The 72,089-nt window shown below is 36.0% G+C and overlaps 2 protein-coding genes across 2 annotated transcripts in view; one reads left to right on the plus strand and one right to left on the minus strand.

Annotated features, from left to right (window-relative positions):
• The first annotated feature begins 36,973 nt into the window (after window positions 1–36,973).
• On the plus strand, window positions 36,974–38,374 carry LOC117339667 (otolin-1-like). The gene is made up of 2 exons (XM_033901381.1): window positions 36,974–37,531; window positions 37,904–38,374. The coding sequence occupies exons 1-2, from the start codon at window positions 36,988–36,990 to the stop codon at window positions 38,296–38,298; spliced, it is 939 nt and encodes a 312-aa protein (XP_033757272.1). The 5' UTR covers window positions 36,974–36,987; the 3' UTR covers window positions 38,299–38,374.
• Window positions 38,375–70,511: 32,137 nt separating this feature from the next.
• The window catches only part of LOC117340082 (homeobox protein vent1-like), a 3,689-nt gene continuing 2,111 nt past the window's right edge, over window positions 70,512–72,089 (minus strand). Inside the window, exon 3 of the mRNA XM_033901858.1 lies at window positions 70,512–70,998. Within this exon, the coding sequence (XP_033757749.1) occupies window positions 70,654–70,998 (345 nt within the window). The 3' untranslated portion in view covers window positions 70,512–70,653. The remainder of the gene's footprint in view (window positions 70,999–72,089) is intronic.

The following is a 72,089-nucleotide window of genomic DNA, read 5'->3' on the forward strand; positions in this document are numbered from 1 at the left end:
TTCACCGCCGAAAGCATTTACAATGGAAAAGATGCATAAAATCGCACCAACGGGATATAAATATATCCATATAAGACCAATAAAGATTAAGATAGAATGTTCCAAAATGAATCGTTCATAGACTGAAAGTTAGAGATGGAGCATATGACCGATTTTTGTCGGGATCCAATTTATGATTTTCTCCTTTTAAGATAAAATAGAAAATGAAAGATTCCTAAGGTGATATGTCGATAAGTATATAACTTTTGGTTTAGTAAATAAAATTCCAAAGCTGGAGCAATTTAAAAAAAAAAATCACATATAAAGACGTTTGTTTACAGCCGACCCTTGAGTGAGTATGTCGTCTGAAAATATTCAGGGAATTGTTACTACCAGCGCCAGTTTCATTTCTGAAATATTTCACCATAATCGTCCGAAACACGTGCTCACGTGTAGGCAAATTGTTTAATTTAAATACATGATAGCCATGGGCTAAACTTTATTGGTCTTATTATGATACGATACATGTTAGTGTTTAGACGGCGATACTCCAACATAAGTGTAGACAGTGAAGATAAGTAGATATATCAATAAACATGACCAGTGGTCAGTTCGAGAAAAGGTGGATGTCCTAGCGCTAAGTAGGTGTCTGGCCAAAAATACCTCTAGGGTGAAGACATTGGTGAAAAGTTCAAATCAGTGGTTCATGGTACATTCATGAAGAATGGTCTGTGTACTTATGGTGGCATGTACTCTCGAACAGTCTTCAGTTCTGATTTAAGAGAAATGCATATGTTGTCATAAGTAAAAATATAACAAGGAGTGTATCTGGCTATAGGGAGCCAGGGAAGCATGAAGTTGGTTCCGAGTTCCGAGTTCCGAGTTCCGTTTAACATAAACGGAACTACATGTACAAATGTAGGAACCAGTTCCGAGTTCCGTTTCTTTAGATCCTGAAGTGTCTTTCCTGATAATTATTCAATTATTGTTATTGCCTTTTCTTTTGCTGTTGTATCTGCTCAGTTCCTGGTGCTGTCTTCCCTTTTGTTTGTATCGTTTTACTTCAATTTCAATTTCTTTATTAACTGTGGGCCATATTGCCCATTAGCACATATTATAATATACAAAGTCGTGTCTCATTGTTCCTTAAGTCATCTTCACAGTGTCTGTAGGTGGCAGTTCATGATGCTTCTTTAAGTATCACTGATGTTATGTCAGGTGTGTTTGCAGTATTTGTTATCGGGACTCGCACACACAAATGACTGACAGAATCATAACACATCATATTGATAGAGACGGTTGTTTATCTTGTACCACTAATCACGGGTTACTTAAGAAACAAAGTATCGGCCTGATCGCGTTTGATAACGTTCAGTGCGATTTCGCTATTTGAAACATGTCGTGAATTGAATGAATGACAAAAACTATTTTCATATTTCTAGTTACTTAAGGTTCAAGACTATCAACACATTGATATATCTGAATAAGAAAAGCAATTGTTTGAAAACTATGATATAAGTTAAATAGCCATCTTTGTGCAATGTATCAATGACAATAATAAGATAATAGCTATTAGAAGTGGCACGCGTTGCGTCTTTTCTGGAATATTCGGTTGTTTATAATGGTCTTTATTGTAACTAATAAAACTACAAATTCATGGCCTAAATATTGATCACAGAGTCTCAATATGTCATGCCTCTCATTCTCTCGAGAAAACACTAAGTTTATTTATGATAATTTATTAATACATAATTTAAGTTTGAGATGCCTAACATTACATACCGCGGGTATTCTCAATTTTTTGATATTTACAATGAAATTCAAGGTTCTTGAGGAGTTCTATAATATTCAATTAACAAACTATTTTACTATTATGTGACTAAATAAAGAACATCCGAAATAATTTGATCATCTTTCTTAAATAGAATTTGAGTTTCTCTGAGTGTCTATCGCAGTTGTATTTCATTCTGTAATTGTTTCCCGTGGATTTATCAGATTCTTTTTTCAACAATTTCAAATTTCACCATAAACAGTTTTCATAAGGATTTAGAATTTAAGCTGCAGGTAAAACTTTTTCTTATAATCTAATTAGTCCACATATAATTATCTCATTTCCGTTTCAACACTTGTTAACTATGCCCTCGACAGTTTTCATAGGGATTTATGATACAGGCTTCAGATAATACATTTGTCTCTCTTCATAATTTGGTCGTTAATTAGCAAGTTCTCTTTGACGGTTTACGTAATGACACATGCGGTGTTACCATAAAAACAAAACATTATGGTGATTATAACGTTATCAGACCGGCTCATTCGTCTTTTGTACTCGACACACTACTAATGTTCCAAAACATTATCTAAGTAAGCCACGCTAGACGACCCTTATCTGTTGAGTTTTAGCCGTTCAAACCAGTGAGAACAAAGTATCCTGATATTGTCTCGGTGACATATAGGCATACGTTGCGTAGCATATTTGCTTCAGCGTTGGATTAGATAGACCGTCAGTCTTGACAAACTCTTCTGATTAAGTTGTAACGGGTTTTTTTCTTCTTACATTATAGAGGTATCAACCACTTAAACAAATGCGGAAGGCTTAATACTTAAAAACTTAATTGAAGCAATCATTTCGGTGTATTTATAATATGATAGATTAACTATCTCAATAAACACCCTTTTTCTTCCAGAATCTTAAGAAAATTCAACATGTATTTTTTACTTTCTTCACTAGTTGACCTAACTAGACGCATACACATTTTTTCTGGGCATTAGCTAACAATAATTTACATATGAACCAGTTAAATTATCTATTTCATAAAATCAGCGTGTCTGAGTCCAGACAAAACTTCATAAAGATATTTTAAACGGAAAATTGGAAAACAGATTTATATTCAGACCAGTAGCAAAGAACTAGCACAGGCTAGCTTTAATCGATGACGACGTTTGCCCTTGTCCTTTGGCAATTGCATTTTCTGATGGCGGGTGTATATGATTTTCAAATGCGACTTATATCATTATATTCTAGTATAAACTATTAGTGTTAATATATGTTATATGAAAATCAGTCTTGATGTTAACATTGTACTATACTATAACTGAATTTGTGTCAGAGCTAATAGGGTCTGTTTAATTACTTGTTAAATTCAAGAAAAAAAATGATGGTAATACTTAACTTGGTTGTGGATTAATAATTATGGGTCTGTTCCGTGGACAGGGATATCTCAACCCGAGTGTAAGATTTTGGCCAGTCAGCACGAGGCTAAATATATTTTGAGATATCCTTGTTCGCGGAACAGACCCATGAATGATTATTTTTCTCACATACTTGCAACCAAACGTAACTTTTTATGAAAGTTTTTCATCGCGCCTTCTTCGATACTCCCTGGAATATGCGTCAAACTTTATGACGTCATCATTTACGACTTGGTTACTCAACGTAAAATGATGACGTTACGTTATTGTGAGCGGCGTCATATAGCGCGCGCCGGCTGTCTTTACCCACCCTGTGTAAGATCGATTTATCTTTTCCCTAGCAACCGCCGGATAGCCCTGTGAAGTATGGGAGAAACACATATGAAACCCCAGTTTATGGTAATTATCAGGATTTGTTTTTAATATAATTGGTTTATAACAATGGTATTGTTATCTCATGCTCTACAATAACTTTCTTAATTAAGTCATACCGTATCTTCTCATTCTCAGGTAAAGACAACCTACTTCGTCACGATGTCAAGTGATCAGGAATATATTTCTAGTGTTAATAACCGGATGATGTGTTATAGCCGTGAGTAGCTTAGATTGTAAGTAATTGTGTACTTAGTTTTATCATTGTCACTGTATACCATTAAAACACGAACCTTTGGCATTTACAGGACAAGACAGTTACTATAACATAACAATACAGGGTCAACTGAAATATGACGAGGTTCATTGTAAGTCAGTGGCCCAGGTTTTTTTTTCTCATTTGCTATTTTAGTCCTCAATATAGGATATGCTAGTTAATTAAGCTGCTGGGGCATAATGAAATAAGAACCCAAATCTGGTTATCGTTGATTTTGTCTTTTACTCTAGTTGCTAGTTGTTTGAGGTCGTTGTTGCCGAGTTTATAACAGTGATCTTTGACTTTAAACATATTTATTGTCCAAAATAGGCACAAAGGATTTGGCACAAGTTATGACACAGTGAACGTTATGTAGATAGTGTATGAAATTGCTTTACTCGTTATTTTTATGGAGGTATTTCTATATAAAAAGGAAACGAGGAAATAGTGTGGCGTTGTATATGTAGATTGCCGTACAAGATCTAAATTTTGATTTGAATCCTTATAACATTTATAGGGGTATTACCTACTTCTTTTCAAACATTACATGTACAAAATTATTTTCGCGGTGATTAAATTTTTTGTGATATTGCTTTTTGACTTCTTCGAGGAGACATATCTTCGTGATATTTAAAAAAAGTTTTAAATGCACTTTTGTAACATTATCACGTTCACGGCCAATGCTTTCGCGATTGCCAAGACAGGCGAACACAATTACAGTAATTTACTGTTGGTTTACGTTGTTCGATCATCAAAACGTACAATTACACATCTAAATCTGCGGCATTTAAGCGTTTTAGGGATAACAACCACATACGTACAACAATTACTACAGTATATTACTACATAACTCTCAAATAACGCGTTGATATATTGACAACATGTACTTTACTGGTTTCTGTCTCTGTTTTTCTGTTTCCTCCTAAGGGTGCCATATATGTACATGTATATGCGTCGAACTAAAGTAAAGGCACATGTCATTGTATCAGACCGTATTCGTTTCGTATTGTTTGTACTTTGTTTATACCTATTGTTTATCCTAGCCGATATATGCGATTGCAGTGGGGTCCCACAGCAATTTAAACCTGTCGGACACAACACATCTCAATGACACACAAAATATCGATATCATAGTATTTGCTGCCTCATTGTTATTTTAAACCGATTGTAAGATATCATAAATAAATAAACTGCTGGTACTCGAAAATATTTCACATCCAACAGTTTGATTAATCTAGTCTTCAAAAACGAAAACAACCTACTCATGTTCCAGCCTCGCTGTAAGCAATCATACATTGTACTTCAACAAAAAAGATATATCAAACAGTGATTGTCATTATTCTGTCAAGTTTATACATGTATTCAAACTGGAAAGGGTTTTTTGTTTCAATTACATCGGTTTTCGATCTCAGGTCCAGTTAACTGCTCAAGCTAGCCATAAGAGATCTGGTTAGGATACCGACACACTGATCCGCGTTATACCACGAGTAATTGACGCGTAGCTGGGGAGACTAATTCAATTTCAGTAAAACGCCAACTAGGGGAGATAGCGTAGAGAGAGGACTGATACAAGTCCCGTGTTCTAGGCGAGATAGCTGTCTTTATTCGTTTGTTTTGTGCTCGGAAACATTGGTCATTTGTTATTTGAAGTCCATCGATAATTAAAACACATTGTCAGGAAGGTGTAAATTCAGAGACTGGAATTCAAGAAAAACTAATCTACGTTATATATGAATCAGGATCGCGGTATTAAGACAAGTGATAAGGTTGGTTAAGTGTTGCATCAATCAATATATGAATAGCCAATAGTACAACGACCATACTTCCTAACCCAGTAGTTTTAGACAGGAAGAATGAGAGACTTCCAATGCCCGTATACCTTGTATAGAAATATTCTACTTCCTTTGGTTCCTTTCTGATGTGGAATCTGGTGTGTCCGGTGATTGTTGATATGTCTAGTGCATGGTTCTATTGTTACTAATTCAATTCGCATCTGGAGAAGACGCTTACCCTGCCTGGACACATGGTCTTATTCTCCTTGTACGTTTTCAAGGGTATGTTTGTTTTTTTCTTATTTTCCCTTTGTTTTATCGATTTTAAGTTGAAATTATATAATGCTTGTGGAGGGTATCTGACATATATCGTGAGAAATGGCTTGGTTGTTACATAATAAAAAAATAATCCCAATGCTGACAGAATTTAGGATAAGGATCTAATTCTTCATATTGCCACACATGGGGCACAGACAGCTTACCGAAAATTCATAAGAACGGAAATTAATATACGATAACCTGCTTGTTAAAACATCAATAAACAGAAATATTTACATAACGTGACCAAAATTAAGCACGTGAGCATGTGTCACGTGGAATATGATACTGTGTTGACAATGATCGCAAAGACTGCCCAACATTTCCGTTTGGATATTGACATTAAGATAATACTAATACTTCTTTCATACCCAGTAGTTGTGTTTGTAGTTCGTCATTTTCGGTAACATTTGATAACAGTGTGGAAAACGTCTGTTATCATTATGTATATTGAATCAACACTTACTTGTCTTAACAACATCATCAGAAGATTATTTCATCTAGCCAATATGTGTTGACTCTGCCCTTGTACGAAGGTAAATCCATCCTTAAAAGGTTTTTTTTATTCATTTCATATAGCAATAGGTCATCCTAAACATTCCTGTGGGAGACTTTGGGGAATATAAGCATTATTGCACTGAACAAGGTACACAAATCAATTGCAGAAATATGTCAATGTATTACGAAGTCAGAAGTGTTCGATGTTTCTTGAAATGTCTGGTGGTTTCGTTGTCATCACCGTAGTTGTCTTGCAGGTAGGGCGTAAGAATTGTATCTGCTGCCCCATTGCATGATCGTAGGAGGCGACTAAATTTAGGATATTATCTTTTCTCTTCTTTCTTAACGACTTTCTTCTTCCTGGTGTCTCCCTTGACAATGCCTTACTTTTGGCCTTTAGTTGAGCGTTCGCCCCTCTGAGGAAGGCTTTGGGTTCTGTCCCCTAGCCGAGACATACCAGAGTCTTTAAAAATGATAGTTGCTACTCCTGCTTACGCTCAGCATTTTGGTAGTGGGACGGCTGCCAGTAGAGTGTGACCTGGTGGGGGTCCTGCTGTATGTCTTCCGCATAATGCTTCAATGAGGTAACACTATAAATCGGCAATAGTTCCGGCCTATCACAAGGAGACTTAACACGAACATACCGCAGCCTCCCAAAACACACATACGCACTCACCACACCCATGCATATCGCACGCACGGGAGGCCGTCCTTAAGTGACCTTAGCTGTTGATAGGACGTTAAACAAATCAAACAAAAGCCAAGCAACCGCCGTCGTCATCTTTTTACGAATTTGACTTGACCCTGATTTGACCTAGATTTGTGTGGCGGGTGTCGTTAAAGAAGCAGAAGACGCTTAGTATTTCGGAGCTCCTGGCGTAATTCTCCTTATTAAAGTTAATAAAGTTATTTTGATCATATTTTGCCCTCGTTGTATCGAGTTTGAGTTGGAATTGTGGTTTCTTTATCGTTTGTATTCTTTGTTGCTTTAAATCAGTAAATGTTCAAGTAAATAACAAAAACAACGACTCCAGCAAGAGAGTAATGACTTGTTCAAAACCGCTGTTGTTCCCACAGGTTAAGCGTCTTAAGTTTCATCGACGACTCCCGCCACATAAACGTAAGATATGTCTCGTTCTCCAAATGAGAGCCGGAGGGTTGGGGGGTTTTTTTTGGGGGGGGGGGGGCAACGGAACTACCAGGGATATTAATTTTCTTTCGCACCACGGCATAGAGCTCTTCCCAATGCTATCAAGCTTTCTCCCATCACTCACAGATTTTTCTCACGTTTTACCTGCTCAAGATTTCTCTGTTATCCCCTAGGGTGTTTTATTACATTTTTACCAGTGAAATATCAAAAATTATTCATTCTATAAAAGTTATATTTTTCACTAGTGAAAAATATCACTTTTGCTGATTTGACCAATCAAATTAATGATTAGAAAATACCAAAATAATTGACCAATCAGAAAGCCTTATGTCTTATGCCTTATGTTGCATTTCAATATATTTTTTTTCAAATATTTAAACAACTAGATTCTGCGTAAATAAAACAGTATGATGGAAGACAAATAATCAACCCCTATCTAGGGGGCGTAACAGAGAAATGTCCAACGATTCTATAACCCCGGAAACTGCTATTTTGTCCGAGTTGATACTTTTGTAAATAGCTTGTTTCCGATGCCAAGTGATATCCGAGAAATCCTGTCTAGTAGCATTGTATAATTAGTTTGTCAGTGTTTATTTGACAGATAATATCGTCCAATCCACAGGAAATACTCCGTTTGAAGTACAATGCACTTTCATTATACACAAACCATGAAAACAACAGTCCGATCCATCACTTGCCACGTCACTATATGTCATTATAAAATAATTCATATTGTTTTAGCCGAGATGGAAGCGAATACATTTATCACTTCTGAGCTCAATTATAGAGTACAGTTGTTTTAAAATTTCTCGGACGATATTTTGGTAATTCCAGTCGAACATTATTCGCCGGTATTAGATATCGAGCAGTCATGCCTTGCAAACATCATTTCAGTGGATATATAAATATGGGGTATTTCGACAAAAAATATGGTGATAATTTTGTGGCGTTTTATATTTAATATTCCCAAACTTCTTTGTCTTAATTTCTATTTAATATTCCCCGTATTTTTTGTCTTAATTTCTATTTAATTAAATAAATGCTCTTTTTTTGACAATGTATGCTTTGTGTTGTTGCTTGGCAAAATTATATTATCGTATTACCAGTGTTTGTTATAAGTCGCACAAATATATTAAAAAAATATATATCAACAGGTTGTTTTACTGTATATTCAATAATCGCGAATAAAGCGAAATTAATTACCCTCGAATATTACTAACTATACAGTATACCGACGGAAGATGACGTGACCTTTATATAACGATCAACACATTTACGTCATCGGCAACAATAACGATAAGTAAAAAAAAACCACTCGTGATGTCAGAACACCGACACTGTATATGGGATATTTGTGTACATGTAACAGAAGAGAAGTGGCAGAGCGGTGCTGACACATCATTACACAAGTACCTATAGACACGACGGTCCTGGTGACATTTGAACGCTTGTAATGACATTTCGGGACAATGTGTTATTTAAACAACAGACTGAATAAATAGGGGTTAGATGACTATAATCAGTCAACCTTCAAGGCTAAAAGAGGGAACTCGTTACATCATCAATCGTGTCACTGTCTCTGAGGATGGTCGGCCATTGCTGCTGCTCGGCGTGATTGTGGCCGCTGTGAGAAGACAAGGGTGTGATTTCTGCAATGGATTCCTAGAGTTTGTCAAGATTACATTGAATATTTTCTTTGGTAAATATGTTGAGTTTAAATTAAATTGTCCATATATGGACCATGACGTGTTAAATAATCACCTGCAGTGAAAAATATGCTTACATGTACATTGACTCCTTATCTTTGATCTACATAGATTGCCCTAGATTTCGTCAGCGAACAAGGATTTCATTTTGGCGCGGTCAAAGTTGCCATTTTTGCCAATTATTTTTTCTTAAATGCTTCATAAAAAAATGTCATCAAATGAAAGCAAATCATTTACAAGGTAGTTACACAAGACAGACTGACACTCACATTTTTATTTTTATTTTTTTTTTGTAAATGAGAGTACACTCTGCTTTGTGTGTGTTTTATAGCTCCATAACATAAATCAAAGTATATTCAAAATCTCCTTTTATGGAAGAACTATTTTCTCTTAGAAATTATTACTCCGCTGTATCAGCCAATCAAAAGCGACGTTAAAAACGGAGACATCTTTTTTTGTAGATTATAAACAAACAACATAATATTTTAGCCCATGAAAACATGTGTTACGTGCTAGGTTAATTGTTTCAATTCAGTATAAGACATTGAATTTGTTTCTTTCCTAAAGAAAAAAAATGTGGATATTAATTTTCTGGAACAATGTAGAATGAATGTCATTTTTGAAAGAAATGAACATGAGAAATACATGTTACGGTTTAAACGAGACGGAGGTTTAATTTAAAGTCAGAACCTTGATATGAGGAATCATTTTATTACAATGTACAATTATTTCTTCGAATATATTAACTAGCTGCATCCTGTCTGTGCCTTTGAAATATAGGATAACAAAAACATGGTCGTAAATAACGACTTTATTGGTTTCCGACATAAAAGATTCACAGAGCAGGCTGTAACATGTTCTTAGCAGATAAATGGAGACGCACAACAAAATCAAAGAAAGTTAATTTCACCGCTGTGACACCGCGCGATTCCTTCAGCTTGTATCAGAGTAATCATGTATCCCGTTTCCCGAAACAATTTCAAAACTAATGAATTCCTATCATTTTCAGCAAGAAGGGGAGTACAAAGTCCTAGATCATGGTATAGTCATTGGGTAAAAGGGTATATTAGAGATAGGAACTCTAGAAAAGCACTACAAACTCGACACTGATTATAGCAATTACTCTTTAAGCAATTATACTTTAAAATTAAATAAATCCGTATATAAAAGACATATATGAGAAATTTTGAGGAAAGCTTATCATAAAACAGTCATAACTATTGGTGTCCAATTTCATACCTTATTTTTTAAAATTCCCTGCCAAGCCATTTTCTGGACAGACAACATAAGTTCGGATAGTAATCAATATGTTTCTGCCACGTGTACTTTGTATAAACTATTTAAAAGATAACTACAACAAACAACGAGTTGGAAATTGGTCTCTTTCATCTTCCGTTTTTTGTTGTTGTTTTTTTTTTTTTTTTTTTCCGGGTTCTAGTTCCACGAGTATCCTGATAGTCATTTCTAAAACAAATGATTGAAAGATAAAAAAAAGAAAACGTACATTTTGTCAGTATATATGCACGACTTAAGCAGAACAGGTTTCTTAGATTTTTTTAATACCTTTGCACTCTATTTATTATGATTTATGTGCAACTGTTTGTACACTAAATGCTTGTTTAAATTGCGACGTCGATCGCCGAAGGAGGATTCAAAGCGTCAGCATGTAAAAATGTTTAATGCTTAAGGACAATTCTTGCAACACTATAGACATTAAGTTTGTCGTTACATCAGCTTTACCGAGATAAACGAGGGGTTCCGAAGGGGTAAATCTACCAAAGGTTATTTAGTACCTCTCCGAAGATCTCGCGAGATCGAAAGGACGACCGCGATGGAGTCTCGATACGATGGCCATTTTAAGGTCAATGTTCAACATAAATATATTTTGATGGATTTAGAAATAGAAAATGAGCTCATAATTATGATTGCGGTACATTTTGTAGCACAATTAGCGTTATACAAGATATTAATATTAAAAAGCTTTTGTTTTACAATACAGATTTATTTATGACAACTAAACAATACGTTTCTATCCAGTGATTAAGCTATTCATCACAAGATACATTACATACATTAATTTGGAATGGCAACAAAACTTCAATTTAACTTATCATTTGATTTAATGATCATTTAAAATTCCTGATAAAGCAGTTTTAATAAGAATATTTCGATTGTCTGATATCGAAAGTTACAGTTCAGCCATACGACTTTATGAAATGTTATTAATTTCATTGTTATAAGCAAATGAAACGTCACTTCATACTCAGTAATGAATTTTCTAGGCAAACGTTCACAATTCCAGTGATCATGTTATTCATAATTTGATTGATCTGGCATTAAGGTCCGACTCTGTGACCTTGTAGCCTCGTCCTATCGGTGAAAGTGTCTACGTATCATAGAGATCGGAATGTCTTTATCTAGTTTACTCAGCCATTTTACTCCAGACGTTCAGTGCATAATGTAATGGTTGCTAGCTATTCGTCCTATGTATATCATTCAGTCACTAGACAAATGATTTTATGCCAGGAAAACTGTATATCATTGTTATCATGGAAAGGGGTATAAACTATGTTGTCCTCGAGGTACATGTAAAAGGAATTTAATTTCCTTGCACCTTCTGCATTCGGAAGAGTTTTGCATCCCCCGTTCTAAATATCATTAAGCATTGTTACCCATTATGCATACGTGATGTATAACGTTGCACGGCGGTCTAGTGGTGGGGCGACGAGCTACGTGACTAAAGGGTCAGTAGTTCGAGTCCAGGCACGGGCGCTGTGTTATATCATTGAACAAAGTACGTTCGACTCAGCTGTAATTGAGTACTTGGTGGGGCAACACAAGAAAAGTCGTTTGTAAGTTGTTACCGCCGAAATGGCAGCTCCGGCTGTGTGTTCCCCAGGGAGCTGAGAAAGTCATCGGCTAGTTCTAAAGGCCCTATAATCACGGATAATAATTTGTGAACCGCTTTGAGACGGTTATATGTATGTGCTGTGCTGTTATATAAACCGTCATTAAATTGTCATACTGCCATGTAATTGCAATGCTGTCTCCTGCATTTCCGAATCTCTATAATCGTAAAAATACCGACATACGTTAACAACACGCGATCTGTCAGTCTGTAAATCACTGGACTAATTCAACGGCTGATACTAAATATAAGGTAAAGTATATGTGGTTGGATCCCAACTCGGGCGATGTGCATTTCTCATTATTTCTGCAATCGAGCAAGAATCTTGACATCAATTACTATTGAGATTTTTCGTGAATTATCCACCAACTACTACATGTACAGCAGACCCCGTCCAAATATGATCCTGACTGCTAAGTGGCGATCAGCCCAGCAAACAAACACGTTTTGCGACATGTTCAGTTAAGACAATACTGAGATGTGACAGTATGTACAGTTAAGACAATACTGAGATGTGACGATATGTACAGTTAAGACAATACTGAGATGTGACGGTATGTACAGTTAAGACAATACTGAGATGTGACAGTATGTACAGTTAAGACAATACTGGGATGTCACGGTATGTACAGTTAAGACAATACTGAGATGTTACGTTATGTACAGTTAAGACGATACTGAGATGTGACGGTATGTACAGTTAAGACAATACTGAGATGTGACGGTATGTACAGTTAAGACAATACTGAGATGTGACGATATGTACAGTTAAGACAATACTGAGGACGGTATGTACAGTTAAGACAATACTGAGATGTGACGGTAAGTACAGTTAAGACAATACTGAGGACGGTATGTACAGTTAAGGCAATACTGAGATGTGACGGTATGTACAGTTAAGACAATACTGATATGTGACGGTAAGTACAGTTAAGACAATACTGGGATGTGTCGGTAGATACCGTTAAGACAATACTGAGATGTGACGGTATGTACAGTTGGACAATACTGGGATGTGACGGTATGTACAGTTAATACAATACTGAGATGTGGCGGTATGTACAGTTAAGACAAAACTGAGATGTGACGGTATGTACAGTTAAGACAATACTGAGATGTGACGGTATGTACAGTTAAGACAATACTGAGATGTGACGGTATGTACAGTTAAGACAATACTGAGATGTGACGGTATGTACAGTTAAGACAATACTGAGATGTGACGGTAAGTGCAGTTAAGACAATACTGAGATGTGACGGTATGTACAGTTAAGACAATACTGAGATGTGGCGGTATGTACAGTTAAGACAATACTGAGATGTGACGGTATGTACAGTTAAGACAATACTGAGATGTGACGGTATGTACAGTTAAGACAATACTGAGATGTGACGGTATGTACAGTTAAGACAATACTGAGATGTGACGACGGTATGTACAGTTAAGACAATACTGAGATGTGACGGTATGTACAGTTAAGACAATACTGAGATGTGACGCTATGTACAGTTAAGATAATATTAAGATATGAAGGTATGGCATTATCTTTCAATAAATTCATGCATACTTTCCTTTGTTCTTAAATAATTTTGAGCCCACTCTCATGGTCGGTATGACACTTCATGTTTTAGATTAACTTTCGTATTTAAGCCATTGTGATGGCGTCGAGAACAATATCGGATGTAAGATAATATCCCTTTGATATCAATCCTAAGAATGTGTCACGCTGTTGTCAGATGCCGAGGTAATGTATTAAAGTGTATAGGTCACCCTTATTCAACAACATTCAGCAGTGTTAATGTGTTTTTCTATACATTTCAAACTGATCCATATCTTAACATAGGTTTCAAGAACCATTCGCCTTTTTTTTATCGTTTTTGAAAGCCAGTGAAATGTGTAAATGATTGCAGATTTGACTTTAATACACAGAAAGGGAACGTGAACTTTGACCCCGAGGAAGCCACACAAGACGTAACAGAACCGCTCAGGTATTTTATCAACCATCTTTTACTGACTTTAATAGGTGATGATTTTGTCTACGCTACATGTACATCCATTTAAATGTACACGAATTTATCTCCAGACCGGGGGGGAAATAAAGATTGATGATGATAGATATTTCCAGAAATTGTACAGCTTACGCTATGCATCTCTTAGATATCACCTATTATCCAGTTTAATTTTTATCTAAAATATCCTCTCGGCGTGTTTCACGACAAGGGTTCGGACCCGAGTCCTCTGGTTAATTAGATTTGCTAAAAAAAATTGACTATATACAATGTAGTCGATAACTGGACAGACATTGCATTGTCTTTGAAAGGAGTCAAAGTCGAGACCTCTGCTTTACTTGACTAAAATTCTGCCGAATAAGTTAAAAAAAGAAGATATTTTTCTTCTTAGCCGATACGGTAGACAATGTCTGAGATTTTACTACGAAATTTAAGATTATATACAGGTAGTCTGTCTATAGTTGGTATCTTGAGGATACGTTTTAGTGAGATTGGCTTAACAGGATACAAATTATCACGGAGGTCTCAGGAATCACAATTTCGAAAATACATAAAAAAAAATATTCTAAACAATCATAAGGTTTTGACAATTTCAAAGAAGCTATTTTCATTTTATCCTTTTTTCTTCTTCTTTTTGTCATTTTCTTTTAAATTAAAAATTATTCTTGTTGTGCTCTTTCTTGTTGATTCATGTGCACACTTGCCTGCGATAACGAAATTTAATAATTAGTTGAACTGTTAAGATCCCGCAATAATTCGATTTAAATTAGAATAAACTGGTATCGGAAGAGTACATAGCATATCCTCGCGGTCATTTCTATTAAGTCTTTGGAGAAGAATGGAGATGATGTTTGGCGAATATATACAATTACATTCGTTTGCGGATAGTCTTCTAACTCGCTTTGTATCAATTTATTTAATTTTCAACTCACTAATATGCTTTCAAATTTCGTTAATTAACTTTATGAGGTAGAGTACATTAGGTTAGGTATGAATGAGTGATTAAATAACTGAAATTACTGTCCCCGAGGCTACGTTTTCTTCCTTAACATTCAATTGTGATTCTGAATGAACAATGCCACCATTCCATTTCATGCCTAAACTGTGTTATACCATTCTCGTCTGATTGTTGACATCCTTATATTTTGTAAATGTATCTATCGAATCAAATCAGCTTGAAACTTAAAAGAAAATATTTGGACTCAATAAAGTGATATTCAGAAATATAGTTTGCCTTTCTTACAGTTTCCCTGCCCGCTAAGTATACGCGTTTACGAATGTAAAACGCCCATATTGGTGCAGTATTATCTAAATTGTAATGTACTGTTATATTTTATATATATATTTGTCGCCTAATTGCTCAAAAGGTTAAATAAATTATCACTAACCAAATCTGATAGATTGCAACGTTTGGATTTTTCATCATTTTGTCCCATGCATCATCCCGACCCATGTAATTTAAGGCTTTTTTTCACAAAAGGACTTAAACATCTATTTTTGCCGTTTTCCTGTTTTAATTACAGGAATCTTTGCAGGGTTGAATATGATCAGTCAGTTTTGTGAATATGAACTACATGTAATTTTCAGAGAGTGAACTCTTGTCCATTACAATCAGAAAACTACTCGGGAGTTTCCGCCATTCGTCGAAAAAATATCAGAATGACGGAAATACCCGAGCGATTTTCCGATTGAACAGAACATTTACCGTAATTCATGTAAACAATAGACCCTTATACAATCAACTCACCGACTTATTTTAACAGTATTATCATTGTACGATATCTAACAATGGAAGATGTAAAATGTACATATCGAAGTAAAAATAGACGTACATGTATATTATCTTTTACACGAGTCACGAGAGACCATGCCTCTACTAATCAGGGGAATCTTTGTCCCGTAAATAGTTTTTAAAAACAAATCTGTTCCGTTGTGATCTTTCGATAGTGTTATTACTTTCATTTCTAATTGCCCTATAGCCATGTTTGCCTATGTTACAGTTATAGTGGCAATCGGCTAACCTCGGCTTATTCCGGTACCTTTCATTTATAGGTACGGAATTTGCCGAGATGTGACGAGTGCGATCTCGGATTATTGTTATGCCATTTCCACATAAGAGACATGTTAGCACTACGTACGAAAGATTCAATATAGAAATCAATTGAGATAGAGCATTCGATATAAATTCCACCGGGGTTTAAAACACACTAATTAAATTTGAGCCGTTATGACTAGAGGCTACACTTATATAAAGTGTGTTTTTTTTTAAATGAAATAAACAGCACACAATGAGGAGACAATTGTTTGTTTATTAGGTTACTTTCCTGGCCGGTTGTATGAATTCTAAAACTAATATTGAGGGATCGAAATTCGACATTTTGTTTGATATAATAGGTCTGATACGGCAGGTGTAAATCCAATTAGTAATTGGTGTGTGTACCGTAGGGCCGAATTGTCGCACGCAGTTAATGCTATATTAAGTTATAGAAATCAAAGTAATCATTTCCGTAACAAAATAATGTATGCGTGACTCTTTAATTGTTTACGTTTGTTTCTGAACATGTTGATTTAAACCCTGAGATTGACAAACAAATCAGATACCAAATCAAAATATCAGCACTTTAGGCGTAGCCGAGAATCCATACATTTATTTTTTACATCGGCGCTGAAGGTATTTCTGCACACAATTAATACAAATTGCACTAAAACAATATTTGTTTTCTTTGATTTTGATGCAATTATCACTAACATGTCATCACTGAAAAAAAATTGACGATTTTCGACCGGAAATGTTCCAGGGCTGTTGTTTTATACATACTGAAACTCATAAAACAGGAACAATTTCGTACATGTTGTCAATTGATTTAATTTGATTTAAACATATTTTATTGTATCTGATTATATACAAGGGAATTGTGCACAAGTTATCAAACGTTATCAAAAGAGAGAGGTTTTATTTAAATGAATATAAATAATGATATAAATAATAAATATTCATTAATGATTATAGATTATCAATTGGATAAACAATTCAAATCAACTATTCTGATGCCGATAGCAGAAGTTTACACTATTCGCTTTTCAAAACACTCTGCTATTTCTAAAGTTCGTCACATCCTGTGTCATGGTTTGCTTTCTCCGTTCGCTTCCTTGCCATCAGGAAATCCGTTTCTCTTTTGCCATCGGCATCGGAAAAGACTTGATAAACACACATGAATTTACACAAAAATATAAATGCATTGCAGATATTATAATTTACAGTATAAAGATCGTACTGATTTCGTTTATTGATAATATGCATAAATGATGAACAATGATGATTGGATTAATTAATGAGATGCCAATGAGCCATTTATACAAGAATATTTGTATGAGTTTGTGTCCTAACAAACTCGTTGAAACACCCTTCAATATCCACTCGGGAATTGTCGTATATCATTTGCAGTGGACTGTCTATATTATATCAACCAGAATGTCCATTAGTCACTTACACCAGAAAAGTTATATTTTGTAAAGTGATCGCCCATTAGTACGGTGTCAAGCTATATTATATCAACAAGATTGAAGATTCAAAACTTTAATGATCTACGTTACGTCAACGCTTTGCATGTCGCCTCAGATAACATGTATTATTGCTTTGCATCAATCGTTTAGATGATTAAGATCTTTGTAGGCCCATGCAGTACATTCAAGACAAAACCGCTATCTGATGGATAAAATAGACCGGAGAATATCTAAACGTTACGATTAAATGTAAATATAACAATTGACGGTTTTCAGATTATATTCATTGTCAATATAAACGTCGTTAATCAGTCGTCCGTCTTTCTATTTATCTACCAAACATATTGCATTCATAATTCATTATAACGACCGTTCATTGGGTAATAATACTTAAAATGTTCCTATTTTATCTCATTCTAATGAACACTATCCGTGATAAATGCACTTTCTCTTCTCTCTTCTCTTATCGTTTTGTGTTGTTTTGGAACTGTCTTTGACAATACTTTTATCATGAATACATCATTTGCTTTCAGCAATATAATGCAAGCCAGTAACCTTTTCATTAACGAGTAAGTTTAACTAGAGTTCATACCAATTTGAATACATGCTTCTGAACGTAAAAGCTACATTAAACACTTATTTTGATTCGAGTCTATGAATACTTCATCAACGTAATTGTATCGCTAGCCCATACTACTGACTCTGTTCCGATGCCGCAATTGCGTGCAACAGCGGATATTGCTATCCCAGAGGGCGCGTCGTACAGAGGTCGTATAAAGCAGACACACTGAACATTATCACGTACGATCTAAGCCGAGGTAAATCTCGTCACGGAGATATACATATGTATGTAAATATCACTGTGTTAGCTTTCGTCTATGTTGTCGTTGTTGCTTTATTGACAGTTAAAACAATGTTAACATGATACTTACATGTATAATTGTTGCTTGAATTCTTTCATTAAAACAATATAGACTAATAACAGGTTATTCAATTCAATAAATACATTTTATTTTGAAATTTTGAAATCTTCAGAATATCCACCAAGATAAAATATACTACAGGTGCTTCTGATCATATAGATCTTATCAACTGTAGATATATCTACAGTTTAAACATAGACTGTAGTTCACTTAAAGGTTTAGTTTAGTTTAGTTTATGTCCGAATGTAGCACAACATATAGAAATTACATAATACATAAACATACATTACAATTCATTTGAACAAGATGGCTGAGAACACAACCGATATAATTATAATTCATACCATTACACACATGTATATAACACACTCTCTAAAGCAAGCAAAATAACGAAACTTGACAAATACTATCTAACGCAATTCAGTTATTGAGTAGAGATATTCTTTTGGACGAAGCATGAACTAGGTATTTACTGAAATTTCTTAAAGTTTTAACATTTTTACTTGCATATGATTCAATTAACTTGAATACAGAAGGACGGCGATAAAAATACGGATTGATGTACAAACTTCTCAACTCTGAATAAACTGGACATAATAATAATGTGACCGGGTGGGGTGTGCTGCTGGGTGTCTTCGGCAGAATGCTTCAGTGAGGTAGCACTATAAATCGGCAAAAGTTCCGGCCTATCACAAGGAGACTTAACACGAACATACCGCAGCCTCCCAAAACACACATACGCACTGAACACACGCATGCATGTCGCACGCACGGGAGGCCGTCCTCAAATGACCTTAGCTGTTAATAGGACGTTAAACAAATTAAACCAAACCAAACCAAACATAATAATATAAAATGGGTTTCATCTTCAACTTCCCTTCTATTACATAATACACACAGTTTTTGGGCTCTAGGGATACCTTGGTATCTACCAGTTTCAACACTTAAATCGTGTGCTTGTATCCTAAACTTAGTAAGTACATTTCTAAATTTAAAAGACTTCGTGAGATACAACTGCAATTCAAATCGATCTACAATATGCTGATATATATGTAAAATACATTTAGAAGAATTTTCGAAATTGTTTCTCAACTCTTGGATAAAAATATCATGCACCCGTTGTGTGTATAACAGTAAAAAATGTTTTTCATTAGGAACACACTTGGTCAACCAGACGTCATAGAATCCGAAACTACTAAGCTCATGCTTTATATGATACATGAGACTCATTTTACATCTTGGCTTTGCTACCTTAAGCTCTACAAGTTCATTATAATATGATTTTAAAACACAATTATCCGTATTCAGAAATTTAATCCAATATGTCAAAGCAGAAATCTTGCGACTAATTTGTAAAGGGAAACGTCCAAGCTCAGAGTAGACCATGGAAGAATTGGCGGTCTTTTTTATACCAAGTACATTTTTTTAGAACAGTAAGTGTACTTTCTCTAACTGTGGTGCGGGACAAAATCACCAAACTTCACATCCATAGTTCAGTAAACATGAAATATATGTATCAAATAATGACAATTTAGTTTCACAATTAAAATGAATCTTTTCATTTTCCTGTTTAACAAGAAGCAAGTTTTTCTGCCTTGCATAGCAAAGTTATTCAAAGCAACAGTAAATTTACCATTATAATTAAAAATTAGACCAAGGTAACAAAATTGATCTACCAACTCAATTGGCATACCATTGTATGTCCAACGTTCAATAGGATAAATCCTTTTACGTTTCATGAACACATCAATATTAGTTTTTTTCCCGGTTTACCTCTTAATCCTATCGTGAAGAATACGAATGCAAAACGTCTAGCATGTTTTGAAAGTCGTGTACGTCTTCTGAAAACAGGACGGTATCGTCAGCGTACATTAGAATTAACAGGCTAATCAACTGAAACTGATAACTTTGACGATTAGAATTAATTAACTCTGATTCCATATCATTAATGAATAAAGAAAACCAAATCGAGGACAACGATTGCCCTTGTAATAATCCGACATGTAAGTCAAAAAATGCCGATAACTTACCATTTAGCTTAACACAAGACTAAACGTTATCGTATATCGATCTAATAATATCTAACAAACGACCTCTGACCCCTGCTTTCCATAATTTGAGCCTCAACATTTTATGAGATATACTATCAAATGCCTTCCTGTAATCAACAAACACGCAATACAGTCTTTTATTGTTTTGTAAAGTCTTGGTAATTAAGGTATTCAAAACAAAAATTGGGTCGTCTCTGATCCCACATTTAGGCCGAAACCCAAACTGTGCGTCAGAAATGACATTTTCACTTTCACTCCACACCAATAAACGCTTATTCAGAAGAGAAGTAAACAGCTTATCTAAATGAGTAATATGTGTGATACCTCTATAGTTATTGACATTATTTTTATCACCTTTTTATGTACAGGTACAATAATACCCTGCGTCCAAACTACATTAAGGATAGCATTAAAGAGTTTTAGTAAAACTGGTGCGAATAGATCGCTGTATTCGGTAAAATACTCGTTGAGCAACAAATCAATACCAGCAGCCTTACCTTTAGGGAGACTATTGATAACAGTTAATAATTCCTTGAGATTAAATACAACATCGAGCTCAGGATAGACACACTCATTGTTATCAATATGGACATCATCACTCTCTGACATAGACGGATTATCAGATAAATTCATGAAATGCTAAAAAAAAAATCGTCAAGTGACAGATCACCAGTACTACCAGACTTGCGTTTCGATAAATGTTGATAGAAAGGGTTAGGATGATTACGTTTTAATGCGACCATCCTGTCACCCTCCATTTGGAGGTACTATACTTATTAGGTACTTATACAATTCAGTCAGGTTCGCTTGGTGTTGATGCACCGACAGTCGCCATTAATAGATTGCTATCATTGTATAATTACTCACAAGACGTTTCATTAACCGGACAGGTAGTGAGAAGACTTACGATAACAATACTGGATTTTTACAGTGACAGCATTGTTAATATATATATATATAAATATATATATTGATTTTCTCTAAGGGTTCTATGATCATAGATTCTAAACTTATGTTTTCCAATCCAACAATACGCGTTGTTATGGTGTCATGGCAACAACGCCAGTTATCTTGAAATACAGACAAACCTTATGTGGCCCTGATAGCGATCCGCGATTTTGGTTTGTTTTTGTTTAACGTCCTATTAACAGCCAGGGTCATTTAAGGACGTGCCAGGTTTTGGAGGTGGAGGAAAGACGGAGTACCCGGAGAAAAACCACCGGCCTACAGTCAGTACCTGGCAACTGCCCCACGTAGGTTTCGAACTCGCAACCCAGAGGTGGAGGGCTAGTGATAAAGTGTCGGGACATCTTAACCACTCGGCCACCGCGAGGATACTCATCAAGATCCAAAATGAATCTTATGGAAAATTTGAATAATTACTGTCGTATTTTGTAGAATGATCTGGGAATTGCAAGATGGCCTCCCTGCCTCCACCTATTAATATATATTTTCAAAGAAGCCGAGCACTAATGACCCTCTATGTCTGTCAACATAGCTATTTTATGATTTATAATACAAACTATAATACAGGTATACGAGTTATCGCTCCTCGTGCTACACGATTCCTAAGTTGGCACTACATCATGTTTCCGTTGTCCAGGAAACTAACTTTTGTGTACTTTCAGTAATACCGACGTCAATTAAAGTTTAGCTTGTTCCACTTATTGCTGTAAGGTTGACCCTTCTATATTTCACAACTTCTTATAATGTTGTAGGGCGGAGTAACGAAAAAATACCTTGCCCGCGCTGGGGCTCCAACTAATTAACCAAGTTATAAAGCCATGTAATGCTCTACCTGAACATGTAGTTTCCGCTCCCCAGTGCCAATTGCTTCAAGGATAGATTGAACAAACATTGGAAGGACCATCCACGGAAGTTTATACCTTCATTCTTATGAAGTGATTGCAGTGCCGCTTTTGAAATTATTCTATCATTCAGTTTCATTTTTCTTACTGGAACAAATGTGTAAAAATGTGTTTTTATTTCAAAGAAAAGTTCTACACCACGAATTGTCAAGATACATATATCAAGTGTAAATAGTATGTGTAAATAAGTGCATATTATTTCAAGTGTACAAAATGTGCATTACCATATACATGTATATCTATTTAGTGACGAAACAACCAATCCGAAGTCGCTAACCTCCTATTTGACAAACCTCATTCTGTAATGACATGACGATAATACATCACACAAGCCTTTTAAGGCTTACATCGATGTCATGCTGTGATTACTGTGATAAAGACTTTTCGTTCTTAATTCAAATAGCCTACCACTAGGCTAAAGGGAAATTCCCGCTAGTCTGAGCTAGTAAGGTGACCTTGAGTTAGTAAGGTGACCTTTACTCTCTACTTTTACACTACTCCCTCCTTCACAAAGTCTTTACCCCCAAAGATAACCACAACCAAGGTTCTTTAGCTCCAAGGAGCCTCTCAATCTCATATAGCTTTCACTTGGAGTGTTCAACGGCACCAAATCTGTAATAGGAAGGAGTAATGAGTTACCTTGCCAACGCTGGGGCACGAGCTAGCGAACTCTCGGTCTTGGTGCCGAAGACATAATGGCAACTTTTAGATATAAATGTTGTTTAACAGATACAGTTTATACTGGACATCTATTTTAAAAAGTTGTTTCGTCCTTCTAGGGCTCGTCAGTGATGTTAGGTACATTATACAGCTGTTTTGTCCTTCTGGTACTTATCAGTGATGTTAGGGACATCATACTGCTGTTTGGCCTTCTAGGGCTCGTCGGTGATGTTGGGGACATCATACATCTGTTTTGTCCTTCTGGGACTCGTTAGTGATGTTGGGGACATCATACAGCTGTTTTGTCCTTCTGGGACTCGTTAGTGATGTTGGGGACATCATACAGCTGTTTTGTCCTTCTGGTACTCATCAGTGATGTTAGGGACATCATACAGCTGTTTGGCCTTCTAGGGCTCGTTAGTGATGTTGGGGTCATCATACAGCTGGTTTGTCCTTCTGGGACTCGTTAGTGATGTTAGGGACATCATACAGCTGGTTTGTCCTTCTAAAACTCGCCAGTGATGTTAGGGACATTATACAGCTGTTTTGTCCTTCTGGTACTCCTCAGTGATGTTAGGGACATCATACAGCTGTTTGGCCTTCTAGGGCTCGTTAGTGATGTTGGGGACACCATACAGCTGTTTTGTCCTTCTGGGACTCGTTAGTGATGTTGGGGACATCATACAGCTGTTTTGTCCTTCTGGGACTCGTTAGTGATGTTGGGGACATTATACAGCTGTTTTGTCCTTCTGGTACTCATCAGTGATGTTAGGGACATCATACAGCTGTTTGGCCTTCTAGGGCTCGTTAGTGATGTTGGGGACATTATACAGCTGTTTTGTCCTTCTGGTACTCCTCAGTGATGTTAGGGACATCATACAGCTGGTTTGTCCTTCTAAAACTCGCCAGTGATGTTAGGAACATTATACAGCTGTTTTGTCCTTCTGGTACTCCTCAGTGATGTTAGGGACATCATACAGCTGTTTGGCCTTCTAGGGCTCGTTAGTGATGTTGGGGACACCATACAGCTGTTTTGTCCTTCTGGGACTCGTTAGTGATGTTGGGGACATCATACAGCTGTTTTGTCCTTCTGGGACTCGTTAGTGATGTTGGGGACATTATACAGCTGTTTTGTCCTTCTGGTACTCATCAGTGATGTTAGGGACATCATACAGCTGTTGGCCTTCTAGGGCTCGTTAGTGATGTTGGGGACATTATACAGCTGTTTTGTCCTTCTGGTACTCCTCAGTGATGTTAGGGACATTATACAGCTGTTTTGTCCTTCTGGTACTCCTCAGTGATGTTAGGGACATCATACAGCTGTTTGGCCTTCTAGGGCTCGTTAGTGATGTTGGGGACACCATACAGCTGTTTTGTCCTTCTGGGACTCGTTAGTGATGTTGGGGACATCATACAGCTGTTTTGTCCTTCTGGGACTCGTTAGTGATGTTGGGGACATCATACAGCTGTTTTGTCCTTCTGGTACTCATCAGTGATGTTGGGGATATCATACAGCTGTTTTGTCCTTCTGGGACTCGTCAGTGATATTAGGGACATCATACAGCTGTTTTGTCCTTCTGGGACTCGCCAGTGATGTTAGGGACATTATACAGCTGTTTTGTCCTTCTGGTACTCCTCAGTGATGTTAGGGACATCATACAGCTGTTTGGCCTTCTAGGGCTCGTTAGTGATGTTGGGGACACCATACAGCTGTTTTGTCCTTCTGGGACTCGTTAGTGATGTTGGGGACATCATACAGCTGTTTTGTCCTTCTGGGACTCGTTAGTGATGTTGGGGACATCATACAGCTGTTTTGTCCTTCTGGTACTCATCAGTGATGTTGGGGATATCATACAGCTGTTTTGTCCTTCTGGGACTCGTCAGTGATATTAGGGACATCATACAGCTGTTTTGTCCTTCTGGGACTCGCCAGTGATATTAGGGACATCATACAGCTGTTGTGTCCTTCTAGGACTCGTCAGTGATATTAGGGACATCGTACAGCTGTTTTGTCTTTCTGGGACTCGTCAGTGATGTTAAGGGTCAAACGTGAAGAAACCCCGAAGGGTGAAGTAAGGGTGGTATAGTTGCCCCATTAATGTCATCAGCTTTTCTTTTCTTCTTTTTTTTTATCTCCATTTTTGGAAATGAACATAAAATATTTCTGTGTAAAATAGCTAGAAAATTCCATTATTTAGAAAGTTACATGTCCGGGACTGATATTGATTTCGGGATATTTTATTGATTTCGGGATATTTACGCACATTGTTCCGGATAATAATAGCCGTCACAGTCTAGTGATCACGGACGCTAATCGAAGCCACGGATATCGTCCGTAGTTCGTCTCCTGGTATCAGATTCCAATTCCACAACAAACAAACATTAATTAGACATTTTTTTCTATTTATAGAATTGATATTTCGCGATAAAAGTTATTGTATTGGTATTTTGAGCCAACTCAAACGTATTGGGGTTTGATGAAAAGTGAGATGTGACACAAAAAACCATAATCAATCAACAATGATCAAATATAATGGAAACATTAATATTGCTAAAGCACTCTAACAAATCCTAAGCGCTATGCATAAGGACACCTCTATGACTCTCTAAGTCGACAAAGTCGTCAAACACGAGATACGTGTCGAAACTATATAGGTCACGGTAACACGATAGGACATCTCCAAAAATTAAATTTAACCACATAACGCTTCAACATTTGAACACTTTTAGCAATATCCAGAACTTACAGTCATCGCCCTTGTGGTGATACCTGATTAATCCCAGAACTCAAATTCGACATCACAGTAATAAAAAGTAAAAGAGAATATCGACAAAAAACGTAATTCGACTAAAAAATCGACAGCGCTAGGGTAAAAGGCGAAATGACTATTAAATGGATACCGTTTATACAAGGAGAATGATACCAAGTGTTCCGTAAGCATAAGCGTCTTTTGCTTCATCGACGACATCTGTGGAAACTGACTGACGCTGATAAGACCTCCGGTGGTGAAATATTCAGCTGAATATTGAAATTAGCATGTAAGTGTGATGTTAATGAAATGTTATAACATTATTTTGAGGGCACAATAGTCTGATAGTGTTGTAAAAGCGGAGGCCTGAGTACTATGCCACCCCTCTACAACATTAACAGACCATAGTGTCCTCAAAACGAAGGCAATAACATGCCAATCTCACTTACACACTATGTTTGTTTTGTTGATATGCCTTGCGGTTCTGTTGTCACCACCATATTTCTCGTTTTGATATTGTAACTTAACCCTGATTTGACCTAGATTTGTATGCCGGGTGTCGTCGTGACCTAGATTTGTATGCCGGGTGTTGCCGTGACCTAGATTTGTATGCCGGGTGTTGTCGTGACCTAGATTTGTACGCCGGGTGTTGTCGTGACCTAGATTTGTACGCCGGGTGTTGTCGTGACCTAGATTTGTATGCTGGGTGTTGTCATGACCTAGATTTGAGTGACGGGTGTTGTCGTGACCTAGATTTGTATGCCGGGTGTTGTCTTGACCTAGATGTGTATGTCGGATGTTGTCGTGACCTAAATGTGTATGCCGGGTGTTGTCGTGACCTAGATTTGTATGCCAGGTGTTGTCTTGACCTATATTTGTATGCCAGGTGTTGTCGTGACCTAGATTTGTATGCCGGGTGTCGTCATGACCTATATTTTCATGCCAGGTGTCGTCATGACCAAGATTTGTATGCTGGGTGTCGTCGTGAGCTAGATTTGTATGACGGGTTTCGTCGTGACCTATATTTGTATGCCGGGTGTCGTCATGACCTTTATTTGTATGCCGGTAGTTGTCGTGACCTATATTTGTATGCCGGGTGTCGTCATGACCTATATTTGTATGCCGGTAGTTGTCGTGACCTATATTTGTATGCCGGGTGTCGTCATGACCTATATTTGTATGCCGGGTGTCGTCGTGACCTATATTTGTATGCCGGGTGTCGTCGTGACCTAGATTTGTATGCCAGGTGCCGTCATGACCTATATTTGTATGCCGGGTGTCGTCGTGACCTAGATTTGTATGCCGGGTGTCGTCATGACCTAGATTTGTATGCCGGGTGTTGTCGTGCCCTAGATTTGTATGCCGGGTGTTGTCGTGACCTAGATTTGTATGGAGGGTGTCGTCGTGACCTAGATTTGTTTGCCGGGTGTCGTCGATGAAGCAGAAGACGCTTACTCTCCCGTATCACATGGGTTTTTTTTATCATTGTTGAACTTTTAAGAGGTCTTCATGTATTTCGTTCATATTTTTGCCCTGGTTTTATCGAATGTGATTTAGAATTACGGTTTTGTTATTATGTCGGTATTTTCTGTTGCTTTAGATAACAACAACAAAAACTGAAACTATGCTATAGAGTTTTGTTTACATGTTGTCCTATATATGTTATATTAGACAGTAAATTTATCTACGGTTTGGATGTCTGCTCTCTCAAATAACAAATCCATGTTGATCCTCGTCAGAATAGACAAGCCTGTCTCGACGTTTCTTTGTTAATGTTTAATACTGAAAGAGCCGATAGGAAAAAGGCAATGAATTCTGTTTATTTTCTCATTCTTGCCGGGGAAAGAGTTTATGTTTTTAGTCAGCTGAGAACTTCAGCTCTACAGAGTGGCTTAATAACCCGAGGGATAGACGAGACAGTTCAGTAAGGCCAATGTTAGTGTTGGTCTCGGTGATACATACATCTTACAATGGTTTTGCATACATCAGCATGTAACTTTGAGAGAAAGATTCCTAGACTATATAATTGAAATCATCACGCATTAGTTTTGATCCCTGGAACTCTTGTGTCATCTAAGCTCTGGTAATGTTGTACGAAGGCGATAAGGCAGAAAAGAGCGAAATAGCTTTAGGCTGAAAAAAACCCACATATAACACAGAAATACCAATTACATGTATATAAAACATTCACATATTTGTAATATTTTTTCTGAAAGGTTACAGTTAAAAATTACATTGGTCGTCTTTTTCGAATATTTTTCACATTTATTCTCCATTAACTATTTTTTTTTTTTTCAAAAGGAAAAACATGAATACATTTATAAGAAACTCCGTATACTAATCTAAGCCTAGAATGACGTGATGTATGGTGCGGTATATATTTGCAAGTACAGTATTCTCAAAATGATACAGTAGATGATATATCTATGATATAATATCACATTTCAAATAGTATTTTATGATGGGAGCTTGATATTTCAGTATTTATCATCCGCCGGACAGTTATAGGAAGTGGACACTGTCGGGAAGTGAATCAAATGAAATGGGGGCACACCCACTCTAAAAGAACATTAATGATAGTCCGATACGAGTCGATAGTATTATTTTACTTACACTTTCGTATATCAGTTGTGATTTGATTGTAAACATAATGATACGACTGGCTTCTTACAGTCTGCGGGCATTCAGAAAAGAAAAAATATAATATAATGGGTGCTCGGGCTATGTCTGCAACACGTGTGGCAGAGACATAAGCAAAAATATCAGATTTCGAGATATAGAGGATATCTAACAGTGTCTTCAGTAATACCAAATATATTTCACGAGTGGGGCTAATATTTTGATATTTTTCAGGAGTGCGCAGCACGAGTGAAAAATATCAAAATATTAGCCGCACGAGTGAAATATATTTGGTTTTACTGAAGACACTGTTAGATATTCTGTTTATTACATTTTTTATCAACGAAAACCCTACCCCGTATGCTAACTAGGACTACAGCGATAATTTGTAAACAAAAAAAGTAGTTTCCCCTGTCCAGGTGCTGACATATATGTCGGGCTTTCTGATTGGTCAATTATTTTGGTATTTTCTAATCATTAATTTGATTGGTCAAATTAGCAAAAATTATATTTTACTAGTGAAAATATGATATTCTTCACTAGTGAAAAATATCACTTTTATAGAATGAAAATTTTTTGATATTTCACTGGTAAAAATGTAATAAATATACATATTAGTATATATGAACATCATGAAAAGCTAAAAGATTGGTTGAAAGATAATCATACACATTTATTTGACTGGTTTGGTTAAGTATTGTTTAAAATCCTAACAACAGCTTCAGTCATTTAAGGACGGTCTCTCATGTGTGTAAGGTGAGCTGCGGTATGATTTTGTTTGCCTTCTTGTGATAGCACGGAGCTGATGCCGACCTTATATAATTATAGTGCTACCTCACTGAAGTATACTGCCAAAAACCCTTCACTTGGTCACATTATACTGACAACGGGCGAACCAGTCGTCCTACTCCCAAAAATGCTGGGCGTTAAGCAGGAGTGCAACTACAATGTACCATTTGTATAGAATCTGGTGTGTCTCGGTCAGGGGACAAAATCAAAAGTCCTTCTCAGAGGGGAGAACGCTCAACTAAGGGTCAGAAGATGTTTTCTTTGGGTTTTTTTACCAATAAATAATTTTTCAACACGAAATAACCCGTGTAAGGGAAAAGAGCATATTTTCAAGCACGTTTTTATAACAATACAAGTACATTATATGTCAGAAAAGGGAAAGAAGTAAGTATCGAATAAATGAATGAATGAATGAATAAATGAATGAATGAATGAATGTTCGTTGAGTTGTTCTGAGATGATATTTCTTTAGAATTTTAGGGGAGGAGGGATTGACTTAGCCCAACAAACGATGTTAATGCTTAAATGTTCATACATTTTGCATGTACCTTCTTGTTTTTCTCACGACATCTCGGCTAATTTCGTCGTAAATGGGAATCAGACGTCTTGAAGGAAAAGGTCTAACTCTTTGGGAGAATACGAATCAAATGTCTAGTTTGTCAGTCGTGAGGCATATCCACAAAAACGTCAATAAATCACACTAACTCAAAAAATACTTCATTAGCGTTCCCCCAATCGTATCTACCGGAACATAATGTAGATATCAATATGTTTTAATGCTATCGGCTAATATTACAATGAAATATATATGTCTGGTGCACTAGGGATTCGATAGGATAATGATTTATTGGAACTTGACATAAGACATTACAGAAGTATAATGTTATAAAAGAAACGATAGAATTGTCTTACAAGCTGCCACGTCGCGTTCCGAAACCATGACGAATCGGAAATTGATATTGTAATCTTAATGTCTGATTTATGGAAAGACAAATTGCCTTCCAAAGTCTTAACAACCAAGACCTCTTCTGCCATCGAATAATTTGTCTATAAAACAGTAGAGAACTTTTTATATCCTTGCTCTTTATCGCTGTTTGCAAATAAGGAGAAGTTTCGATCATGTTACAAATTGAAGAAGAGGATCAAATAGTTAGAAATTATAGTTATTGCACTTTGAGAAAAACTACATTTTACAAATAGCATATTTTACAGTAAAGTTAAATTATTATGAGGTGATATTTATACTTCACGCTAGGAAATGCTGAGATATCCTAGTTTGAAATCAGGCCATGGCCATGACACAATTCACAACGTAGATAACAAAAGTTGCTTAAAAGCACATACTTAATATAGCCAAAACATCAACAACTATGGTTTTACGGAGAAACAATAAAATGTTTCACAAAGCAGTTAATTTGTAAACTTCTTTTTTCCTCTTTTCATTTGCCATTGCTTAAAATAAAACAACTCAAATCACAGATTCATTGCGCGTGTTTGACAATAATTTGCGCGTGTTCGACAATAATTTGCTGGTTCTGCTGAAGTTAGAGTCGTCCTCAGAGAGGCGACATATATAGATATTATTTTATAGAGTGTGAATCTAGTTACCGGCCCAGACTATTTACGAGTGACATTGTTATCTACAACGCTTATTTATACTGACGTATTTATTACTGATGTGAGTAGGGCACCATCCACAAGCTGCATACTCGGCATATCGATATAATTACCCCACTGTCCAGCATGTATCGCTAGCCGCTATACCGGTGTCATATTTGTAGCTTACGGGCACTGGCCAATACGATATTGTGACCTTTTCATGTCCGATCCGGGGATCGAACCCCGGCCGCCATGGTGGAAGGCCAGTGTATTACCACTATGCCACCCGATCACCAGCGTTGTTGTACGTGGTAGTGGTAGTGGTAGTGATCGTTGTTGTTGTTGTTGTTGTTGTTGTTGTTGTACGTGGTAGTGGTAGTGGTAGTGATTGTTGTTGTTGTTGTTGTTGTTGTTGTTGTTGTACGTGGTAGTGGTAGTGGTAGTGATTGTTGTTGTTGTTGTTGTTGTTGTTGTTGTTGTTGTTGTTGTTGTTGTTGTTGTTGTTGTTTGCTTCATTGCAGAACATATGTTCTTAAAAGTTCTTCTGTCATTTTCTCCAGGACGTAAATGGCGGAAGAAATTGATTTCGTGTGTATTGCTACATACGGCGAAATAAATCTATTTACAATTTCAATATGCACTTGCCGGCTATACGTCTAAAGCATTATCAAGATACAAGTCTAATGGAAGGTTGCCGTAGAAATCAATATAAGCATTACCTATGGTTATCAACCGTCATAAGGTAATTACAGGTGGAATATACAATTTCGAGACAAATTATACTCACAAAGGTGAAGTGTCCGTTTGATTTACAGGCCATTTTTAAAGATACAACTGAAGCGGCGTCGCGACTGCTGCAGCAGCCAAACCATTAATTTATAATGATTGTATGATGTCTACTTGCGTACATATCACACAGGGAAAATTATCCGATAAAAAGGTATAAGATCGTGTTCTTATCAAATGATATTAGCTTGTCTAATTGGCTCATTATATACCGAATATGGGAACCTATCCATACATATTGAGTGGATGTATTCATCAGGGTTTTTTTCATAAATATGATATTGATTAATCACTGCACTTTTTTTTCGAGCGTGGTGAGTGTTCGTCCTAACGTGAAGGCAAGACGAACATGTCCAGTTATATTTCCTCGCTGAAAAACAACTTTAGACATTTAATTATTTGTAAAATAATTCCATTTCGAATGTGATGAATATATGACATAAACTACAGCGAGTGATGATAGTAATAAGTGTCATACGTTTAACCGACCAAAAATTTAGGTCAAATGCAAGCAGTGCCACATAAATAAAATAAGAACCGAGGTAGTGATACAGAAACCACCAGGGCTCAGTTGTTCAGTAGATGATTAGTCTAATCACAGCTTTACAACAATTTAAAAATTCTTATTAAGTCATTTCTTGTTAAACTAATTTTACTAAATTTTCTGAAGCTATAACCCTCATCAGTATCTCTTCATATCTGACTATCTTAAAGAATATACACACCTAGGATTTGAAGTAAATGATAAATGATATTTTCACTAATCAAGTGATTAAGCTAATCACCTTGAACTACTTGGCACAGGAATAGCAGCATTGACCACAAAGAGTCATTTAAAAGAGTTTATACTTTTGTGGTAACTATTTTTATTTTTGACATATACAAGATCTTCATAACTGTTGGTTCAACCTTGAATTACGTTTAGAAACTATTGCATTATTTTCTTTCTTTTTTTTTTAAATTTAAAAATTTAATAAAGGGTTGTTGGATGGTGACCTCTCCAACCAGATTCGTGAAAGTTATTAATTAAGTAGAGGGGATGATATCGATTCAGTTTGGCGCAATGTCACCGTACATGTGACTTGATGTAATTTAATTGATGGAAGATTACAGACTGTACATGTCAATGAATATTAAAATTAAATGCGTCCATTTGATCAAATGCAACAAGAATGCTAAATAAAAACAGTAGTAAATCATATGTTAATGATTCCACAATATTCGTCTTTCTCATACTGACCTGGAAATATGTTCGTGTTTTGATTACGTAGCACATGTTCTAGTATCACAAATAAGCTATATACTATCCGTTTTTGTGAAGATTTTTTTTTTCAATTAAAATTTACAAAAAGATGCTTTGTGCCCATGCTTTGTTTAACAACGCGTACAGTCCATCTACCTTAAATCAGAAAGAAATGATAAGATCAAGACACATATAAAGTCGACAACAGTGACTGACGAAATGCCAAACCAAACATAAAGTCATAGTTAAAATGGAGGCAAAGGCGTGTGTTCCGGAAGTATAGACTTGAGTTCTGACGACTCTCTCGATTATGTCTGTTTGTCACTGGTGCTTAGTTTAAACATATTTTAGCTGTCGTAAACAAAAACAATTAGGATTGGGTTTAAGTTTTACCAATTTAGTAACGCCCTCTTTGTAAATGTAATGCTAGAAATCAAGTCACTCTATAAATCAAGTCACTGTAGAAATTAAGTCACTCTAGAAATCAAGTCACTCTAGAGATCAGGTCACTCAAGAAATCAAGTCACTCTAGAGATCAGATTACTCTATAAATCAAGTCACTCTATAAATCAAGTCACTCTAGAAATCAAGTCACTGTAGAAATCAAGTCACTCTAGAAATCAAGTCACTCTAGAAATCAAGTCACTCTATAAACCAAGTCACTCTATAAACCAAGTCACTCTAGAAACCAAGTCACTCTAGAAATCAAGTCACTCTAGAAATCAAGTCACTCTAGCATCCAAGATATCTCCCCGAATTAACACTATCAATTTAGTAAAGTATATTAACTTTCAGTACCTCACTCAATATTTAACATCATCATTTCAATGGGAGCCTAAAGTTAGTTCCGAGTTCCAATTAAGAAAAACGGAACTAGGAATTAGTTTCCAAATTCCTTTAAGAAAATATTCTACGTATTTTATCTCAATATGAGACCCGAATCTGAAGAAGAAAAACTATATGTGTGAATGGGTACAAAGTCAGTTATCAGTCACATATAAATTTTACGGGACTTTGTTCTAGTTTTCAGTTCCGTTTAAGAAAAACGAAACTAGGAACCAGTTCCGAGTTCCGTTTATCTTAAACGGACCTCGGAACTGGTTCCTAGTTCCGTTTATGTTAAACGGAACTCGGAACTCGGAACCAACTTCAGGCTCCCCATTTTTAATCACATTTTTACATGTTAATGTTATAATTAAAATAATAATTAAAAACTTATAAAAGCATAGGGTGTATTTGTGAGCCATTAAACTGTTGATATTAGTGTGAACTGTTAATCAGCATACGACGTTTGAATTAATATGGATGTGTTATAACCAGATTTTCTTTGTTCGGCATAGCCGTATAATTTTCTTTTTGCCCCGGATATGAGGCGACAGGTGGCGTTAGTGGTCAAGATGGAGTGTGTGATTGGTCAATGTAGCGGTAAATGCAAAATACAGATATGCAGTTAAAAACGAAACAAAGTTCAGCTTGAATGGAAGCTGAATAAGTGGATGTATGTTTTCAAATGACATATTAATAAAATTACATTCCTGATTCAAAAATGATTCAAAAATGATTCAAACTGATATAATTTTGTTATCCGTGCTGAAACGCATTAGATCGTTAATTTATTTCACCAGCAGTTTTACATTATAACCACCAGCATTTAAACTATGCCGTTTATCTTTTTTTAAAGATATTTCTTTTTTAATTAATTGATATAAGATTCGACATACATGTAGGTGTTGGTGTTTATTCGAGGAGTGTTTGAGCTCACAAGCGTCAGTTAACCAATACATGTTTAAGTGCATGGTTTGACAATTAGGCGCGTCCGTTTTAACAAATGATGTAAATTTTGATCATAAGGCGCATCACTTTTTTTATTAGTAATGTGAAAATTGACAAGAGACTAGATCAAAGCTGCAGAATCTAACTGTCGCTATGGTAACCAGTCTTTTCATGCCTACCAGTAAGTACATGATTTGGTGTTAAATTGTTGATGAATTACATACTACACATTCCAAGGTTTTGTTATAGAAAACATATTGATTTGTACCATAAACATATTGGGGATGATCGTATCATTTCATGTTGACGTTACTTGAGTATATCTTTTATAATGGACATTATATCGCCATTTATCTACTTGTCGGGAGCTTGTTTCTCTATTATGAATCTACAAACGATCACAAATAGATGATTCAGCGGACATAACGATTTAGAGACTCCGTTTTATTTATCAGAAGCATATTATGGGATATGAAACACTCATAAAATGATATCTCCAGAGGAAAAAATCCAATCGAACTTCTGACCTATGTTTGAGTACAGCTTGTCAGAATTATCAGCCGACACCCTTTTTGTACTCTGCTACATATAAGGTGTAGTCAGGAGGCATGTAGGGCTGTGACAAAAGGAAAAATGACCGAGCAAAATGATGAAATAAACTTGTGATAAAAAAAACCCCACAAAAATGAGATGTATTATTGTGATTTCCATTTTATAGAAGGTAAATATGTAAAACTTCTCATTTAAACTGGGAGTACCTAATAGGCATTTATAGAACACAAAAAGACAAGTTAACATAGACGCGTTAACTAGCCCGTAATTAAAAAAAAATTAAATATTAAAATATAAATTAATACGGAGACCCTTGATAAAGTACACGGAGAAGAAACAATGTGTTCCGAAGTGAATCGACGAAACTTCCTGTGTATGTCGAAGTCGGAGACCCGATAAGGGATAACCAGGGATTTATGACGAGTATTGAACACGACTAACTTCATGTCTCATAAGGAAGCATACCACTGACTAATGAGACTATGACTTCGAATAATAAAACTTTCCCGTCTTCATCAACCCTAAGCTTCTCTCAAAAGAGGTTATAAATTGGGACCGGAATAAACAAGTTTTCGTTTTATAAGATATACCATACCAGGAACGGTCAAACAACGCCACTTTTCAGAGTACATTGAATGTGTATTAGACTGGTTTTAACCACCTTAGTTGAAATGGCAAATGGACGAGTCAAGATAGCAAAGCCGGTATCAATAGTGATCCCGATTAGACAGGTTTTAACTACAACCGGTATCAAGAGTAATCTAGATTAGACAGGTTTTAACTACAGCCGGTATCAAGAATAATCCATATTAGACAGGTTTTAACTACAAACGGTATCAAGAGTAATCCAGATCAGGCAGGTTTAAACTACAGTTGGTATCAAGAGTAATCCAGATCAGACAGGTTTAAACTACAGTCGGTATCAAGAGTAATCCAGATTAGAAAGTTTTTAACTACAGCCGGTATCAAGAGTTATCCAGATCAGACAGGTTTTAACTACAGTCGGTATCAAGAGTAATCCAGATAAGACAGGTTTAAACTACAGTCGGTATCAAGAGTAATCCAGATAAGACAGGTTTAAACTACAGTCGGTATCAAGAGTAATCCAGATTAGACAGGTTTTAACTACAGTCGGTATCAAGAGTAATCCAGATTAGACAGGTTTTAACTACAGCCGGTATCAAGAGTAATCCAGATTAGACAGGTTTTAACTACAGACGGTATCAAGAGTAATCCAGATTAGACAGGTTTTAACTACAGTCGGTATCAAGAGTAATCCAGATTAGACAGGTTTTAACTACAGCCGGTATCAAGAGTAATCCAGATTAGACAGGTTTTAACTACAGTTTGTATCAAGAGTTATCCAGATTAGACAGAGGCTGGTTTAACCAGATTATATTGTATCACTTTTGTTATATAGTCCATGTCCAACAAGTCGAGCATATCATTGTACATGTAAAGGGATATACATATGTAGTAACCTCTAGGAATATCTACAATTACATCTAAAAGAATTTATCAAGATACGATCAGGTTAAATAAAATAACACATTGGATTTTTATTCTCACACTTTAGTCCCATATTTAATAAACATGTGCTATTTTCAAACATTATTGCATAAGCATATGGGAATGTTCTCGGTGAATGACAGGTGTAAATGCGAATGTCGGAGATAATGTTATAGGTTACCCAGGTCAATCTCTAAGACAAGATGGACGTCTTGTTAATATCCATGCTCTTTGTCATATTTGGACTAGTTTCGGGAGATGCCGAGAGATCAACGACTTCATCCCTCAACTCTCTTGAAGACATCGGCAGCCATGTATTAACTTCGATATTTGACCTAAAGAATCGGGTGGATATTCTTGAAGACACTCGTGCTGGGGATTTAAGACGAATGCACGATATGCAGTCAGAAATTGACGAACTCAAATCTGAAAACGATCGCTTAAAGCATCTAGCTTTTGATCGACTAAGTAATGATAGGAAAGTGATACCAGAAATGGATAGAACATCCTCCGAGTATCGGTTGGATGATGAGATCAGTTCAGAAAATGTTGAAATTGAGCTTAGTCAATTATATAAGTATATACTAAACAATAAATCAGGTGTCGCTACAGAACGGAATGATGACGGATCCGGAACCACCGAACTAGACGTACCACAACAGGGGACGAAGATCAGCAGAAATCTGTTTAGACGTCGCCATAGCAAAGAACCATCAATACCTACACACAGGGGCTCAACTCGTGTCGGTAAGTTATACTCCTTGTTTAAAATGAGTTTACCTTGAAATTCTCTTCTGGATTTCCATATCTTTGATCCCTAACATCACTGAAGAATCCTAGACCTGCATTCTGCCTTTTGTCATTTTTTACAAAGTAAACTTATTGGGAACACCACAAATGTTTCTATGCCTTTGATAGTCTGATAAGAACCCCACTTTACTGTTATCGATGGAGAAGAAAGGTTTGTGTATCACATGACGCCAGAAAATGGTGTCAGATTTCACAAAATGTTCTTAAAATCATGCATTCTAATATAATGTCGATAAAGTCAGACCTTGTGTTATGAGATGACTCCTTCAATGCTTCGTCTATAACATGTTTTTTTTCTCTACATCGCAGCGCCAGCAGGGGCTGTGGCCTTTCATGCGAATCTTGGAACCACTGTAAGCTCGCCCGCCATAAATCGCGAGATCGTGTTCGATCATGTCCTCACAAACAACGGGAACGGGTACTCTGAACATACGGGGACTTTCACGTGCCAACAGGCCGGTACCTATGTCTTTTCCTGGAACATAGTTTCCCTTCCTCACCAGTTCGTAGATTCCCACCTGGTGAAAAATGGGGTCATCTTGGCGTCGACTGTTTCTGCGTCTAGCTATCATACCGGTACCAGTACTGGTCTTGTAGCGGTACAGTTGGAAAGTGGAGATGACATTTGGGTGAAACTTGGTAATCATGAAAATGGCGGTAACGTTGTAGCGTGGAGCATGTTTTCTGGCTTTAAACTAAACTAATGTTATTGAATTTGATGAACTATTCTGTCGTATAAATTGTCCTCTCTAAACTAATACTATTAAAATTGATGAAATACTCTGACGTACAAATTGTCATCTTTTCTAAGGCTTTAAGTCTGAGCAGGGTTGGTTTATATCTGATAATTCAGTATGAAGATAATTTTATTTCTCTTAATCATCAATCTGTTCGTCACATTTTGATTAATTTGAATTATGACACGGTTCGGAATACACGAAGGACAAATATAACCATCATGACACAAGTTTAAAAAAAACAAACAGAAAATGCCCACAATAAAACAAAACCCTCATTTTAACTCTAATTCGACAAAACAAGGGTAAATACGACCAAAAATATCGATTTACATAGAGACCATTTGAAAACGCAAGGAGAACCAGACCATATGTTCTGGAAGGGTTAGCGTCATCAGTTTTACCGGAGATATTCATATTCTCACATGAAAACTAAGGTGGTGTCAAGAGAACCACTAGGTATATTACCAAACAACGAACACGGCTGACTTCATATCGCACAAGTTAATAAAATATGTTCCAGTAAGACATAAATATCAACCGGTAAACTGCCCTATGGTCTCCACCAACCTGTATCATTCGGAACATTTTGTTGTTAGTTTTTAATTTTTTAAATAAATTCTATAGTCCCATTTCAAGAACAAAATACTCCATAAAATCATCACCTAGTATGTGTCAATTTGTCACGAAACTAAGGTAGATATACGGCTTCAGTGTCTTGAATTGACATATACACTAATTTTTACTTCATATTTCTTCTCAACCTCTAGGGCAAAAACAGACAACTGATTCAACAAATGACAAACATGTAAGGGTAAAAGAAAGCCAGAAAATCAACGAAGATAGGATAAAATAACCAAGTATCATAGAGACACGAACACACAGAATAATTCACCCCTTTAGGATGAGAAAAGGGGATCTCAACCCAACGGGAAAAAATTCAAGTTGCCAAACACGAAGGGGTGAAGGATTACTTTTTCCTAACCTGTTTACTCTCTTAATTATCTAATATTGATGTTACATCACTGCACGGACATGTTGTATCATTGCCTATACCTATTCGTGAACTCCGCGTCGCGATCGGCGTCCGAATAGTTCTCAGATGATTCCAAATGATGCAGAAGAGACCGGCGATTTTACTGAATTCGCTAATATATTATATATATATATATATATATCATGCGCCGTGTTTACCGCTGCCGTGGGGAACGGTATGTCGACACAGGGATATGCATGACGAAGGGTCAGTAATGGTCTGGTACGGTATTCTTTTGTTATGGCGTTAAAACATCTTTGATGGTTATTTTATTACTCAATTAGCGGTTAGCTGTTGTTGTCCCATTTAATTCTAATCCTTATGTTCCCATGTTTTCTAAGCACTTGTCTTCGCTAACCCTCACCACATCAAACAATGTCCTGTTTGTTGAAAAGTAGGTAATATCACAATAAAGAACTTCATGCTTCGCGAGGGGGCACCCAATGCAATGAAGGTGTATCCCCTTTTTGCATTACAGGGGTCCCCAAATAATGACGGAACAATCGAGAAGTCATGTAATTATGATATTGTAATATACGTGATAATGTGTAACCATATGATAATTATTATTTGGCCATTTGTGGTGTGTGTGAGGTTATATTCTGATCGTAGTTTGTTTAGAATTGTTAGTGTATAGGGTACTGGGTTATTTTTCAGGTAGTCGTGTTATGTTATCGGCGTCTATCTGCCAATCAAGGAGCGTGTAACATACAACTGTGAATGTTAAACAGATTGATTATACCTCGTGTTTATAACAGCGCCTGTGATTAGCCGAAACGCATCACGTGGCCGGGAAATAAATCATCATCTTTCAATTTTCCCTGGGTACTCCAGCTTTCCTCTACTTCCAAAACCTAACACGTCCTAAGTGACAGGTAATAGGAGGTTAAGCAAAAAAAACACAATCCTACAGTAAAAATGGGACAACGTACAAAAGAGTTTTCATATTATTGATAAATACACTCCACGAAAAGGAAAGTTGTTGCTATAGCTATTTTAGACATCGATCAGTTCCCTGTTTCACACACAAGGTTTCATCAAGTTTAATTAAGCATTACATAGTGGACTATGGTAGTGACGTAGGTGCTGTATGCTGAGGTGATGTCATTTCGTTCTGTTGGGGCATTATCGATTTTTTCCAGAATTTTTTTCAGATCAAGTAAACGTTCTTGTATTCATCGTTTAATATGGCAAGATAAAAGCTTCTTATGTAAATTTAACATTGCACAAAAGCTTCGATATAAGGGATGAAAACAAGACAAACACTAAATATATCAATTTTTAGAAAGTCATCATTTTTGTTTTCCCGTTGACGAATGCATTTAGATTGTGACCTGTGATTTATTGAAACGGGCATAGTTCGCCAATCAATTGATCTCTACTCCCCTTCCTAGATCGGATCATCAGTGATTTTTCATCAGATATAAACTTTATATTTAAGAACAGTACAAATTTGAGTGCACCGTGTATGATGACATATACATATACACCCTATATACAATTCATCGTAATATTTTATTTTAAATGACACTTACCTATACTTAAAATTCAAACAATGAACCATTATTCTAATTACTTACACTATATGCCATATGTGTTATACATACGTGTTTTCTTATATAATTAATGTCCATTTTACATAATATTGATATTGACAATTGATCAAAACTTATGTAACACAAATCCTACCTTAATTCAAAACTAGAGTTGTACCGTTTATTGGTTTACAATAATAAATACAACATCAACATAAACAAAAGCTCCAACCTTCTCACAGCAAAATCACAATATATCATTGTCAATTAATACATTTTCTTACAAACATTGAAAACATTCTTAAAATTCTTGTGAAAGCTACAAATACAAAATAAAAAAGTATATTTCATATTAACGAACAACTAAAAAGTTTTGTATAGTATCTATTTCATGACTTTTCATTTAATCTCTCATACCTCGTTCAATGAAATTAATATAATCTTTAAATATTTTTTGTTTTTGTTTGTTGTTTGTATTTTCAGAAATAGATAGAACGTCCTGTATGTATTTATAACGTCTTCAGACAAAGAAAAACTAGCTCACAATTTATCGAATATTTCGGTAAAATATGCGAAAATGTTTGTTTTAGGAAAACACAATTAGCTTATATGAATCAAATATATTGCCACACAATTGCTATGTAGTTATATTCACAATTTTGTATAACGCGCAGTTATTCGGTTTGACGTTATTTGATTTATCAAAGCTTAAACATGGATTTTTTTTTAATTTTAAAATACAAATGTCTGTCATAAATAATTCGGTAAATCAAAAGCCCCTATTGCACCCTGAACACATTTGTGAGAAAAATGCAATTTAGATAACCCTGAATGACATTACAATTACCAGGGTCATATATATATATAGATAGGTGTCTATGAGAAAACAAAAGCGAAAGAAAAGGCCAGAAAGGATAGAAAAACCGGTAATAAAAGAACAAAATCAAAATACTGGCTGCAATTGAGGCAATTAGCCATCATCAATCTCTTCGTCGCTATCAAATCAAACGACATAGGAAGGGAATCACTTGTCCTATCATCGCCTTCCATCAGTATAGAATTGGTCTAGTGGGCGGCATTACAGTCGTATTAAGTATTCAATAAATATACACATCTCGATACGCGTGAATCGAGATTGAATTCATTGCATCATTCATAAATCCTAGATCACGAGACAGTAATATGACGTCATTTTCTCGCCATGCTTACCGATTGTAAGTCAGTGCTTTGCAAGTTAACCTCGTAAAACATATAATTTAGCTTTTTAACCAATTATTCAATTATATGGACAAGAATCACACGAGAATAATTGTCAAAATTTGATAAATAGACATGAGACTATTTCACGATCTATGAATTAGCGTTAACCTTTGTTTTAGCGATTTTCGTGCTGGGGGCATGCCTCTGGTGTTTTCATTTGGTTTTGCGTCTAGTTATCTACGTTTACATCTGTCGCTGTAAAATTTACATACACGGTTATTACACGAAAAACTTAGTGATATAAACATTCCTTGTAGGCTGGTTATGTTTTCAAAAATTACCAGAAGGATTTCCGACTGAACTAATATAGCAATAATTCCGATAATCCAACTAAAACCCATCATTGATGAAATTTTGATAATCATGAAGAGTGCGGACTTGTTAGCATTTGTGCTGTTTGTCATTGAAGTAGCATGAATGTAGCGGACAATTAAGATAAACAATATTATATTTCCACACAGAAACAGCGATATAGGGAGGATAAAGGCGAAAAGCAATGCATGCAAATTCGAAATGAAACAATTATCTCCGCCATACCATGTTTCCATTGGTTCCAATAGCAAATTCAACATCTTTGTACTGAAAACAATGCCAATATTCAGTAGGGATCCAGACAAAACATATTTCAAAGTTTCGAAGTTCCTTTCCGATCTGGATAAAGTTCTTAACCTTCTGATTTCGGTGTTCAGGCGGAAAGAACAAAGAAACATGAAAATAAATGTACCTATCCATACAAAATGGTGCATTACACCAAGCCAAACACATAAATCTCGTGCTACTGTGATATGTGACATCATCAAAAAGCTAGTTTGGGCAAACAGTAAATACAACATCAACACAAACAAGAGCTCAGACTTTCCCTGACGCAGAAACGGGATGCCACAATACTGTACAAGAGAGTATATTATTGATATGATTGATAAACATATACAGATCGTATTGGCAACATATCTATAGTAGGTCGTGCTTTCAGCATTTACATTGCCATCTTGATATTTTGATAGAAATATCTCTACGCAAAGAAAATAACTTCCAAACATTGATAAAATATCTGCCGATTGAATTATTGTTCCGTTCAAATGAAAGTACTGGTGATTATTTGTTGCGTTCAGAAAGTCACTCTCTGAATTGTTCTTTTTAGAATAATTCTCATATGGATGTAGCATCACTGCCGGACATGGTAATGTTGTATATGGTAAAAACATGCGGGATACATACAATGGATTTCTGACTGAGATGTTACATTTACAGAAAGATTCCTTGATGTCATTGATATGTTTCATGTAAACATCATCTGAGAAATTGTATTGATAATTTGAAATGGCATTGGTCACCATAGACCTCATATTTTCCAATGTCCTATCAGTATTTGGTTGTTCCTGAAGTATATATTCAACTTTGACCAATGAGCAAAGCTTTCGTGATGTCACGTGATATCCCGGTATAGTTGTTGTTCCTTTTCGTATTAAAAACAAGCTAATGGCGTCTAATCGAGATAAAATGTCTATTTCTTTTCCAACAGTCTCAATTATTTCGGCTATGATTGAATCTAAAGATTCAGCATTCACAATGAAGTTAGTTTCAAATAATAAATCCAGCACCATTCCTCTCGTGTTGTATTTAACGGGAAAACATCTACCATTTGCTGGTTCCATGTCCGCAGGGCAGTACAGGGTCTGACAGCCAATCTGATATAGAAGGAAAGAAACCATATCAACAGGAACAATAAGCGTTTCTTTATATAAAATGTTTGGAGTCAATTTAAATTCAATATATTTTTCGTTGAAGAAAGAACGTACAAATCCTGGTTAATTCGTCCTGTCAACTGATAATCACTATTAGCATATATAATCACATTTCGCATTTAATCCCAAATACACATGGGCCATATTTCTTACCTTGTCAGAGAGGTGAATTTCTGTTTCGCTACAATGTATCGTACGTCCTGGTGACAACAACATGCCAGAAATGTCTATAAGACTGCTGATTGTTCTGTAACTACTCCATGTCTGTATATCAGAACCACTAAAACACCTTACTTTGCCTATATCAATCCAGTTGTCCCCGTATTCATCAATAAGACAGTGAGGGTTTCTTAGATAGTAAGATACATTCTTATGATAAAACTGTAAAGGGCCAAAAACACGATTTTTACAAGATGTCGTGTTAGTTTTCATTAAGACGTTCCGTATTTCATACTTGAAACCAACATAACAATACCGTACGATATTATTTTTCGACGGCTGAAATCGGTAGCTGCAATAATTCTGCTTCAATTTCCACATAATTTCGTCTTTCAGTGATTGAATGTTAGGTTGATAGCTTGATATACTACATGACAAATTCAACAACCATGGAATCCAATTATTTACGTCGTGGCACAATGCACATTGGCGATTCCTGAACGTCACATTGGTACTTCTGTCAAATACGGGCAACAAGTCGAGGAAGTCCGTGTCGGTGTCGTTTTCACATTTATACTTCACGTCATCATCCCTTTTCCAAGTCGCTGGGCAAGATGAAACCATGAATGCTCCAGGTCTAATGGGAAAGTTAATCTTAAATGATGTATCTTCACAAGTTGTTTCCACAAGGAACGGAATTTGTGATTTATCCACTACCGTTCCAGCTCCGGATATCTCTTCAGCATCAAAACAACAATCATCGTAATATCTACATAAACGGTCACAATGGCAGAAATTATTGTTAACACTTCCACATGAATATAATTTCTTCCCACATGATAACTGAAGAGACACTACAGACAATCCTGATATAAAGTACAAAGTGATAAAATATAAAATTATCATCTTTTATATGTATTTGTTTCTGTATTTCTCTGATATTTTTTTCCTCTCAGGTGAAGATATATAACGCATTGGTCAGCTCTATGCTAATTTCTGCGAAAAGTGCGACGAAGCGGAAAATATTTATATGAGCTTGGACATCTGGTAGGTATTTTATTATCTTAAAAACATATTTCATATGAAATGAAGTTGGAACATACCAATACTCCAGGTTGAATGATATTTTTGACGACATTAATACTGCTGTGATACCACTATAAACAGCCATACCATTAAACGAAATGACCACTTAATTATCATAAAACGGACACTAACTGTGACTTGATCTCACCTTTTATCTTCTATTGTCTGTTTTCATACTTTTTTTTATTAAACCATAAAAGCTGTTGTGCGAAAACAAAAACAAAAATATTCAATGCAATAACACATACTTTTAACACCTCTTTTATTGAGGCTTATGAGCTTAAAGGAATTCCCTGTGAACGTGTATTCGATATTTTTCTTTTTAGGTCAGAATATATTTGTATCTTCAACATCAGCCAGTCTTTACTTACCAAACAGCAAGTTGTATGATAAGCACTATGATTTCCCTATTGTTAGCTCAGCTGGTCCGAAGGACCATTGTGAGCATCTACCATACCATGGTGTCGTCGTCCGACCTTCCGTCCGAACGTCAATAATGTCTTCAAACGACTTGTCTGCTTTTCCACTGATTGGAATTTACCTTCATTTTACAAGAAACATCTCTTGGTGGTGGGGATTCAAAATTGTACAAGTGGTAGTGCTGACCTTCCAGGAGGCTGAAGGTCAAGCCGAAAGCGGGCAATTTGGCTATGTTGCTATCAACGAGTTTTTCCCTAGAATTATGCATTGGGTATCATTCATACTTGACCGGAAGCGTCCTAAGTAGTGCTGATTCAAAATGTACATCTTGTGGCGCTGACCTTCAGGAAGCCCAATGGGGGAAATATAGCTCATACGATAAACTCATTTTAGGTAGGAATGAAAGGATTCAGTCCATATTTGATCTGAAGGATACTTTGGTGAAAAGGATTACATTTTATATAACCAGTGAGGCTGGACCGAAGGGGCCTGAGTTTGGTGACTACATTGTAAATGGGGGGAAATAGCGCAAATTCTTTCCAAAATCCATCTTCAGTTTGAATGGCATGATTCTATCCAAATTCGGTCTGAACCATCCTTTTGTAAAGGGAAATGAACACTGGGTCTTGCACCCCAAGAGCATGATGGGTGGGCCCAACAGGGGAAATTCAGCTTATTATTTTGAAACATCACTTTTCTAAGAATGTCACAAATTATATGATATGCGATAAACTTCGTAACAGAGTACTATTGTTTTTGTTTCTCGCCCCAGTGTGTCATCTCTTTCAAAGCCTCCGATTGGTCATCTCTGACCTCCAAACGTTCTTATTGGCTAACCTCTTACCTAAACCATTGACTACTTACACTAGCGCTTACTCGTTTGGTGTTACCTGTCCATCAAACGTATTAACATGACATTTCTGTATTTACCAGGGGTCAACATTGGCGATACTGTGTTAGAGGGGCGTCATTAAGGAAAGATAAAAAAAATCGAAGTTGGAGTCGTATAAAAGAAAATTTGACGATGATTTGATGATGGTAAACACGCACAGAAGCGAGTTAGAATGAACAGGTCTTAGCGAGATTTTTTAACATCATAACCAATTATAGCACAACTACTATATACACGATAAGTCCGATAACTTAATCCGACAGCGATTTATTCGAATATTCAGCTGTGACGTCAACTTCGCGGTGTCATCTTTGAATTGGCACGGAGTGATCAAAACAATTAGTCTTTGATTGAAATGCACAAATGCTACTTGTCATATTAAGATATTTCAATTTGACATAAGTTACAAATTTATGTCATTACAATAGACATTAGTCATTCATCTAAAATCGATTATGAAATGTCCTTCATTGCGAGCTACATTTTGTCATGTAGTGATGCAGCTCACAAAATTTAGTTGCTACGTTGGAAGAATTTGAAATCGGTACATTTGTAGATATAAATATTATGGGATAAGCATATTTTCCAACGAGTGAAGGTTGTTATATCATATTTATCTAACACGGGTTAGTAAATATTCAGATTAGACAAGACATTCGCTAAAGCTCGCGTCCTTTACTAAATTAAGATGTTAACCAACTCCAGTTAGATAGTCATGCTGAATAACTAACACCAGTTAAATAAACTCATTCGAGTTAGATAAATATAATAAGGAAGTGTCATAACGATTTAAGGTTAAACCTGCCAGATATTCGATTTCATTGCCGTAATCCAGTCAATTGGTTTTTCAAATGAAACAATATAAGTATACAGCCAATATTTAAGAAGTAAATACATTGTAATATAAAACAGAAAATCAGTCGATTTTCTAGCTATACATTGCATACCGAGGATATTTATCGAAATAAGCTGAGGACGATCCACATCCCATCTTATTGATAATTGTTCAATTCTGGGAAACGTTGCAAGATACTGACTTAATTATTCGAGGCAAAAATGTTAATTTCTTGATGTCGATAGCAGATACCTATTTCTAATTCAGCGAGGTGACAGCTGATGGTGACTATGGGTAGGTTTGTGGTCATTATCATAATGTTACTTGGAGGCAATGTGATCTAGTGGTTGGCCTCTGGGCTGGTGATAGTCATTAGTCCGACTCCCGATACTAATTCTAATTCTTTAAGCAGCATTATTAGTACCATGATGTTCCAGTCGTTTCCCGCTGTAAATACCAGAAGGGACAGTATTGCTTACAGGCTGTAACCAGCAAATGGCAGTTGAGGCTGTATACTCCCTCAGGTGTTATATAATATGGGGGGTTGGGTTCCAATACTAAAGTATGCTCAATTACAATAAGTAAGTTGATGTTGATTTGTAATTTCCTTTAATTGTACTTAAAAGAAACATTAAAACAACAAGTGATTTATTGAAACGGGCATTTTTCACCAACCAATGATCTCGACTCCCCTTCCTATATCGGTTCAACAGTGATTATTCATAAGATATAAACTTTATATTTAAGAACAGTACAAATTTGAATCTATACATCCTATATATACAATTCATCGTAATATTTTATTTTACATGACAATTACCTATACTTAAAATTTAAACAATGAACCATTATTTTAATTACTTACACTATATGCTACATGTGTTGTACATATATGTTTTTTAATATAACTAATGTTAATTTTACATCATGTTGATATTAACAATTGATCAAAACAGATGTAACACAAATGCTTTCTTCATTCAAAATAAGAGCTATACCGTTTATTAATAGGCCTGCAGCATCAACATAAACAAAAGCTCCGGCCTTCTCACAGCAAAATCATGATATATCATTGTCAATTAATATATTTTCTTACAAACATTAAAACATTCTTAAAATTCTTGTGAAAACTACAAATGCAAAATAAAAAGTACATTTCATATTTACAGTATCTATTTCCTGGCTTTTCATTTATTTCCCTCATACTTCTTCGAATGAAACTAATATAATCTTTAAATGAAAAAACTATCATATTTTTATTTTGTTTTTGTTTTAACCTTCAGAAACAGAAAGTCCTGTATGTGTTCATAACATCTTAAGAGAAAGGAAAACTTGCTTACAATTTAACGAATATTTCGGTAAAACATGCGAAAATGTTTGTTTCAGGAAAACATAGTTAGTTGGATGCTAACTTCTATAAAGAGTGGACGAAGCGGATTGTGATGCATGGACATCTAGAAGGTATTTTATTATCTTAAAAACATATTATATATCAAATAAAGTGGGATAATATTAGTTTAGTGAGAATGTTTTGACGATATGATATTAAAACTGCTGTGATAACAATATACACAACAACACCATTAAATGAAATTACCAATTAATTATCATAAAACGGACAGAAACAGTTTCAGTTATATCTTTTATCTTCTAGTGTCCGCTTTTTATACCTTTTTTATTAAGTTGTTGTGCATAAACATAAAAAATACTAAATGCAATAACACACATACGTTTGATAGTATGTCCTTAGATTTAGTCCATACTTGGTCTGAAGCATGCTATAGTGAAGAGGAATCAGTTTTATATCAGTGAGGCTGGACCCCAGGGCCCTGACTTGGGTGACTACACTGTAAATAGGAGAAATATTGCAAATTCTTAAAAATCCTTCTTTTTGAATGGCAGGATTCTGTCCTTTGAACCATCATTTGGGGCATGATGGATGAGCCCAACAAGGGAAATTTTAGACAACTCTTTAAAATTGACAGTTTCTAGGAATGACAAGATTGTCTGTCTGTCTGCAAATTCAATGAATATTTTTTTATCAATTTACAGGAAATTTTGACCAAAATCATTTCAGTTCACAGAAATACATATCGAATTAAATAAACGAACAATGCCAAACGTCAAGATCATCAGGCCAAACTTTAAATGTCAAATTTGGTATATTTTAACTAATGAACATTCTGTTATGACATTTTGAAGCAAAGTTGGTCGGAATTAAAGAAAAAATATATTTGTCACTGGGTAAAAGTCAAGGTCTTTGGATTCAAAGATCAAGGACATTTCACACAAAAAAAGAAAGCGCTTCTGCTCCATCGACGTCACCCAACATGTTAATCTAAGTCAGATGAAGGTGATGTGTTCAGGTAATGTCATGTTCAGATAATGTCATGGTCAGGTGAAATCATGTTCAGGTAATGTCATGTTCAGGTAATATCGTGTTCAGGTAATGTCATGTTCAGGTAATGTCATGTTCAGGTAATGTCATGTTCAGGTAATGTCATGTTCAGATAATGTCATGGTCAGGTGAAATCATGTTCAGGTAATATGTTTTGAAAAAGTCATGTTCATGATATTTGTTCGTAAAATGTCAAGCTCATATTAAATGATCATGCAATATCATGTTAACGTCATGGTCATGTCATGTTCAGGTAATGTCATGTTCAGGTAATGTCATGTTCAGGTAATGTCATGTTCAGGTAATGTCATGTTCAGGTAATATCGTGTTCAGGTAATGTCATGTTCAGGTAATGTCATGTTCAGGTAATGTCATGTTCAGATAATGTCATGGTCAGGTGAAATCATGTTCAGGTAATATGTTTTGAAAAAGTCATGTTCATGATATTTGTTCGTAAAATGTCAAGCTCATATTAAATGATCATGCAATGTCATGTTAACGTCATGGTCATGTCATGTCAAAATGGAATGTACTCACGTAATGTCATGTTCAGGAAATATGTTCAGGTAATGTCATGTTCAGGTTATGTCGTGTTCAGCTAATGTCATGTTCAGATAATGTCGTGTTCAGGTAATGTCATGTTCATGTAATGTCATGTTCAGATAATGTCGTGTTCAGATAATGTCGTGTTCAGGTAATATTATGTCCATGTAATATTATGTCCATGTAATGTCATGTTCAGGTAATGTCGTGTTCAGGTAATGTCATGTTCAGGTAATGTCGTGTTCAGGTCAGGTAATGTCATGTTCATGTAATGTCATGTTCATGTAATGTCGTGTTCAGCTAATGTCGTGTTCAGGTAATATCATGTTCAGGTAATATCATGTTCAGGTAATGACAGGGGCTTTTAATAGTATTTTTAGGTAATTTTATGTCAGGTAAAGTGTTCAAGTAATGTCATGTCCAGGTAACGTCATGTTAAGGTAATGTTTTCAAGTAAATACCATGTTCAGATAATGTATTCAGGTAATGTCGTGTTCAGGTAATGTCTTGTCCTATTAATGCCATGGTCATATAAAGAGTTCAGTTAATGTCATGAGCATGTAATTGTATGTTAGGTTAAGTGTCATGTCCAGGTAACCTCAAGTTTAGGTAATGCCATGTTCATGTACTTTCATGTCCAGATAATGTATTCAAGTAATGTCGTGTTCTATTTCTAGTTGTGCCGTGGTCAGGTTAAGGTAATGTCATGATCGGGTAATATTAGGATCAGGTAATGTCTTGTCTGGATAATATTATGTGTGTAGGTAATGTTTTGTCCGGGTGATAATACATGTATTATGTTTAGGTAATGTTTTGTCCGGGTAATATTATGTTTAGGTAATGTTTTGTCCGGGTGATAATATTATGTTAGGTAATGTTTTGTCCGGGTGATAATATTATGTTTAGGTAATGTTTTGTCCGGGTGGTAATATTATGTTTAGGTAATGTTTTGTCCGGGTGGTAATATCATGTGTAGGTAATGTTTTGTCCGGGTGATAATACATGTATTATGTTTAGGTAATGTTTTGTCCGGGTAATATTATGTTTAGGTAATGTTTTGTCCGGGTGATAATATTATGTTTAGGTAATGTTTTGTCCGGGTGATAATATTATGTTTAGGTAATGTTTTGTCCGGGTGGTAATATTATGTTTAGGTAATGTTTTGTCCGGGTAATATTATGTTTAGGTAATGTTTTGTCCGGGTAATATTATGTTTAGGTAATGTTTTGTCCGGGTAATATTATGTTTAGGTAATGTTTTGTCCGGGTAATATTATGTGTATGTAATGTCTTGTCCGGGTAATATTATGTGTAGGTAATGTCTTGTCCGGGTGGTAATATTATGTTTAGGTAATGTTTTGTCCGGGTGGTAATATCATGTGTAGGTAATGTTTTGTCTGGGTGGTAATATTATGTTTAGGTAATGTTTTGTCCGGGTGGTAATATTATGTTTAGGTAATGTTTTGTCCGGGTGGTAATATTATGTTTAGGTAATGTTTTGTCCGGGTGGTAATATTATGTGTAGGTAATGTTTTGTCCTGGTGGTAATATTATGTTTAGGTAATGTTTTGTCCGGGTGGTAATATTATGTGTAGGTAATGTTTTGTCCGGGTAATATTATGTTTAGGTAATGTTTTGTCCGGGTAATATTATGTTTAGGTAATGTTTTGTCCGGGTAATATTATGTTTAGGTAATGTTTTGTCCGGGTAATATTATGTTTAGGTAATGTTTTGTCCGGGTAATATTATGTTTAGGTAATGTTTTGTCCGGGTGGTAATATTATGTGTAGGTAATGTTATGTCCGTGTAATATTATGTTTAGGTAATGTCATGTTAAGGTCGTATCATGTTTTAGAATTAGTCATGTTTCAAAAATAATTTTTTTACAGCGAAACAATTCACCATGACCAAACGTCTGACGTTATATCGCTAAGTGAAAGACAATCATCATGTCAGCCGAACAATTATGAAATATTTAGATAACTATGTAATTACAATTTGTTGTAAAAAAAAACATTTCCTCGTGAGTTCTCGCATTTCTAGCTTTTTCTCATCGTATACATAGACATGATAGCATATGTAGCATCAGACTTCAATCAGAACAGGCACTTACGACAGTTAGTGTAACTGTAGGTCAGAACTTATATTGTAATGGAATATTTACTGTCCCGTTTTTTATTGGATTTCTGGAAGCAATTAAATCGAAATTCCACTCATATCAATTTATTAATTCTCTTTGTCTCTTTGGGTTATCTTCCCTTTAATATCAATAAAACTGCATAGGCGCAGTTAATAAACGAATGACATGTAATTAAGGCGGCTGTTTATTTGATCTGTACACTCTAATGTACATAGGAGATTATATTAACAATGGTTCAATAAATACTCTGCATTCCCCGACATACGTGTCCCATACCCTGTTTCTATATGTAACATCATTCCTTTAAATAAGTCATGGGGCTGGTGACTATCTATTTGGGATGCGTTTGAAGTAATCACGGCTAAGAACTTGTCCAATCTTTTACCACTATAGAAGAAGATTTATTATTTTGCGAGGTTTTTGAAGTACAGTTTTTATCTGTTAATGCAGATATAGGAGGTATCTTGGTACGTCCAAAGATAAATAATGCAGGTCACCGCTGTAAGGTTCAAGTGTGGGTCAGAATGACCGTCGGTGTAATACAATATCATATACTGACACAGACAAAGGTCATGTCCTCTAAACTAAGGTGAAATGTACACTTTATTTATTTTACAATAATTTATATCAATTTATATTAATCTCTTTGTATTGGCCCTGATGGAAGTGCGCGACTGTGGGAGAAATTTGGTTTGATTTATTTTGTTTAACGTCCTATTGACAGCTAAGGTCATTTAAGGACGGCCTACCGTGCGTGCGACCAATCTAATTGAAATCAAGATGGTCATTCTCACTACGTTACATGAACATCTAACAACATCCCATATGGTGTCACGTTCTCATGACCTTTAAGGTATGTGTATGTCACATTCAGGGCGAATTGTCTATTTGTCGATGAAATTAAAGCAAACCATTTCGTCATACCATGCATCTGAAACAAACCATTTCGGCACAGCATATATACAGCTATATACTACGTAGGACGAAATGACTTGAAACAAATTGACAGATTATACAACTACTCTAGTAGTACTAATTCGGACATAAAAAAATTCACTTCCAAGATTCTGGAAGTAGTCCTTTGATTGGCTAATCCAAAAGGTCACCCTGACGTGACCCCTTATGGGATGTTGTTAGATATTCATGTAACGTAGTGAGAATGACCATCTTGATTTCAATTAGATTGGCGTGCGACATGCATGCGTGTGGTGAATGCGTATGTGTGTTTTGGGAGGCTGCGGTATGTTCGTGTTAAGTCTCCTTGTGATAGGCCGGAACTTTTGCCGATCTATAGTGCTTCCTCACTGAAGCATACTGCCGAAGACATCCAGCAGGACACCCCACCCGGTCACATTATACTGACAACGGACGAACCAGTCGTCCCACTCCTTGTATGCTGAGCGCTAAGCAGGAGTAGCAACTACCATTTTTAAAGACTCTGGTATGTCTCGGCCAGGGGACAGAACCCAAAGCCTTCCTTACAGGGGCGAACGCTCAACTAAAGGCCAAAAGTGAGGCATTGTCAAGGGAGACATTAGGAAGAAGAAAGTTTGTAAGAAAGAAGAGAAAAGATAAGATCCCAAATTCAGACGCTTCTTACGATCATGCAATGGGGGCAGCAGGTACAATTCTTACGTCCTACCTGCAGGGCAGCTGTGGGAGAAAACCCGAGTATCTGGAGAAAACCCGAGCATCTGGAGAAAACCCGAGTATCTGGAGAAAACCCGAGTATCTGGAGAAAACCCGAGTATCTGGAGAAAACTCACGTTGCCGGGCAGGTGACCTCATACCTTTTCATGTCCGATCGGGGATCGAACACCGGTCGTCTATGTGAAAGGCAGATATCTTACCGCTGTGTCACACGAGCATCCAATACAATAGCAAAAGTTAATTTTATCTAAATATGATGAAATTAGTGTGATTCAAGTATACACCCAAACACCCTCATTCCTGTATACATTATCACTTGATTTCGGTGGAGAAAGAAACATACTTTTCAAGAAATAATACCAATTACGCTATTTCAAATTTTAGTCTTACAAGTTCTAGATTATCTTTTATACCATCGATCACCAAACTCTGGAATAGTCACGCATAAACCCTTACAAACCAGCCAACCCTGAATACTATTAAAATTCTTTACATAAAAATATCAAATATCCTCCGCTCTTTTTTAACTACGAAAAACGTCATCTTAAAATCCTACTTACTAAGCAAAGACATAAATTCAGTACATTAAACAATGCTCTCTATTTTGTAAAAAGTGATTCTCCGTTTTGCGCTTGTAGTTATCCCTGTGAAAATTCATTTTTTGTTGGAACGTCCATTTTATAACAACATAAGATATCATATGTTTATTAAGCTACGTCGGTATCAACCATTAAATCTGTATATGTTTTTGCATGTTAGTGTTGATCTAACGTTAGAAACTGACCAAATATTTATTCGAGTGATAGATTTTGATATAGTCTTGAAAAGCATGTGAGATTATCCCATAAATGATCCTCTTATTCCCTGACTTTCTATATAACCTACCAATCATATCAATACCTTTTCTGAAACATCGTATCACAAGCGATGTAAAACAGATATAATGTAAATTCTAATTTATGTTTCTCAATTAAATACGTTTAAAGATTAGAACATAAATTGAAATTGAATTTCTGCCGCCTGGCACAAAGAAACAATACCTAGGACGAGTGTACATTAGAGAAAGGTTACTAGGTATAAGCATTTACATGGACAATTTAAACAGAGAAAGTAGCTGGAGTGTGTAGCTAGTACGTGCCAGGCAGATATATGGTATATTATAATTCATATTCTATGATTATTGTGCAATATATTGTTGTAAATGATAAAATCTACTTTATGATATCATTGATATTTCCCTACACTTCCAATCTGTCTCTTATTTCACTCCACTGATTTCCAATTTCGTTTCATTGTATAATATTTCAATTTCTACTCAAATTGGACTCAATGAAACTACCAAACTTAATCTGTTTCATTTGCTCATGAATTTGACCAGATTAACACTGATCAGTGCGTATGAATACATGGTTAAAATCCATCCGCGGGACGATTTCACTTTTTCTACATTGTTATTATAAACATGGAATAATTATTAACATTATCAAATTTATAATGTATTCTTGTATTTTATGAAAGACCAGATATGCTAGATACTTCTATTTTGACAAAATAATGCTGTTTTTAATCCTACAATTGCGGACTATTTTACTTAACCGACTAGACATGCACAATTCGGAACTCCTCGGGCTTTTCCGCATTTGGACTTGCACAAGCTTCGAGACATTAATATCTAGACAGACTTTTTTATTCGAAAAAAAAAAACAATTGAAATATAAGGATTGAATCTTGATTTGGTCGATTTCGTGGGGTCAGGAATTGAGTTGCTCTTGAGACAAATTCAACATGAACTGTTTGCTTCGCAGTTCATTAAATTTGTCTCAAGAGCAACTCAATTCATGACCCCATGAAATCCACCAAATCAAGATTCACTCCTTAATAATGATACATATATGTCCATTGTTGCTGTCACATTGCTGAAATAAATTGTGGAAGAGAGGACTTCTATAAGTTATCATAAAATGTGCCCAACCTCTTGTTTGTTTTAAAGAAGCAATATAATCTGTTTATACTAAACTAAAGTATATACGTATTAAAAAGAAATTAACAAACATGTCGGTATGGATAAGATGGGTGGACTGGCATGCTGTACATTAATTAATAATGATTGAAAACAGGCCATAGTGTTATTAAAAACAGAAGGATGAAATTACTACTGGGTAATCCAGCCATTTGACGCAGACTTCCGATATTCCATTTCTTTTGCGACGTTTCAACTTTGAATAGATCGTCTCTGCCTTTACTGACATTGTGTAGCTCGTTGTTGTAAAAAGTCCCTGCTATTGAATTTCCGTCGTAGTCCACCATTTTGTAGACAGGTATACCTTGACGAAGGTCCTCGTCTTTATGGTGAAACTTCTTCTGTCCATTATTGTTCGTAATCCCGTTGAAACGTACGTCTGTTACTCGATATTCGTAATGCATCTCCTATCTTGAATTTAAATGGTTTTAGAAGATTCTTTTTTCTCGTTGCCTTAGGCTTCTTTGTGTCTACATACAAATGTTTCCATACAATTGCTTGGTTTGATTTCTTAATATCATCAGGTGAATTACCATCCAAACACTATGGGGCAATACATCATCGCTATCAATGTCCTGATAACTCCTTCAGCGTAATTTGCGTGAGTCACGTTATGAGTGACGTAATGCCCTACTCCCTCTCTGTCTTGGTATTGTTTTACCCATATATTTTTCTATTCACTGCCCGGATCCGACCTGACTTCTTGTGGTTTTCTGCCCTGACCAAAGATATGTTTGAATCCGTCAATGATAGACTGGTGTTGTTTATTCTTCAAATGAATAACCCATAAATGACGCGAAAACACGTCAATGGCAATGAATAAGTACCGCATTCCATCGTTTTCTTTCACAAGGTTGGATACATCAGCCAAATCCACGTCCCATAATGCGTCGACACCTCGAGATTTAACTTTTCTAGTCTTAAGATTGTAACGTTGCGGGCGCTGTAGGCTTTAGGCATTGAAATCTTGAAGTAATCGGCGAATGGCCTAAAGGCCGACCTTGTATTTACCCTCCTTCTTGAAATATTTATACATTTTCTCGGGACCTGCGTAACTAATAGGGCTGTTCAGATCAAAATAGATATCTTCCAAGTGTTCTTTCCAACCCATGGTCGACGAATGAATCAATAATCTAGTGTTTGTAGGTTTATATGCTAATTTGAGGTAATGCTCATCATGTTTAGACTTGTCAGGTTATAAATAAACCTGATGCAAGATATATCCCTCATCCCTCACTACGGCTATGTACCTTCTAATTAATATAAGAAATGAAGAGGTCATTCTGATTACATGTCATGGGGTCAATTCCTCCTATAAATGATCAGGTCACTAATTAGGTCAGTCCCTCGTCCCTCATTGGTCCCGCACCAATCCATCCCGCCAGGGAGTGATTTACTATATACTAAAGCATTCGACTTTGTAGACAGACTAAGCCTGTGGTATAAAATTTCTAAATTGGGTATACGGGGTAATTTCTTAAAAACAGTGAAATCTCTATATAATTCAGTAAAATCATGTGTCTTGCTAAACGGGAAATGCTCAGATTTCTTCTCAAATGAGGTCGGTTTATTTCAAGGGGAAATTTTATCACCATTACTTTTTTCCCTGTTCATTAATGATTTTGAAAACTACTTTATTGAAAACGAGGCCCCAAGTTACGATTTCGGAGAACTGAGTCTCTTTCTCCTGTTGTATGCAGATGATCTTGTACTGATTTCCGAATCAGTCGAGGGATTGCAAAGCCTTTTGGATAATTTAAGGTCTTACTCAGATAAATGGAAAATGACAGTTAATACAGATAAAACAAAAATCGTAGTTTTTCGGATGGGCGGTAAAGTCAAAGATAACGAAACATGGACATATAACGGTATAAATATCTCAGTGGTAGACCAGTTCTGTTATTTAGGATTTCTTCTTAAATTTAATAATAAATTTAACTTTATGTCTAAGCATTTAGCCGAACAAGGTCGTAAAGCTCTTTTTGCCCTACGTTCAAAGTGTAATAATTTGAACTTAAATGTAAAAACTATGTTGCATTTGTTTGATACTTATATTAGCAGTATTCTTTGCTATGCCTGTGAAGTATGGAGTACTCATAATGCTTTGGAAGTTGAAAAAGTACATTTAGAATTTTGTAAAAACTTACTGGGCGTTAAAAAATCTACCTGTAACGCTATGATTTATATCGAACTTGGGCGACTCCCACTGAAGAATATGCAACTTAATAGAATGTTAAAATTTTGGTTTAAATTGTTGAATTCTGATAATTGTATACTAAGAGAGGCTTATAACTCGCTCTACATGGAAATTGAGAAAGAGAATCCAAAACAGAATTGGCTCTTGCATGTGAAGCACAAATTAGTTGAACTTGGATTTGGATATATATGGTTACGTCAGTTACCTTCTGATATTGTTTATATGCCTATTATAAAAGAAAGAATTAATGACCAGGCCTCTCAGACATTGTTTAACTCATTACATATGTCGAGTAAATGTGATCTATACAAACATATGGTTAATAAAGTAACACTGCAATTCTACCTCACCAAATCATTACCAAGTCAATTGAGAAAAATGATAACAAAATTGAGACTTTCAGCACACAATCTAGCTATAGAATCAGGAAGGTATAGGAATATTCCCAGGTGTCATAGGTATTGCATTAACTGTAATTCTTTAGAAGCTGAGGATGAATTTCATTTTTTACTCATATGTCAAAATATTCAACTCTTAGAGGAAAATATATAAAGAAATATTTTTGGAAAAAACCTTCAGTCTTCAAAGTAATAGAATTACTGAACACAAATAGTCATAAAGAATTGAATTTGCTAGGAAGATTTATCAAAGAAGCTTTTAGTTGCAGAATTGTGTAAATATACTCGGTTTGTGTAGGTGTTGAGTTTTGATGTAACACGTTATTGCATAATAGTGTACTTATAATTGTTGAACCTCCCGGTGTCCGTCTGTCGTGTTTACCAAATGGTATTATCTGATACTTTTTTTTTCCGTGTCTCTCTGACTGACTGTTATAAAAGTTCTCCTAGAATCCTTATTCTGTAACAGTGTATTATAATTAGTATCAATTCTGTGATTGGGCGCAGCCCTTGTAAGATTAAGTGGAATACAATGTATTTTTTGCTGATGTTGCCAGTAGACAATATGGTTGATTAATATTCCTCATAATATAGTACATATGTCGGTTAATCGGTTTCCGTATTTAATTATAATAAGTCAATTACGTTTTGTAATTTTATTATAATACATGTTGTATTCATATATATATATATACATATATAAATACATGTATATCAAGTTATGTACTGATGGGTCATAGACCTAAAGTCAATAAATGAATTGAATTGAAATACTATAAATAAAGAAGGAGGGACGGAGGTGGCGTAGACCTGTCATTTCCTATTCATCAGTAATCAAATATGCAAATGGTTTAGGAAAGATGATACAGCATTGCTGGAAGTGGTTCTTTGACTAATATGTTTAAGTATTATCCACCATATATTTCTTGTTTCATAATTTTCCTCAACAAAAGTCAGAGCGACACAGTGTTAATAAAGAAATCCAAATGATAAACACCATCATTCATTTTAGCAAATTGACGAATTCGTTAATCATGAAAAGTTATATTGAAATTAAGTTAATAAATTGATGTAGGAAATTATTTGAATATATCTTATATAAATACGTAGTGAAATGGAATATATAATGTAACAGCTGTTTTTTCTTGCCTTACACTCTATGGCTAGACAAGGGAACGCGAGTTTGACAGGAAATTCGTATTGTGTCGCTTCTCTGTGGAATACAGAGGATTTATGTTATTATGGTTAATACACAATAACAAGTGTCCCTACTGACGCTGATCCATCAATCATAAGCTATCAAATGTCTATCAGGGGATCAGTAAAAGCCAAGCGCTCAAGTGAATCAGTTGTATCTCAGTCCTCGAGCGAGACGACGTCCTTGAAGCTTTGGTAACTCAGATGGCGTAGGTAAACGCACATTGCAAAACAACAACATTTATAACTGCCACACATACGAGTATTGTAAAAAAAAAAAGACACACAAGATACAGGTAAGATACAGGTAAGATAGAGGTAAGATACAGGTAAGATACACGTAAGATACAGTTAAGATACACGTAAGAAACAGGTTAGATACAGGTAATATACAAGTAAGATACAGTTAAGATACAGGTAGGAAAAAGATAAGATACAGGTAGGAAACAGGTAAGATACAGATAAGATACAGGTAAGATACAGGTAAGATACAGGTAAGATACAGGTAAGATACAGGTAAGATACAGGTAGGATACAGGTAAGATACAGGTACGAAACAAGTAAGATACAGGTAAGATATAGGTAAGAAACGGATAAGATACAGGTAAAGTAAGATACAGGTAAGATACAGGTAAGATACAGGTAAGATACAGGTACAGTAAGATACAGGTAAGATACAGGTAAGATACAAATAAGATACAGATATAGTAGGATACAGGAACAGTAAGATAAGGTAAGATACAGGTACAGTAAGATACAGGTAAGATACAGGTAAGATACAGGTAAGATACAGGTAAGATACAGGTAAGATACAGGTAAGATACAGGTAAGAAACAGGTAAGACACAGGTAAGATACAGGTACAGTAAGATACAGGTACATGTAAGATACAGGTAAGATACAGGTAAGATACAGGTAAGATACAGGTAAGATACAGGTAAAATCCATGATTTCCAGAAGCTTAGATTTAATATGCTGCAGTAAACGTTCGAAGTATTAGCAGCATATTTATTTTGAAACGCTATAATATAAACCGCGTAGTTAATCGAATTAATATTGGGTTAATTACACTTTCTTTATACTAATTCTACGCCAGATACAATTATGTTAACATAAGACGCAACAGCCCAGATTGAAAGTTGGTTTAATCATAGTGCGCGGGCGTAAAAGACACATAACGAATTGGCACACCTCGCCTCCCAATCGGAACACTTCGCCTCCGTCTGCGAACGTAGGTAGTTTCGAAGAAAATGACGAGGGGTTCCGATTGCAAGATCTAGTTTCGAAGAAAATGACGAGGGGTTCAGATTGGACACATAACAAGCAAACTAATACAGGCACGGTCAATACAATAGCGGACAGGCGAATCCGGAAAACTAACATTACATAACCAATACTGGCACTACAGTTAACAAAATGGGTGCGCCAATCCATCATTGCCTATATCTGTTGAAATTAGCAATGCACTAGCGCTTAAGTGTGCCAAAATGTTATTCGGTACTTAAAAAGGTTTTAAACGCAGCTGTGATGCCATCCATTGTTATTTGCGTACTATAATAGTAGAGTACATAGGCTTCATCTGTAATCCTCCACTAAGTTACCTGTAACTGTCCACTAAGTTGCCTGTAACTTTCCATTAAGTTACCTGTGGCTGTTCGATAAATTACCTGGAACTGCCCACTAAGTTACCTGTAACTGTCCACTAAGTTACCTGTAAATGTCCACTTAGTTACTTGTAGCTGTCCATAAGTTACCTGTAACTGCCCACTAAGTTACATTAACTGTTCGATAAGTTACCTGTAACTGTCCACTAAGTAGCATGTGACTGTCCACTAAGTTACCTGTAACTTTCCACTAAGTTACTTGTGACTGTTCGATAAGTTACATGTAACTGTCCACTAAGTTACCTGTGACTATCCACTAATTTACCTGTAACTGTCCAATAAGTTACCTGTAACTGTCCAATAAGTTACCTGTAGCTGTCCACTAAGTTACCTGTGACTTTTCGATAAGTTACCTGTAGCTGTCCACTAAGTTACTTGTAGCTGTTCAATAAGTTACCTGTAGCTGTTCAATAAGTTACTTGTAGCTGTTCAATAAGTTACTTGTAGCTGTTCAATAAGTTACCTGTAGCTGTCCACTAAGTTACCTGTAACTGTCCACTAAGTTTCCTGTGACTATCCACTAATTTACCTGTAACTGTCCAATAATTTACCTGTAACTGTCCAATAAGTTACCTGTAGCTGTCCACTAAGTTACTTGTAGCTGTTCAATAAGTTACCTGTAGCTGTCCACTAAGTTACTTGTAGCTGTTCAATAAGTTACCTGTAGCTGTTCAATAAGTTACTTGTAGCTGTTCAATAAGTTACCTGTAGCTGTCCACTAAGATATGTGTGGCAGTTCAATAAGTCACATGTCACTGTCCACAAAGATACCTGTGGCTGTTAAGTACATTGTAAGTTACTTGTAGCTGTTCAAAAAGATACCCATTGCTGTTCAATAAGTCACATGCAACTGTTCAAAAAGATTCCTGTAGCTTACAGGTAACTTAGTGGATAGTTACATATAACTTATTGGACAGTTACAGGTAACTTATTGGACAGTTACAGGTAACTTATTGGACAGCTACAGGTAACTTATTGGACAGTTACAGGTAACTTTTTGGACATTCTTTTTACATGAAACATCCACTCAGATGTATCCATATCCAAACACTGAGAGACACATTGTATTTCCTTTGAAGTCGGAATCACATTATTTGAATTTAATCCAGTTCAATACTAGTGTTCCAAATGTACTGCGTCAGGAACACACCGTCACTATTGAAACTCTAACCGGGCATATTCCGCACTAGGCACCTCTGTATTGCACGCACTTGTGGAAAAGCATGCACAGTATGCTACAGGATACAGCTGCCCTACATTGTATCAATATTCTTCGTGGAACATTCTCAACAGACGTTGAAACTCTCCAATACTAACTCAAAGTGGGATGTGTTTTAAGATATATTCTTCAAACTGCCTATTATGTTTAATATTTATTGGGGAAACACGTAGCACTATTTGGGAAACACGTAGCACTAATTCAGCAAATCAGAAGATATAAAATATATCTGTTAAAATTACTGCATACATGCAGTTGTTTAATTTTACGCGGCGAATATTCGCGGTTGTATCCGTTCACGGGTATTGAATTCCGCTCAACCCAAACTTATGAATATTCTGCAGAACCCAAACTTATGAATATTCTGCAGTAAAGTTGTTTTATGTATAAAAACACATAATAAGAAATACACGTACAGTGTATATCACATCACCAACTCTCGAGGTAAAACGGTGCTCAATGTGCATGTGAGATGAAAGGTCACGCGCAATATGACTTCGCCATGACATTTAATTCGACCATAGATACCTACAGAATGACATAACGTATAACGCTACACTACAATACTGTCAACACATGATGCCTCCAGGTTAAATACCTTGACGCCATAGATTACAAAAAGCTTCTTACTCCTAACGTTAATGTGACATTGTGTTCCCAGCCCAGGTATCGATGGACGGAATATGGTGTCGTATTTTGACACGTGAGCTTCAGGAAGAACTATGTCAAGGCGACAATTGTTTCCTAATGACCATAAAACACATCGTCTAAACAAGATCGCCATTAATTGAAGATATTGGAGAAGTAAAAAATCGGTTGCAATTAATACAATTCATGTTGGGGCCTCCTGTATGGGTTCAACAGCGGGGGCTTAGGTGATGTTCGCCATGCAGCTTGACGCGTGTGTAAATAACAACAACAGTAACTGCAGTTTCCATGCTGGCCGCTCAACGATAACACTTTCAGGACATGATCGTGTTTAAAGAAACATTATATTCTTGACAATTTAAAATGTGAATTCTTATATCCTTGTAGTTCTTTCCCTTTTAAAAATGATTTCTAAGAAGACGTTATCAGTTTATAATATCATCTCGTGACTCTAAAGGAATGGTACCAGATCTCCGTTCATCAGATGACATGTTTTTATATTAAAAGTTTAAGGTATGCACACCGATATTCATATATTTAAACTTCCCATTGATGTCCAAAAAATTGTTAAAAATTGTCTAGTTCGTAACTGCGCAATGTATATGCAAGCATTTTTGTTTCATTCAAGGAGGTGGAAACTGCTTGTAAAGTAGTATAAAATTGCACCATAGACATTGAACCAGATCTGTGTCCTTAATTTGTTGGTACTCGGCGATAGTTGTCAAAGTCCTCCCTTGAAATTGTCAGGATACGAGGTGACCTAGTCCCCAGACAATGGAAATCAATCACGGTCTCACCAATCCAAACGGACACCGCCAGATAGGGTCTCATTCTGTAATCTTCATATCTACTTATCCCCCTGTATGTAATCAAAGTCCGCCACAGAAGTGATTGATGGCCCCAACACGGTCACGCGCATCTCTCAAACGCCATAAATGATGAGTAAGATGCTTGTGTCGAGGCTAGCGTATATCACTAGTACCCAGAACGATCCTTGGTATCGTGCAGTTAAAATGTTTTAGTTAATTAAATATCTAGCGGTTTCATTGCTGTACAGGGAAATAATTCATTCAAAATCCAACTGCAGAAATATAAAAAGAATAATAAAAAGCTATAAGAGGTCTTATTTCTAATCACATTTGCAGCAAAGTAAGTTATTACATACCTAGCATGGTGGCCATAATTGTATTATACAAATGTATATACTTGCATATTGCTCTTTTTTTGCGAGTCATCGTTCTACCGAAATTTATATACACAGTACTTTCACTTTACTAATTCTGGCGAGTTGATCTGATCGAAATGTTATATCCGCAGTTTGAAGTTTTCGAATCTTCTATTACCAAAATGCAAAGATCAATAATTCTGGCGAGGTCGTTTTACAGAAATAATGAACAAGATGTATACGTTTAAGCTTCTTATTCTGGCGAGTTCGTTTTATCGATAGTATTTATACTTTCCTTCGCGTTATTAATTCTGGCTAATTTGTTTTACGGAAATGCATGGTGGCCTTTTTCGACAATGTTGCATTGGCGAACCCGCCAAACCAGAAGAGTGTCAGTGCGCCATGAGAACAGCGACAGTGCGCTATGCGACGAGTGACAATGCGCCTTGCGACGAGTGATAATGCGCCATGCGAAGAGCGACAAAGCGCCTTGCGACGAGTGACAATGCGCCTTGCGACGAGTGACAATGCGCCATGCGAAGAGCGACAATGCGCCTTGCGACGAGTGATAATGCACCTTGCGACGAGTGACAATGTGCCATGCGAAGAGCGACAATGCGCCATGCGAAGAGCGTCAATACGCGTATTTTTTGTGCGTATTGGCGATTTCATTTGTCGCTGGGCGCATTGCCACTTTTCGCATGGTGCACTGTCGTTCTTCACTTTGCGTTGGCGCTTAATTTTGCGTTGGCGTCCATACGACGCTGCAGCATTGTCGAAATCAGCCACCATATAGAAATGATACACAATTTAAGTCTTTTTTTCCTGTCGAGTTTGTTTTAAAACCACAGCTTTGTCGAAAGGGTGTATACTTTTATGTTGCTACAATATCGTTATTTTTCGGGTTTATTTTGCGGAATTGGTGGATACTTGCACGTCACTAAATCTGCCGAATCATTAATTTATCGACTAAAACTTAACAACTAATTATTGACGCCTTAATAAGTTTGACGAGCCGGATGTATTCGAGATGGCGTATACTTGCTTTTTGGTAATTCTGGTGAGGCTTTTATCATCGATATATAACTTTCACCTTCACCATTCTGCTGATTGTATTGTGTTCGCTGTGTGGGACCTCGACGTTTCTCATGAATAAATGTCACATCCGCAGAAAACGTCCAATCAATACCACGTGACTCTACATGCTTGTGTGTCTGTAACATATTCCTTCTAGGACAGAGTGGATCATGGCTGTCAATGTCAGAGTTGTTTATAACAGGAAATAACCAAATCAACCCAGACTTGTATACAAAGCTTGTGGAAACTCGTTCCGGCCTGATTATGTCAAATGTTGTCTATAATGTACACTTGTATTTCCATATGAATTCCACGCCATTTCAGTGATGTCTGGAGATGTACACTAGTTATATATGGAGGTATGCCCAGTGACACGACCCCTGGTTTCATCAACGACTTGCAATGTTCTAAAGGAATGCATTTTAGAAAATAAGAAATTCTCCTTAAATTCTGCAATTATTTCCTTTGAGAATTTTTAAGTTAATAGATGACTTAAACTCTAATTTTTTCATTGTACTCATTATTTTGTTTTTTGTTTGTTTTGTTTTTGTGTTGTTGTTGCGTTTTTTGTTTTTTGTTTTTTACTTTTATTTCATGTACAATATACATCATCAAAGTATTACCTAATCATCGTTATACACTGCTGTAATTCCTCACCCTCACTATTAAAATTATAATCTCATTTTCAGTCACCATTAAATCGCAAGGACATGCATCTTAGCACCATCATCCTCATCATGGTGCATCACTCCACATCACCAACTACAATACACGATATTCCGCATGCATTTGAACTCTAGCAGCCAGATATCATTTACATAATATACAAATATGTTGTCAATTGTAAATAGGTAAATACTTATAAAATTATATTTATAATCTATTAATTATAATGTATATTGATCTTTATTATATGATTGGTATGTGACACTATCACTCATTAATGTGATCACATGACATCACGTATTTTCTTCCTCATGACATCACCGAGGAGTCAATAAAAAGTGTTTTAATATGGCTAGAGTGTTTCCCTAATTCAAATTGGCCAATTTCCTATTTTCCTCACAAGGACCTATCAGTGAGTAGATCTGTTCGTGTTAAAAATAGCACAGATGGAAAATTACCAAGGCATTGTGGGCCTGTTCGTTTTATTTGAATATGGTCCAGGGCAGGTTCATAAAACCATGGATTGCCCTCAACAAAAGTCTGTATTTACATAGTATTAACTGGACAGACAGTAGCGTGTGAAAAATAAAAGAAGTCTGGGATGAGAAAGTGAAAGTAAAAAAGGAAAGGGTGGGGGTAGACCAGAAATAGTAAGTTTGGCCTTATTATGGGGCTTGAAATAGCCTGTTTTTAGATGTGTAAGTGCGTTTTATGTGTTGTGTAAAAATAATAAAAAATACTGATAACAATTTATTGATACTTCGCAAGTTGATACCAAATACCTTATTTATAAATCAACTAACTTTTTTTCCCCATTTAATCCATTGTACTTCAAACTTTTCCTTGGCAGAGTCAGCCTTATCAGTAGCAAAGTACAATGGAACTTTAATGTAGAAAGTCATGTGATATAGTGATCATTCCGTCAACTATGTGAGAATTTCGTCTATGTTAGACTTCCAGCAAGACACAACTTAAAAACTGTGCAATATGCTGAAAATGTGTAAGTCGGTTTCATTGTTCAACGCCCAGAGCCTACACAATACGTCCCTTTAAGAGCGTTGCCTGTTTGAATGGGGCGGACAGAAGTACCCCTTTATAGTGTCGTCTCACTGAAATATCATGTAGCAGACCTATCTCTCAGTGCATTTTACTGAAATGCATTGTAATGGGCACATTAACATGACATCTCTGTCATTCCGTTATACTGAAATTTCATGTAGCAGGCACATTAGCATGACATCCCTCTCCGTCTATTATTCCGACACCGGAATAGGATTGTTACGTGTCCTTGTACATCCTCTGTCTGTACACCCTCTGTCGAGGGTCAAACAAAGAGCATCTCGTGCCTTTATAAGGATACGTATCAATTTGTTATGGCAATGGGGACACAATCAATAGTCTTCTTAACATGAACAAAAGCTCCACTCAAAACAGGAAATTGTTGAGATAGACACTAGGAATAACACGATTTTGTGATGAAGGTCCCAAATTTAATCGCCTCATACGACAAATCGTATAATGGGGAATTCTGGTACCATTCTTACACCCTACCTAAAGAGTCTGAAGGGACAGTGTATCAATAGAATCCCCGATAAATTCTTACACTTCAACAGGCAATCTTATCTTAACTAGTATTAAATGTTTTTTTTTTCTTGTCCGCCAAATGCGCCTTTTCAGTTTTAAGGCAGTAAAACAAAATGTCCGACATGCGGCCATTTCGATTTTGAGAATTGCAGTTTGTTATTAATATTTATCAGAAAATATTTCAGAATCTTAAAAGCATAGTATTTACGATATAACCTCAGAAAAAACAACATCAATTTTAATTGATATAACTGTTTAAAGCGTAAAGAAGAAGAAAGTGTCCTTTCATCTTGAATATTCCGCGAAAAATACTATTTCGGTACGATAATTAGTGAGATGGTGGGAAAGTGTCGTCTATATCTCCTTAATCTCGATCATGGCAGTGAAAATAAAACAATGTCGGGTATCTTTTAAATACATTTATTCATCTTGAGAGTCATCTCCTTACAAACGAGACATATATTTTTACGTGAAGATTGCCAATCCTATGACTGACGATAAAAGTCCATCTTATATTTTGCTGTTGAAGTTTTGTACGTTCAATTTTGAGACTGATCAGAAGAAAAAAAAACACGGTCATATTTTGTCTACTAAAAAAAAGAGAGAAAATTTAAAGAACCAATGAAGATCCTTCTAGGATATCCGGGGGAATTAAGGAACTTAGTTGCTTGGTCAATTCTAAGGCAAACATACGTCATCTTTGCTGAAAGCCCGCGTTACTAGTCTACGGGTTTGAAGTTACAAGTCTGTCAGAAGCTGTCATTATTGTATGTTAGTAAAACGTCAGTTTCTGAAGTAGAATAAGACACTTTAGTTTTCGTTTTGTAGTTCGGAAGTCCCTACCATTGTTTGGACCTACTGAACATCGAGGTACAAGTCGGCGTAGGCTAGATTTCTGGCTTAGTGTAACATTCGTCACCAATGAATACCAAAAATTTTAACTCCAATACACATTATTTTTTTCAGTCCCCGTGCCGATGGTTTTTCTCCGGGTACTCCGGCTTTCCTCCATCTCCAAAACCTGGCACGTCCTTAAATGACCCTGGCTGTTAAAAGGACGTTAAACAAAAACAAAGAAACAAACATATTACCTAAGAATTTGTTCAAAAATCCATAGTTAGCCAAGAGGCTATTGAGGAACCTAAATCCAAAGGGGCCTAACTCCTACCAAAAAAGCAGTCTTAAAAACTTTTTAAAGTATATTCATCAGTAGATCAGATTCTTATTAAAATTTCCACAAAATACAAAGAAAAAATGAATAATGATGTAAAAAAAATATGGGTTGTTCTTAAATAATATGATTACAGTCATCTTAATGGATATAAAACCGTGTGTAAATTTTAAATCGGGACACAAAACAGGAACTCGATATACGCAAAATAAAAGATAAAATAATCTGCTGTTAGTATTTATAATCAGAAACATGTCTTATGTGTTATATATGTTTCTGGTAAATCCGGGCAGTCATTCTTTAAATGTGCTGCATAAAGAATCAGTATAATCCACTGGACACAAGAATAGGTTGTTACAGTTGTATACATACGTCACCAAAAGTTACATACTTTACACTATCACCACCCTCCAATAGTTACATACTTTACACTATCCCCACCCTCCAAAAGTTATATACTTTACACTATCCCCACCCTCCAAATGTTACATACTTTACACTATTATCACCCTCCAAATGTTACATACTTTACACTATTACCACCCTCCAAATGTTACATACTTTACACTATCCCCACCCTCCAAATGTTACATACTTTACACTATCCCCACCCACCAAAAGTTACATACTTTACACTATCACCACCCTTCAAAAGTTACATACTTTACACTATTACCACCCTCCAAAAGTTACATACTTTACACTATTATCACCCTCTAAAAGTTACATACTTTACATTTTTACTACCCTCCAAAAGTTACATACTTTACACTATTACCACCCTCCAAAAGTTACATACTTTACACTATTACCACCCTCTAAAAGTTACATACTTAACACTATTACCACCCTCTAAAAGTTACATACTTTACACTATTACCACCCTCTAAAAGTTACATACTTTACATTATTACTACCCACCAAATGTTACATACTTTACACTATTACCACCCTCCAAAAGTTACATACTTTACACTATTATCACCCTCTAAAGGTTACATACTTTACATTATTACTACCCACCAAATGTTACATACTTTACACTATTACCACCCACCAAATGTTACATACTTTACATTATTACTACCCACCAAAAGTTACATACTTTACACTATTACCACCCTCCAAAAGTTACATACTTTACACAATTACCACCCTCCAAAAGTTACATACTTTACACAATTACCACCCTCCAAAAGTTACATACTTAACACTATTACCTCCCTGCAATAATTCTTGCTTGATATCTAAAAATAATAAATATGAACAAAACGGTCTGCATCTAATTCATATATAACAGATCGTAACCCAAGCGGAAACCACTCGGCCTTTCTTGGATATATTTAATTAATTTTGGCCGAACTCTCCGTTTCCTGAGGGCATAATCTATTAATACACAGTGAACTGTATGTTTCTCATCGAGCGCACCTGGCCCTTTCCGTTGATAATCAAAGAACAAATAAAGTAAACAAATATAGTAATTATATCTATTTATTAAGTTTGGCACTTGTGGATCAATACATTAAGTTTTAAAACATATATCATGTACGTATATTTGTCATATTCCTTTTAACGGGCATTTACAACATTGTATTCTGTCGAATGATTCAGTTCCTTTGTCAACTGTAACCCTCAGTTTGATTGGTCGGGCGCATAGATCCAGGTGAATTTTCAAGACTGTTTGTCATTGGATGAAATCTTGAGTAAAAAGACATGTGCTGCGATGTTCGAAAGATCGGTGGCTGGGGACTCGATGTTGATGAAGGGAAGTTCGGAATACTATCGTCTCTCATCATTTGGTGGTGTCTGTTGTTGATTGTGTACGGCGGAGGACAAGGAATTCCGAGCGCCTGTAACTGAGATATATCAACGCCACCTGTCGGTAGAGGCATGCCTCCCTGGAACGAGTCATCTTTATGATTTCGCTTTTCCTTCATCCTCCTGTTCTGAAACCACGTTTTCACCTGTTAAAAGAACAAATAAAATAGTTAATAAAAGATAACCAATTTTATATCACAACAATGTCAATTTAAGAGCTTAACATGCACATCATCTGAAAAAAAAATGTTTGTTTGATTGTCAAAACGTACAAAGGGATTGGGCACAAGTTTTTGCAAATCATCAACGCCCTTTCCCAAAACAAATACAAAATTACAATATTTGACAAAATAAAGGCTAAAGGTCATCAATTCAATATTTGTGTAACATCTTAATGTCCCCTTAATGAATGAGAATAGTGACAATACTTGCTGCCGCAATTGCATGATTCGGAAGAAGCGACTATAAGAATATGATATTTTCTCTTCTTTTTGAGCAATTTACTTCTTCCTAATGTCCTTGTTAGGGCCACGCATTTTCGTTCTCTCAACCTTAAGTCGAAATCGCAAGAATGCGAAAAAGCGACGGAGAGGGAGCGGAAAGGCACTCTCTCCGTCGCGTTTTCGACCTAAGTTCGAGAGAGCGAGAATACGAGATTTGATATTTGGCCCTAACGAGCAACCATACTCCTCTAACACTGTGTCAGTCTTTTGACCCTTTGGCGGAGAGTGACAGAGTCGCTCAGATTGTTAGTTGCTCAGCATTCTGTCAGTAGGACAGCTGGTTTAGCCACAGGCACATATTCCCATCATGGTAGGGTCTTATTGGGTATACAAATCCGGCATCAGTTCCGCTCTATCGCAAGAACGGAGAAGGAAAACACGAACATACTATACGAATGCAGCTCGTACACAGTGGCAGTCGTCCTCAGATGACCATAGCTATATTGATAGGACGTTAAACAATACAAATCCAACACAAATCGTCACAATTCATGATCGCCATTATAATACTGGAATGTTCGTCTTACACAGAATGAACACTAATATATTATTATTAAATAACCCTTTATATACATATTGTTATGTACATGACATCACTGGTCTTTAGAAATTACGCTAGTTAACACAAATGTGTAAAATCCTGTCGAGCGGCAGAGGGGAGGCGACTCTTACGGTACATGGACATAAGTCGGATCTAGTTCAGTTTCACTTCATTCTCAGTATTTGTAACTGGT

Source organism: Pecten maximus, chromosome 12, assembly GCF_902652985.1.
Source record: "Pecten maximus chromosome 12, xPecMax1.1, whole genome shotgun sequence".
Classification (NCBI taxonomy): Eukaryota; Metazoa; Mollusca; class Bivalvia; order Pectinida; family Pectinidae; genus Pecten; species Pecten maximus.

Coding starts and splice junctions, on each gene's coding strand:
- LOC117339667 (XM_033901381.1), top strand. CDS start 36,988: ATGGACGTCTTGTTAATATCCATGCTCTTTGTCATATTTGGACTAGTT. Junction 37,532..37,903: donor CAGGGGCTCAACTCGTGTCG/GTAAGTTATACT, acceptor TCTACATCGCAG/CGCCAGCAGGGGCTGTGGCC.